Source organism: Capricornis sumatraensis, chromosome 6 (assembly GCF_032405125.1).
Source record: "Capricornis sumatraensis isolate serow.1 chromosome 6, serow.2, whole genome shotgun sequence".
NCBI classification, from domain to species: Eukaryota; Metazoa; Chordata; class Mammalia; order Artiodactyla; family Bovidae; genus Capricornis; species Capricornis sumatraensis.
Window position 1 is genome coordinate 98,298,950 of NC_091074.1, and position 72,089 is coordinate 98,371,038.

A 72,089-nucleotide genomic window follows, 5' to 3' on the forward strand; every position below is an offset into this window, starting at 1 on the left:
TAGCACTTCCCTAGTGGTCCAGTGGTCAAGAATCCACCAGCTAATGCAGGGCATATGGGTTCAGTCCCTAGTCTGGGAAGATTTCACATGCCGTAGGGCAACTAAGCCCGTGTGCCACAACTACTGAGTCCACGCTCTGGAGCCCAAGAGCGGATCCTGTGAGCCCTAGAGACCCTGCTCTACAACAAGAGAAGCCACTGCAGTGAGAAGCCCACAGCTAGAGAGTACCTCCCACTTGCCACAACTGGAGAAACCCCACATGCAGCAACCAAGACCCAGCACAGCCAAAAATAAAGATAAACAAATTGTTTAAAAAATAAAATATCCATAAAATTCTTCTAGGGAAAATATCTAAAGACTTAAGTCTGAAATATTATTTTACCTCCCTCCTTCTACCACTGACTATATGGAAGCAATTGTTTTACGAAAAGATTTTTGACAACTTGAGGATTCTTAGTAGTACACTGTGAACTTAGGGAGAACAAATAAAATCTCATAACCTAAGGCATTATGTGGAAATGAAGATGAGACACAGGAACACCTGTTTATTTCAAGACATATATTAAGATTTTTCTGGATTTGGTGGGAAAGGTGGTGCAGAGTCCAGGAAAACAGTATAAAGCAAAAAACTTAGTTCTCGTTTAGTCACTCAGTCATGTCTGAGTCTTTGGACCCCATGGATTGTAGCCTGCCAGTCTTTAAAAGGAAGTGTGTATGAAAAATTGAGGGTATTGATGACTTGCACTTTGGTATTTGGACTCAAAATAACTGTCACAGGAATAATTATCTCTGTGTTACACACTCAAAGGAATAAGCCAGATGGCAAAACAATGGACAGAGATGCGGGAGAAAAGGGGCTAAAAAGAAAATTTAGCAAGAGAGAGAAAGTAAAGAGGGTTTGAATAAATGTATTTCTGTTGCTGCTGCTGCTGCTGCTAAGTCGCTTCATTCGTGTCCAACTCTGTGTGACCCCATAGACGGCAGCCCACCAGGCTCCCCCGTCTCTGGGATTCTCCAGGCAAGAACAGTAGAGTGGGTTGCCATTTCCTTCTCCAATGCGTGAAAGTGAAAAGTGAAAGTGAAGTCACTGAGTCATGTCCAACTCTCTGCGACCCCATGGACTGCAGCCTACCAAGCTCCTCTGTCCATGGGATTTTCCAGGCAAGAGTACTGGAGTGGGGTGCCATTGCCTTCTCCGATTTATGTTGATTTACCATTAAAGATGAGCTTTCCATGTGATCCACTGCTAAAGAATCCCTCTGCCAATGCAGGAGATGAGGGTTTGATTCCTAGTTTGAGAAGATACCTTGTAGAAGGAAATAACTACCCACTCCAGTATTCTTGCCTGGGAAATCTCATGGGCAGAGAAGCCTGGCAGGTTGCAAAAGAGTTGGACACAATTTTGTGACTAAACAACAACAACCATTAAAGATAGGGAACAAAGTTTTGAAGCAAGAAGCTTTCCCCCTATGCAGATGAGGACCACAGCTGTCTGAGAAAACATAAGAAGAAAGGATTCTGTAAGGTGTGCGGACTCCCCTCCCTAGGGATGCAGCTCCACCAGACCTCTTGAACATACCCTCAAGGGCAGATGACTCAGCAGACAAGCTAAAAAGTATTCCAGTGAAGCACACCTGAATTGAAGTTTCAATCTGATCTAGCTTAGTCTCCAGCATTTGGCAACTCTATCCATGGAAAATAATATAGATGGATTATAGATGGAATATTCCTAGATGGAATTTCCCTCTTTCAAAGATGATTTATGAGCAAAAACATATAACATCAGATCTGTATATAAATATTACCCTCCCATCTGTTGCTGCCAGTCCCCTGGGGGCTAGTGATGTAAATAAATGCAATAATAAGGAGTATATTTCAATTGCAACTCTACTTTAATAATGCTGCAAAAATATAAATCTAATATCATGAATAAAGGCTATTTACTTTCTAATATATGTCAAAAATACATTCCATGATAAGAATTGTTTCAAGCATAAGAAAAAAATTCAAATGATTGTAGCCTAAAATATCAAAGAAATTAAACATCGGACAATGAGAGGAAAAAAAAAGAGCTCAAGGAATAAATTTTTAAAATAAAGGTTAATAAGAAAAAGTTAAAATTGAGTTGGAAGGTTTGATGAGAAAGGAAATTTAAGATAACATGACATTACAGTAATGAAAACCACATTAGAAGCTGCAAGAGTAAAAATAGATACTGTTGGAAACAGACTCAAGGCAAAAACAGCTTTAAAAAGATCGCATAAACAACACAGAAAACTAGAAAAAGTTTTGGAGAGAATAAAAACGTAGGAAAGATTAAGAAAATTCAACACGTGTGTAATTGGGATTTCTGAAAAACAGAAGAAAAATATATTGAAGTTCTGGTGGTGCTGGGACTTCAAGGATAAAAGTGTGAGAAAAAAAAAGTCAAGTTGCTTAAAAGAAAGAAAATGGACTGACTTCAGTGTATTTTTGAAAATAATTATTTTCAGTTGCAGAATACAGTGGTGACACATACTGACAATTTGAGGAGAAAAAAACCTGACTCCAGATGTTATGTATTCAAATTATCCTTCATTTACAAGATAAGAGAAATATTTTCTTAAGTTTGTATTCTTAGTGCATATAGCATCTCTGTCCTTAAAAAAAAGCAAGGTTGATAAATCAAATCCAACTGCTAAATTTAATGCAGAATTCCAAAACTGAAGCCATATTGGGAAACGCTGCATCTATTAAGATTAAATATCTAATCTTTCATGGTATGAGAACAGTTGATACTGAAATTTATGCATTAATAAAGATATTGGCATATATATATATATATATATATATATATATATACACATATGTGTGTGTGTGACTGTGTGTGTATACACACAGAAGTAACCACTAGAAGAAATGAAAAGAAACAATAAAACTTTTAAATTACCAAGAGGAAAATAGTTACACCCCTCAAAAGACACCATTCACCTAAGCACATACACACTCACACATACACAAAGTAAATAAAACATTAAATTTTACGTAAGTAAGTAAAGTCACTCAGTTGTGTCCGACTCTTTGTGACCCCGTGGACTGCAGCCCACCAGGCTCCTCAGTCCATGGGATTCTCCAGGCAAAAATACTGGAGTGGGTTGCCATTTCCTTCTCCAGGGGATCTTCCCAACCCAGGGATCGAACCCAGGTCTCCCACATTGGAGACAGATGCTTTAACCTCTATGTATTACAACTATAGATATCAAATTTGTTAAAAGACCTAACTCCTTTGTTAGATCCAAAAGCTAATACAATTGCATGCCAAAGTAAGAGATATATTAAAACATACAATCTTGAAATTAAAGGTTAAATAATATGAATCATGCTATTATATCAATGGCAGTAATATTTGAATTTAAAGTAAAAGACATTAAGATTATAAATTAACTCACTTTTCAATAATACAGGTTATAGTCACAATAAAGGTTTAAATGTCAGGGGACTTTATGGACCAAATAATATGTATCAACAAAACACAAAAGAAAAGATCTACTCAAGATACAAAAAAGAAATACATAAAATTAAAGTAAAATAGGAAATAACCCATTTTTTTCAGTATATCACAAAGTAAAAATACCTACCAAAATAAGAAATACAGAAAATTCAAGCAATACTATTAATAATTTGTATTAAATGTGATTTAAGTTTGTGTATTATATATATATAAACTTCTGTTTCTTATAGACAAATATGTAATAATAAAGTAAATAAATATAATAATAAAGAGTACACTTCAATTGCAATTATGCTCCAATAATGCTGGAAGAAGTATAAATCTAACATCATGAATAAAAGCTAGTTGCTTTTTAATATTTGTTAAAAATACATTTCAAGATAAAAACTGTTCCAAGCAAAAGAAAAAAAATCAAATTATTTTAACCTAAAATGTCAAAGAAATTAAAGCAAACAGGGGACACTGAGAGAAAAAAGAACTCAAGGAAGAGATCTAGTATGTCTACTTCTAAGCATCTATTCAACACTGAACTCATGAAACATTTATAAAAATTGAACACAAAGAGGCCACAAAGAATTTTAAATAGATCACAAAAATAAAACTGATAAAGATCACATTCTGCACTTAGAAAGAAACAGGAAATTAATAATATGAAACAGAGAGGTGCCAATATGATTCCCTTGGAGGAAGAATAATCTTTTTGACAAATGGTTCTGGGACAACTGGAATTCTTTCACACCAAAGAATAAACTTAGACCACTAATTCACACCATACGTAAAAATGAACTCAGTGTGGACCATCAACTTAAATGTAAGGGCTAAATTCATAGAAATCTTAGAAGAAAATATAAGGATAAGTCGGCAAATCCAAATCTGTGGGTTTGGCCACAGATTCTTAGATATAAAACTAAAGACAAAAGGAACAAAAGGAAAATAGATAAACTGAACTTCATCAAAATTAAAAACTTTTGTGCAATAAAGAACATTATCAAGGAAGTGAAAAGACAACATACAGAATGGGAGAAAATAATGGCAAATAATATATCTGCGAAGAGTCCAGTATTCAGAGCACGTAAAGAATATACAAAGAACTTGTACAACTTAGATAGAAGTATGGATCTACAAAAAGAAATGAAGGCACCAAAAATGAAAACTATATGAGTAAACTTGAAACATGTTTATTTTTTTCACTTTTTGGCCATAGTGCATGACATGTGAGAGAGCTTAGTTCCCTGACCAGGGATCAAATCTGCATCCACTGCAGTGAAAGCCTGGAGTCTTAACCGCTGGACCACCAAGGAAGTCCCTACAATATATTTTTCTTCTTATCTAAATGTTTGTAAATATAATTGGCTATTTGAATGAAAATAAGAACAATGCAGCATAGGGTTTATATTTTGTAAAAATAAAATGTTTGATAATATCATGAAAGAGAAGAGAAATAGAAGTATATCTCTGAAGATCCTCACACTGTTTGTGAAGTGGAATAATATCACTTTAAGGTAGTTGGTGATAAATTAAATCTGCACATTATAAAGCCTAAAGCAACCACTAGAATAGTGAAACAAAGCATTATGGTTAAAAAACCAACAAAGGAAATAAATAGAATCACCAGAAGTATTCATTTAAAGCAAATGAAGGTAGAAAAAAAGAAGAAGAAGGGAAAGAAGACAGATAGAGCAAGTAACAACATAATGTGTTTAAATCTAACTGTACCATTTCCATTAAATATACTTGACCTAAACACTCCAATTAAAAGACAAAAATTCAGAATGGGTTAAAAAGAGGAGTGCACCTTGTACAAGGTACTCAACTACACGTATATGATGCTTTCAAGAAATATACTTTAAATATGACACAAATATATTAAAAATAAAAGTAATGAAAAGATATCACACAAACCCTAATCAAAGGAATCTGAAGTAGCTATATTAATATCAGAAAAAGTAGATTTCATAGCAAAGAACAATATCAAGAAAAGAAAAGGTCATTTCAGAATGATAAAGAGGCAACTTCATTAGGAGGACATAATAATTTTATACATATATGCACCCAAATAGCAGAACTTCAAAACAAAGAAGGCAAAAACAAAACTGAAAAGAGAAATAGACAAATTCATAGCTTTAGTTAGGGTTTCAATACCCTCTCTCAATAATTGATAGAATGAGAAGCTAAAAGTTCAACATTCAGAAAACTAAGATCATGGCATCTGGTCCTGTCACTTCATGGGAAATAGATGGGGAAACAGTGGATACAGTGTCAGACTTTATTTTAGGGGGCTCCAAAATCACTGCAGATGGTGACTGCAGCCATGAAATTAAAAGATGCATACTCCTTAGAAGAAAAGTTATGACCAACCTAGATAGCATATTGAAAAGCAGAGACATTACTTTGCCAACAAAGGTCCGTCTAGTCAAGGCGATGGTTTTTCCAGTAGTCATGTATGGATGTGAAAGTTGGACTGTGAAGAAAGATGAGCGCTGAAGAATTGATGCTTTTGAACTGTGGTATTGGAGAAGACTCTTGAGAGTCCCTTGGACTGCAAAGAGACCCAACCAGTCCATTCTAAAGGAGATCGGTCCTGGGATTTCTTTGGAAGGAATGATGCTAAAGGCTTAAACTCCAGTACTTTGGCCACCTCATGCGAAGAGTTGACTCATTGGAAAAGACTCTGATGCTGGGAGGGATTGGGGGCAGGAGGAGAAGGGGACGACAGAGGATGAGATGGCTGGATGGCATCACTAACTCGATGGACATGAGTTTGGGTGAACTCTGGGAGTTGGTGATGGACAGTGAGGCCTGCCGTACTGCGGTTCATGGGGTTGCAAAGAGTCGGACAGGACTGAGAGACTGAACTGAACTGAACTGAACTTAAGGAGGCTAAAAATCAGTGGTACACAGAAGACGACACAGTCAACTAACTAAACCTAATAGACATTCATAGAATATTTTACACACACACAGCTGAAAGCATATTCTTTAAGTGTACACAAAACATTTACCATGATAATGGCATTATGGACTATAAACAAGTCTGAATAAGTTTTAAAAGATGCGAGTCATGCATATTTTATATTCTCAAGTCACAATAAAATTAAATTAAATCAAGGAAAGGAAAACACCTGGAAAATCACCAAACGCTTAGGAACTACCTACTGCACTTTTAAATAATCCATGATTCATAGAAAAGAGCAAAAGAGAATTTAGACAGTGTTTTAAACTGAATGAAAATTTTTAAAAGCAGCATACTAAAATTTGTGAAATGATACTAAAACAGTAGTTAGCAAGACATTTATAGTACTAAATATCTATATTAGAAAAAAAGTCTCAAATTATCTGAGTTTCCACTGTAAGAAATTAAATAAAATAGAGAAGGAAACAAAAAAATAAGCAGAAGAATGAACGCAATAGAGAATAGAACAGAAATCAACAAAATGGAAAATGAAAAAAAGAGAGTGAGAGAAAAACCAATGAAACTAAAAGCTTTTTCTTTGAGAAAAAACAATAAAATGGATAAATCTTGAATCACATTTAATAAGAAAAAAAGAGAAAAGACACAAATTATCAATGTTAAGAATGAGAAATGTCATGTTAGCACAGAAACAAAATGTAATAAATTTATTGTAATGCAATGCTATGAACAACTTTATGCCAGCAAATTCAACAACTCAGATGAGATGCACAAGTTTTTATTGATAGACACAAACTACTAAAGATCACTCAAGAGGAAACAGATAATCTGAATAGCCCAGTGTCTACTACAGAAATTTATTTTGTAATTAAAATATTTCCCTCCTTACTTTCATATCCTGAATGAGATTCTGGAATAGAAAAAAAAAAAAGGACATTAGGTAAAAACTAAGGAAATATGACTGAAGTGTGTGCTTATTAATAGCATCAATATTTGTTCATTAATTATAATAAATATACTGTGTAAGATGTAATATTAGCAAAAACTAGATGTGAGTTTTATGGGAACTCCTGGTACTATCTTTGCAAGATTTCTGTAAATTTAAAACTGTTTAAAGATAAAATGTCTATTTTTTAAAAAATAATAATAAATAATATGGTTCTCCTTCATACACATGTATACATATAAATCCCTCCCACAAAGATAACTCTATGTCAGAATGACTTCAACGGTAAAGTCTACCAAATATTTAAAAAAGAAATAATGCAAAGCATATACAATTTCTTCCAGAAAATTGAGGATGAAGAAGGTACACTTAACTCATTATGGTGTTATCATTTCCCAGTACCCAAATCTGAGATATTCTCTGGAAACTACAGATCAATATATCTCATGATTATGAGTACAAAAATTCTAAATAAAATTTTAGAAAATCAATCTAGCAATACAATTGATCTCATAATTTGTGAATGCCATTTTTGTGAATTTGTCTACTTGCTAAAATTTGCTAGCAATTCCCTAGTCAATAGGAGGAACAGAGAGAGTTGAGTCTCTAAATATACACACTCTCAGCTGAGATTCAACAAAGAACTGCTCTCTTGTCTCATTTCAGCTCTCATACTGTAAGCAAGGGTTCTTTTTGCAGTATGTTTAGCACTACTTAAAAAAAGATTTTTTTTTCTTCATTGTCTTAATTGTGGTGATGGCTCCATAAGTGTATATGTCAAAACTTAAACTGTATACTTTAACTATATACAGGTTTTATATTGTTTGTCAGTACTATGTCTCAAAAAAGCTGTTTTTAAAAGGCTATGAGGGCTTCCCTGGTGGTTTGGTAAAGAATCTGCCTGCCAATGCAGGAGACACGGGTTTGATCCCTGGTCAAAGGTCGCATGTGCCAGAGAGCAACTAAGTCACTACACCACAATTACTGAGCCTGTGCTTTAGATTCTGGGAGCTGCAAATACTAAAGCCTACATGCTCTAGAGCCCATGCTTCGCGACAAAAGAAGCCACTGCATTGAGAAGCCCATGCACTTGGAGAGTGGCCCCCACTTGCTGCAACTAGAGAAATGCCTGAGCAGCAACAGAGACTCAGCACAGCCATAAATAAGTAAATAATTTTTAAAAATCTATGAGACACTAACAGAGTTGTTTCCCAAGTTAAAAGTCATAGGTGTAACCTGTACATTGCTAAATGAGAAATAATGATATAAATTAGTCAAAAATTAACCTTCAGAAATAAGAAAAATAGTAACCAAAAATGAACCAATAAAATCCAAAAAAAGAAATAAATACAGAAAAAAGAAAAAGAACAGACAAATTTCAGAACTTGTTCATTGTAATTCCAGGGAAAGGCTGCTGCAACTACCTAAGCTTATTAATAAAAAGGGAGGGAAAGCATAAATACAGAAAATTAACACTGTGTATAATAATATAGTTACAGGACCAAAAAAAAAAAAAAAAGATGTTTAACAGGACACATTTATTGATTCGTGCTAATAAATATGAAACCTTGATTAAATTGATTTTCTAGAAAATATAGATAATAAAATTTGTTTGGATAAAACATGAATAAAATTGACAACTTTTAGTTAGATTTACTAGAAAAAAAGAGAGAAGCCTCAGACAAAAGCTGAAATTAAACAAGAGAAATTACATTGGATATAAAACAAAATTTAAAGAGATCAACAAAAGTAAAACAAATGGTGAAAATTCTTAAAGTGCTATTGTCTACATTGCCAAACCCAAAGTACTTTTCAGATTTCAAAGAAAATATGATTCTGATTATATTTACACTGTTTGAAGCATGGAAAAAGTAAAGAAAGTGAAGGTTGCTCAGTTGTGTCTGACTCTTTGTGATCCCATAGACTATACAGTTCATGGAATCCTCCAGGCCAGAATACTGGAGTGGGGAGCCTTTCCCTTCCTCAGGGGATCTTTCCAACCCAGGGATTGAACCCAGGTCTCCCATATTGCAGACGGATTCTTTACCAGCTGAGCCACAAGGAAAGCCCAAGAATACTGGAGTGGGTAGCCTATCACTTCTCCAGCATATCTTCCAGATACAGGAATTGAACCGGGGTCTCCTGCATTGCATGTGGATTCTTTACCAGCTGAGCTACCAGGGAATTCATTTTATCTTGGTTTATTTTTCCCAAAGGGAAAGGATGGTGCCTACATCTCAGAGGTGGTAGCTCAGGGAGATGAGGAGCATGAAGGCACACAGCAGAGGCCAGCTCCCTCACTCTTCCAGGGTCTCCCACATTTCAGGCAGATTCTTTACCAACTGAGCTATCAGGGAAGCCTTTGAAGCCTCAGTCACTTCAGTTCTGTCACTCAGTCATGTACAACTGTTTGTGACCCCATGGACTGCAGCATGCCAGGCCTCCCTGTCCATCACCACCATCTCCTGGAGTTTACTCAAATTGAAGTCCATTGAGTCAGTGATGCCATCAGCCATCTCATCCTCTGTCATCCCCTTCTCCTCTAGCCTTCAATCTTTCCCAGCAACAGGGTCTTTTCAAATGAGTCAACTCTTCACATGAGGTGGCCAAAGTACTGGAGTTTCAGCTTTAGCATCATTCCTTCCAAAGAAATCCCAGGGCTGATCTCCTTCAGAATGGACTGGTTGGATCTCCTTGCAGTCCAAGGGGCTCTCAAGAGTCTTCTCCAACACCACAGTTCAAAAGCATCATTCTTCGGTGCTCAGCTTCCTTCACAGTCCAACTCTCACATCCATACATGACCACAGGAAAAACCATAGCCTGGATATCCCCATTTAACAGATAGAAATCTTTAGGTTTTGAAATAGGAAATTTGTCCTGAGCCATGTATTAGGTCAGAAATAGAACTGGCATTTGAATCCCGGTAATCCATGGGGTCACAGAGTTGAATGTGATTTAGTGACTAAACAACAACAACAAAGGCAATATTCAAAATTACCAACTGCTATTTAGCTGTAAAAACCAAAAGCATTTCCTTTAAATTCAGGAGAAGACAAGGATACTCATTTAGCCCTCTGTTGCTTAATGTCATTCTAAATACTTGGCCAAAGCAATTAAATTAGAAAGAGAAATAAGATTAAAGTAAGTGCAAAAAATTAAGCCACAAAAGTACTGTAAACCAAATAGGTAACTTTTATAGAACTTCCCAAATTATAAAAATATTTTCTAAATATACTGTAAATTCCAGACATCACAAAAGAAAAGACTGATACATTTGGCTCCATAAAAACTTTGCACAGAGTAACTGTTGGTGGGAATGTAAATTGATACAGCCACTATGGAAGATGGCATGGAGATTCCTTAAAAAACTAGGAATAAAATCAACATATGACCCAGCAATCCCACTCCTAGACATATGCCCTAAGGAAACCAAAATTGAAAAAGACACGTGTATCCAATTGTTCATGGCAGCACTATTTGCAACAGCTAGAACATGGAAGCAACCTAGATGCCTATTCACAAATGAACGGATAAAGAAGTTGTGATACATATACACAATGGAATATTACTCAGCCGTTAAAAGGAATGCATTTGAGTCAGTTCTAATGAGGTGAATGAACTTAGAACCTATTAACAGAGTGAAGTGAGTCAGAAAGAGAAAGATAAATATTATATTCTAATGCATATATATGGAATCTAGAAGAATTTATTTATAGGGCAGCAATGGAGAAACAGACATAGAGAATAGACTTATGGAAATGAGGAGTGGGTGAGATGTATGGAAAGAGTAACATGGAAACTTGCATTACCATATGTAAAATAGATAGCCAAAGGGAATTTGCTATATGGCTCAGGAAACTCAAACAAGGGCTCTGTATCAACCTAGAGGGGTGGGACGGGGAGGGAGATAGGGAGGTTCAGAAGGGAGGGGATATATGTATACCTATGGCTGATTCATGTTGAGGTCTGACAGAAAACAACAAAATTCTGTAAAGCAAGTATCCTTCAATAAAAAATTAATTAAGTAAAAAAATTTTGCACAGAGTAACAAAATAAATAGACAAATACTATGCCACCTTGAAGAAAAATTACTTGCATTACATATAACAAAGAGAAAATACCTTAATATATAAAAGACTCATGCAAATCAACAAGAAAAAGATGAACAATACTTTAGAACATGGCCTACAAAGGATTTGAATAAGTGATTTAAAGAAAAAGAAAACAGTAACTATAGGAAACTTATGAATAGAGGCTCAACTTCACCACTAATTTTTCTTTACACTAATTTAACAGATGCCAATCTAAACAATGATGAGATACTATTTCATATCCATCAGGTTAAAAGCTTGACATTATCTAGTGTTGACAAGGACCTGGGTAACTTTTTCAAAGGGAATGTAAGTTGGTATCAACTTATTTGGACAGTCATTTGGCAATCATTTTCAAAACGTTAAATATGAATGGCCTTTGATCCAACAACTCAATTTCTTAGGAATTTATCTTGCAGAAAATGCAGTATTGGCATAATTGTACAAAGACAAGCCCAGACTCAGACACAGACACACACACACACACCATTGTAGTAAATACATTGCTTTCAGGATATATTAATATTAAACTTTTACTGTTTTTGTTAGGTATGAACTTTTCAGTAGCATTCTGAAATAAAACTGAATGCAAGCTGTCTCCATATCTCTAAAGAAAGGTACTGTGTGCTTGAAAATAATTCCTCATTTGCATCCAACCTGTTGATGACTTCACTGGAGACTGGGAACTGACACTTTCTTTTGTGCAAACTGAGAAAGCCACCAGCACTTCCTGGCCAGGCAGAGGACTCTAATTTACTTCTGGGAAAAGAAAGACACAGCATTTTATAACTACTTGCTCCGGGACCGCAGACACAGGAATGCTTTTGTGAAACACTCCGTGGATATCCGGCAGCAGCTGTGTGGTCCCACTGCCTGGGAATAAAAACTTGCTCTGAGGAGGCAGGGTAAATCTCTTTGAGATAAGGAACAGTGCATTAGTAATGGACTGTTGCTCAGCAGCAAAGCCGAGCTTCTTCTGGGAAGAGAACTACTGCGGCCTGGGTTCATTAGCCACACAATCTGAGAGACCTGACTCAGGTCCAGGGGAACAGGTCCCCAAGTGTGTAGTCAAAGGAGAGAACTCATTACATATTTACAGAGGTTAAAATATGTTTTCCGTTTGGTTTTCAATGTAAAAAAATGAATTGTGGAATGCCATACCTGTGGTCTTTAGAGGCTTCCCTGATGGCTCAGAGGTAAAGTATCGACTGCAATGCAGGAGATGCAGGAGACACAGGTTCTATCCCTGGGTTGGGAAGATCCCCTGGAAAAGGAAATGGCAACCCACTCCAGTATTCTTGCCTGGAGAATCCCATGCACAGAGGAGCCTGGCGGGTTACAGTCTAAAGGGTTGCAGAGAGTCAGACATGGTCCTTAAAAGAGACTGTTAAATTTAGAATGACTTGTCGAATTTGCTGGAATTGGATCTTGTTTAGATGTTGAATAAATAATAATCAGTATTAATGGACAAACAGCTGAAGATTGATATACTGGTCAAAGTAGGGATCTGGCATTTAAAATGATCTTAGCAAATGTTTTGCAAAGTGAATTCCTGGCTATGATGAGCTGTCTTAGGTGGTCCTTTCTGTTAAGGCAGGCTGGACTTCTTAGATTATTTACTAAGAGTAAGTCAATTCTGAATAAAATGTCATCATCATATTCCATATGTGAGGTGTCATTTTCTCCCAAGCTAAACAAGCTCATAGAGGACAAGCTCCTCTGAAGTAGACTCATGGAGGTAAACAGACACTACTATTGTACTCTAGATATTTTTTTTCTTGAACATTAGTTATTTGCTGACAATGAGTAAGTTTTGGCTATCACAGAGCCACACACCTGGGAATGGCAAATGTGAGGTGCCGTAAGACGCCATTTGTAACCTGCACAAACACGGACCATCCTATTCTTATTTTTAGGACAGACTCCCGGAGCATCCAGACTCCCCTGCCAAGCACCCAGTCACCTAACTCCAGAGTCCTGCTGCATAGTTTGAGTCTTCAACTTGGGTTTTTCCTGAGAGGGCAGAAAATGCACAGAAGAGAGAACAGCACCCAGAAATCCTCTTTCATCTCAAGGCCTTGTCGACTAAAAACTATAGTCACAACCTGAAAGTAAAGAGTTATTTTATTTGGTGGGAATGTTTAGGACTCTAAGCCCAGGAGATAACATGTCAAAGCTCTGAGAAAACTGCTCCAAGGAGGCAGGACCAGCAGTCAGGCTATATTCAAGTTTGTGACAAAAGGGAGCAGGCAGTATCAAGTTAAGGAATGTAGCATTCTATGTATGGGAAGATGCAGGCCTCTGCTGCTACTGCTGCTAAGTCGCTTCAGTCGTGTCCAACTCTGTGCGACCCCATAGACGGCAGCCCACCAGGCTTCCCGTCCCTGGGATTCTCCAGGCAAGAACACTGGAGTGGGTTGCCATTTCCTTCTCCAATGCATGAAACTGAAAAGTGAAAGTGAAGTCGCTCAGTCATGTCCAACTCTTCGCAACCCCCTGGACTGCAGCCTACCAGGCTTCTCCTTCCATGGGATTTTCCAGGCAAGAGTACTGGAGTGGGGTGCCATTGCAAGCCTCTGGGATCACTGAATTCATTCCTTGCCTATTCACCTCAGCTATCTGTGGCCAAGCCTGTTTCCTCATTCACCTTGCTTCTTGCATTCCTCCAGCTCCTCAGCAAGCACCGTGGGGCATGGCAGCATCCCCTGGATGGAAGTTTTGGGAGCCCTCATTCAAATTTGGAGGCCAGAAATCGCTGATGGCTGTGACATTTCTTGTTTATCAATACAGCAGGAGATATTTTCATTTCACAGCCCTATTTGTTTATCCCTTCCCTTCGGCCTTCACTTGCGTGGGACTAATGACTGTTCTTCTCAGTTTCCCCCTTCTGCCCACTGCCTCTCATTCTCCCTCAGATGGCTCCAAGCCATTTCTACATTTCTCATGTAGGAGCCCCTGTTCTCTCTCACCTTCATTAATTCTGCTCATTCACTCACTTCTTTTCTCTGCCAAACAGAGACTGGCCAATGAGGAGAAACACATTGTCCCATAGAGGGTGCAGAAAGGAAAAGGTTATACATACAATTATTTTAACTTTTTCCCTGTCAGAGAGTAAAGAGTTTCCTGTCTTCTTTTAATTTTTCGAGCACTTGCTACGTCATAGGGGTTGCCAGGGCTGGGGAGGTTTGAATAAAACACAATTTCTGTCCTTGAAGAGTTTACTGTTTCCAGATTTGACAACTCAGACAAACTTCTCTCGAAAAAAGAAAGTTAGTTGTTGGTCTAAATAAAGTTGGTTTCTCTCCTACTCGGCAGGTCATTATTTTTCATCATTCTGAGGAGCACCCATCTTCCTAAGTGTTCTAAGAAGACAGTTCTATTCGGAGTTGGTGCTCCATGTTTTAAACAGTTCCCCCATAAGACTCTCCATTGGCAGCCTTAGGAGTATCTTTGGAGTCTACGTGTTCCTATCATTTTGTATGATGTCGGTTTCCCAGGAGTTGAGATTATGAATTACCTGTAAGTCAACAAAAACAGATGGTAAATTCTAGAATCCTTATTCTCCCCTTCTATGACTTTCCAACTAAATAAGAAATGTAAACATATATTCTAACTTTCTGATAAACCATTTGCTTTTGAAAGGATCTTAAGGTTTTAGAGAAACAATAAATTGAAGGTCGGGTACTTGGAACGCTTGCACTTCCGCTGTCTTCCTTTTAAAATGTTAATTCACAAGGACCACTGCTTAGACCATTTCTTTAGTAGTTGCCATTTGCTCCCTGGTATACTTTCACCTTTTGCAGATCAAGAAGCATAAGTAAGTGATTGGGAAGAGTCCTAGACAGGAAACAGCATGGGACTACAACTGTGCGTTGTTCACCAGCTCTGGGCACTGACCTGGCATGCATAATGAATTCGATAATTATTTTCTTTAATGAATAAGTAACTGAAAGAAAAGGAATCTGGGATTTTTACTCTCTGCTTCCCTGCTTTTCATAATCACAACACACTCTACACCATGGAAAATCCTTTCAAGTGTAAAAGACAAGATGTAATCTTTGTCTTTCTTATTTAGCTTCTTAGAGACTGTCGTTGAAAACATAGGCTGGCATGGAGAAACTCCTCTGGAATGAATGGCATGCTGAATGCTGTGGTTTCACCCAAAATATCATGAGTTGGTTAGAATTCTTTTTCTGTAGATAATATGTTCAAAGGATGGTGATGACAAAAAGTATATTAGGAAACTTTCTGCAGAATATGTTACCTAATTTTGCCACATTCTTTTCCCTGAACAGGGCAGTGGTGCCCTTGGTCTGTAACTCTGCCTGTTTCCTTAAGAAGTGAGGGGCATTGCCTGTGTTGATGTTTACTGACAGAAACCATGCAATGTGTGGTTGTAATTGTCAAGTTGTAAATATTATAGACCCACATCTATTGCACTGCTTTGTTTTTTTAGGTCACTCTTCCCAAGGTTTCAAGTGAAGTGAAGTCTCTCCGTCATGTCCAACTCTTTGTGACCCCTTGGACTGTAGCCTGACAAGCTCCTCCATCCATGGGGTTTTCCAATCAAGAATACTGGAATGGGTTGCCATTTCGTTATGTAAATTTTAAAATGAATCATTACATTTCCTGCATGTAAAATTTGAAATTCTGGAGATTGTTCAGTTTGCAGGGTTGATTTGACTATACACTTGCAAAAGCATCAGTAAGAAGATTCCAGGAATGCCAAATACAATTAGAAACCTTCTTTGCTTAAAAAGAAAAGGAATAGTAACAGTGACTGCAAGATCAAACCGATCAGTGTTAAAGGAAATCATCCCTGAATATTCATTGGAAGGATTGGTGCTGAAGATGAAGCTCCAATATTTTGATCACCAGATGCAAAGAGCCAACTCGTTGAAAAAGACCACAATGCTGGGAAAGACTGAGGGCAAAAAAAGAGAGTGGTAGAGGATGAGATGGTTAAATAGTGTCACTGACTCAATGGACATGAATTCGAGCAAACTCCAGGAAATATAGAAGGACTTTTTGTCTCTACTTTGTCCTAGGATCCACTTTCCTCCTTTGCTTAATTTTTTTAACTTTTTATTTTGAGGTAATTGTAAACTCACAATAAGTTGCAATGAATGATACAAAGAAATCTCATGTACCATTTACCCAGTTTCCCCCAAAGGTAATAATTTGCAAGACTGCAATACAGTGTTACAACCAAAATATTGACATTAACGCAGTCAAGATACAGAACATTTCCATCATCTCAAGGATCCCTTTTGTCACACTTTAATAGCCACACTCATCTTCCCATGTCACTCCACCCCCATCTCTGACCCCTGTAAACCACTAATCTATTCTCCATTTCTACAATTGCATCATTTCAAGAATGCTGCATAAATGGAATCATATATATCACTTATATGTGGAATATATAAAAATGATACAAATGAACTTATTTACAAAACAGAAATAGACTCATGGACTTAGAGAATGAATTTATGATTGCCCGGGGTAAGGGTGGGGAGGAGGGATAGTTTGAAATTGACATATAAATACTGCTATATTTAAAATAAATGGTCTTTCCATGAAAAAACTATAGTTCAATAAAAAAGGAAACTTTTAAAAAAGGAATCATATAGTAGGTTATCTTTGGAATTGGCTCTTTATTTCAGCATATTTCCTTGGACATTTATCCAAATTGTATCAATAGTTTGTTCTTTTCAGTGCCAAGTTCTCTCCCATCTTATGGAGTATTACAGTTTATTTAACCCACTGACAGACATTTAGATTGTTTTTGGTTTTCTTTTTCACTATTAACAATAAAGCCACACTGACCACTTGTATGAGGTTTTTATGTGAACTTGAGTTTTCATTTCTCTGGGACAAATGCCCAAGAGTATAATTGCTGGGTTAAATGGCAGATACATGTTTCAGAAGAATAAGTTTTTCTTGGAGTATTTTGTGTATGTCTGTTGGCAGTTTCATATTGGAGGCTTCTTCAGTTCTCTGAGTGGGATATAAAGTCTGCAATAAGAAAGCCCAGGGAACTTGCTGTCATGGCACGCCTTAAACCCTGTGGTCCCTAAGCAGTCGACTTTCTTTTTTCTACCTTTCAGTATCTTCCAATATTTGTGGACTATTGTGTTATGTCCAGGGTTTTTAGTGTTAAGAAGGAGGATGAATGTGGCTATTCGATGCTACTGGATGGGATGTCTTCCTTTACTTTCTCCAAAATCTTTCCACCACCAAACAGCATACCGGATACTTATTTATTTACTTACTTGCTTATCCCTGATGAGAACAGAGTCTCTATAAATCAGGAAATTGTTATTATTCTCTGCCATCTCTCTGGAGCATAGAAAAGAGCCTGGTTTAATAAAAATCTGTTGAATAATGCCTTTTATAGCAACATGGATGAACTTAGAAAATGTCATATGAGTGAAGTAAGTCAGACAGAAAAGGAGAAATATCATTTATGACATCTCTTATATGTGAAATATAAAAAGAAATGATACAAATAAACATGTTTACAAAATAGACTCACAGACTTAGAGAATGGACCTATGGTTGCCGAGTGGAAGGATGAGAGGGGAGGGATCGCTAGGGAGTTTGAGATGGACATGTACACACTGCTATATCAAAATGGATAATCAACAAAGACCTACTGTATAGCACAGGGAATTCTGTAATGTTATGTGGTAGCCTGAATGAGAGGGGTTTGGGGGAGAAAGAATCATGTATATGCAGTCTCTTTGCTGTGTTGTTGGCTCAGCTGGTAAAGAATTGACCTGCAGTGCGGGAAACTTGGCTTTGATTACTGAGTTGAGAAGATCCCCGGGGAAGGGAATGGCTACCCACTCCAGTATTCTTGCCTGGAGAATTCCATGGACTCTATAGTCCATGGAGTCACAAAGAGTTGGACACGACTGAACAGCTTTCACTTTGCTGCCCACCTGAAACTGTCACAACATTGTTAATCAGCTATACTCCAGTACTTGTGGCCAATTCATGTTGATGTATGACAAAACCATCATAAAATTGTAATTATCCTCCAATTAAAATAAATTAATTTAAAAACAGGAAAACACTATTTAAAGAATGAAGAAATGAGCAGTTGATTGCCAGAGGAAAGAGGTTTGGGGACAGGGAAGAAACGGAGGTCAAGCGATACAAACTCCCAATTATAAAATAAACAAGTCAGGATGATGTAATTTATAGCATTTTGATATAATCAATAATATTTCAGAGCATATATGAAAGTTGCCAAGAGAGTAAACCCCAAAATTTAACTTTGTGTCTTGACAAATTGTAGCTACACTTACTGTGGCAATCATTTAATATGCACACAGATATCAAATCATTAGTTTATACACCTAAAACCTGTATGATATCATATATCAAGTATCAGTTCAGTTCAGTCACTCAGTCGTGTCCGACTCTTTGCAACCCATGAATGGCAGCATGCCAGGCCTCCCTGTCCATCACCAACTCCCAGAGTTCACTCAAACTCATGTCCATCGAGTCAGTGATGCTGCCATCCAGCCATCTCATCCTCTGTCGTCCCCTTCTCCTCCTGCCCCCAATACCTCCCAGCATCAGAGTCTTTTCCAATGAGTCAACTCTTCTCATGGGGTGGCCAAAGTACTGGAGTTTCAGCTTTAGCATCATTCCTTCCAAAGAACACCCAAAACCGATCTCCCTTAGAATGGACTGGTTAGATCTCCTTGCAGTCCAAGGGACTCTCAAGAGTCTTCTCCAACACCACAGTTCGAAAGCATCAATTCTTCGGTGCTCAGCTTCCTTCATAGTCCAACTTTCACATCCATACATGACCACTGGAAAAACCATAGCCTTGACTAGATGGACCTTTGTTGGCAAAGTAATGTCTCTGCTTCTGAATATGCGATCTAGGTTGGTCATAACTTTCCTTCCAAAGAGTAAACATCTTTTAATTTCATGGCTGCAACCACCATCTGCAGTGATTTTGGAGCCCCCCCAAAATAAAGTCTGACACTGTTTCCACTGTTTCCCCATCTATTTGCCCTGAGGTGATGGGACTAGATGCCATGATCTTAGTTTTCTGAATGTCAAGTATACCTCAACTAAAAAACTTTCTAAAGAGAAAAACAAAACCTTTCTTTTTGGTATACTATCTCTTTGGTGTAGAATAACTGAATTTTCTAGAACTGGGCAATTTTGGTAAATATTGAAAACATTACTCTTCCCCCTCCCCAAAATTAGGTCATTTTATACTGACACCATTAAAAAAAAAATCTCTGTGCAATTTTTACCTTTTCGTGTTTTATGTCTGCAAAGGGGTAAAAAGAAACATTGCCTCTGTACTTTCCCTCCCGACCCTCCCAGCTCTGAGCACATCACCTGCATACTCCTGGCCAAATCAGTCACTTCCTCTTGCCAGATCCTTGCAGCAGCCTCTCCCCACCAGCCTTCTGGAGTCCCAGCCTCACCCTCCTGCTGTACCCAGGCCTCAGAGGGCAAGGGGTCTCTGTTCAGGGATGTACTATTGACAGAAGACTCTCCGTGACCAAACTTCAGCCACGTTCCTCTGAACACCCTTCCCAAGTAGCTCTTGGCTTTGGACTCCTGTGTCTGCCCTTTAATTTCCCACATTTAGCAAAATTCCTGCTAAGTTAGTTGAGGCAGAGCTCCTCACCCTCAATATCTAATCACTCTCAGCATCTGATCAAATGCCCTCATCTTACTCCATCTTCCAGGTGATATCTGATCACCCTGGCTGCCTTCAGCATTCCTGTCAAGTTGGTTTGGCAGAATCTCTCCTTACCTGTGATGCTTCCTCTTAGTATTTTCCATCCACTGTCCACCCCCCTGCTCCTTGACTGCATATTCCCATTTGTCCATCATGTACTTGGAATCGAGCTCAGTTCTAAGCTGAGTTCTCTTTTCATGTGTTGCTGTTATTCCTAAATAAAATCTGCTTTCACTGCTTTCACATCTATCTGTCTCTGGCTTTCCTTAACACTATGATCCCAACACCCCACACTGGAATTCCAGAAGTGCTTCCCTGAAAGCACAGTTTCCCATAGCAGTGGGCTCATCTATCCTGTGGTCAGCACATTGGGATTAAATTGGCATTTATGGGTAAGCTTGGAGCCTCACTAGCTTTTACTATGTCAATAGAAAGATGAGTTTTTGGTTCTAAATGACAGCTGTACAAATGAGATTTCAAAAAGTGCAGTTTTGCCTCCAATTTTGGCCTGGTTATCCTGCTTTTTCTCAATCCAGCCTTCCAGGAACTGGATCCTACCTGTACTGGCTCATCTCAGCTGTTTGATAGGTGGTCAAATCAGACAACTGCATGTTAACTTTTGATGCCTTTTCCCTCACCCCGTCTTTAAGATCCATCACTGAGTCCTGTTGATGAGACTCTTAAAACCTTGTCCAGTTCTATCTGTCTCAGTATCTTCATCCTGGGCAAGTCCCTGAACCGTTGTGTGTGTTTGTTTGTGTTCTCAGTCACTCAGTCATGTCTGATTCTTTGCGACCCCATGGACTGTAGCCCACCAGGCTCCTCTGGCTATGGAATTTTCCAAGCGAGAATATCACAGTGGGTTGCCATTTCCTACTCCGAGGAAATCTTCCCAACCCAGGGATCAAACCTGGGTCTCTTGCATCTCCTGCATTGGCAGACAGATTCTTTACCACTAGTGCCACCTGGTAAAGGATATTTGATGTCTGACAGTTCATTGTCTATGTGGCAGCCACAGTGATCATTTGGAAATCTGTCTCACTGGCTATCGCTTCCCCACTCAATGCCTGTGCCAGCTCTGGTCAGATGTAGAATAAGGTACAATCTGTTTACCCACTTTCATACCAGCAGAGGCTGGCCCTGCCCTCTTCCTTAAGTTCCTCTCTTCCCTGCTCCCCTTGTTCTCATGAAGTTTCAACCTCACAGGTGGATTTGTTTGGAGATGCTGAGCTCTCATCACCAGCACTTACCGCTGGCTCCTCCTTCTGCCTCTGAACCTCTTTCCTGTGCATGTGACTGTATCCTGCTTAGTGTTTTGGGCTCAGTGTAGATGTCGCCTTCACTTCCTGGTCTCCCAGGACAAAGCAGTCACTCTATCTTACTCTATATGACTGTGATTTAAATTCCTGGACAGCATGTGATATTGTGCTCACACAGGTACAGATGGTTGGTGTTTTGCCATCTGCTCCCACGAAGTGTAACCTCCAGATACAAGTGTTGTTCTACACCATTGCATCTCCAGTGTCCAGACAGGGACATAACATGTAGTGTAGTCACTACAGGTGGCCTGGGAACATAACCCAGTGTGCTCCTCCTCTCCTTCTAGAAAGGAGGTGACCCACTGAGGAAGTGAAACCTCCCTTTGAGCTTCACCTTGGCCTGCTGGAGTGGAAATGCCTGACGTTCTGGACCCGTGGACTGTCCTGAGAAGCTCAGAGAAGCCTCAGCTGCATGTGTGTAGTGCCTCTGTATGTTTGTGCTCGGTGAGGCCCTGTGTGTGGGCTCGGATGGCTGGGTTTGTTTTTCTGCCTGGTGGGGCTGCAGTATTTCGCTCTGGAAACCTCATTTAGATGACATTGCTCTAATGGCTTTTGCAGAAGGTCAGTTCCCTTCTGAGAATCCGATATCCTCCAGTGAAGGATTCAAGACTTCCTCAAAATATGATGGGAATAACTGTCTCTGGATTTTCCCTAGGAATTTAGGGGGGATATTTTTTTCTCTTCTTAAATTTAAAAAGAAAGAAAGGAATTGCAGCCTGTGTTGTGCTTGGAAAGGAGGAAGAACCTCCAGATGTTTTTTTTATTTCTGTTTCGATGCAAGGACAGCCATTTTCAAGCTGTTTGGGGGCATTGCTTAGCAGGGAAGAGTAAATCCCCAGAATGGCACTGTGGGGACAGGGCCTCCTGTCTAGTAAGGGCAGGAGGTCAGGGCATCCTGTAACTTCACCTCCTTGGTAGCCATATGGACCAATGAATAAGGATAAACAAGCCTTTCAAATAAACAAGATCAAAACTTTTATTTAGTTCTTGTTGTGTGTTAGACAACAGAAGCTTATTCTATGATTCATTTAACTCTTATGCCTGTGGGCAACTTAGCCACTCAGAGCCCCAGTTTCCTTATCTGTATGATGGGCATAGCAAGAGAACCAAGCCCTTTTTTTCATGGTGAGGGTTGGCACACCTCTTTTGCCTTCTGTGTGGCCACCACCTTTCTCAGCAGCACAGACAAGTTTGAGTGACAAGTGGAAGCCAAACTCTGTACTGGGCATTGGGGGTCCTTGACCATAGACTGTGGCAATGAGGTGAACATATGTCCACCAAAAGAAAAAAAAAAAAGCACCACCTAAAAGTTGATAATTTTGTTTCATTTGAGGGCATTACTGAGGACTATACCCTGGGTAAGCAGCCTCTCAGTAGTTCCAAGGGACTGTATCAAAGAGGAAAATAAGGAGCCAGGATATATAGGGGTTTTTTCTGAAAGAAAGAAAGATGTAGTCAAACATCAAAAGGTTGCTGCTATCACAAAAAAATCACACAAAAATAAAGATCTCATGTTAATGGTTTTAGTACATTTCTATATGGGAAGATGCAAGAGTCTGGGCTCATTGAAATGATTCCTTTGACATGCGTCTTAACTACATGGCCGAGGGCTTGAAAACAGGCATAGCTCATTGTTTACAGGAATGGTCGGCAACGTCTATCACTCACAGAGAGATGGCATGTGTATTGATTGAGCATGTGTATAAATGCCTCCTCCTATGACTCTGACTATAGTTTCTGGAATGTCCATCTTCTGCGAGGTACTGTGCTAGGTCTCTGTTTATATTATCAGCCAAAAAAATATATTGGTTGACACCTATTTCAGATATCAGGCCAGGTTTTGGGTGCCAGGGAGATGTTTTATTCTGTACAAGACAGAACATACATTGCCCAACTACCCCGTGACCCAGTGAGCATAGATGTACACATGTTCTTCATTACAGTTCTAAGTAGTGGCAGGCTCCCCACTTCATACAGGAAGAGCCAAGACACAAGTTACCCAGTGTGTCTGGAGGTGACTTGGTTCTGACCTGAAGATCTAGGTGTGCCTAGATCTGGGATCATGCCATTCCCAGGGTCTGTGAGCCTGCATACTCCCTTTCTGGGCTTCAGTGACATGAAGATAAAAACATCTCCTCAAAATTGTAAGTAACTCCCAACAGATGAGAGTTTTAGAACATCATCAAGGTATATAGCTGCCAAGTGGTTTAAGATTCACAGCCCAGCTTTGACCTCCCACCCCAGGGTCCTTGCACCAGCCCCAGGGCCCTCAAGTTGGATGCCATACTACATGGCTGCACAGGGAATGAATGAGCACAGTGGTGATGCTGCAGATTTCTCAGGAGAGGTTTCAGAGGGAGGGGCAGGTAGAGAAGACTTGTAGCAAGAAGGCAGGTGGTGTGTCCTCTACAGGACAGTGGAAGAAAAGAGCCTGGAGGAGGCATTTGCATGGCCAGGCCAGTCAGAAGCCAAGGGAGAAGAATGGAGGGAGTAAAAATGAAAATGAGGTTTGGCTAGCTTGTGGAGAGGAGAATAAAGGCATGGGAGCAGTGTTTGCCTGCTCTGGAGGCCAGGCCAGAGTGTGAGCTCCCAGGGTGCCCTCTACAGCTGGTTAGTGCAGAATTGGGGTATCAAGCCTGAATCGCTGTGTTAAAATTCCTCGTATTGTGCCATTTATTTCCACCAGGGGAATAAATGCTTAATGTTGCTTATTTCCTGACTCAGGGGAAGAGAGTCAGGCAAGGAGGTGACCCAGGACCCATGAGTCCTTCTTCTGTGGTTATCCATTAGTGATGGAGGGGACATGACCCAGGACATCAGTGATTAACAGAGGAGCACAATTGGGTCTCCTAGCGGCCAATCCCATGGTGAGTTCAACACAATGTTCTGAGTGCAATAGAGAGAGGTTATAACAAGTCTCTGTCTGCAGAGTCATAGAGGAAGGACTTCTGCTTGGAGGAGATCCTGCATGTCCCTAGAGGGGCCCATGCAGGTCCAGGATTGCCCAGCGCTTGGAGTGCTCCTGTCCTCCTAGTTTTCACTGTGACTGTGTGCGCTCATGTCTCATTTACTGGTGTTGCTATTTAGTTGCTCAGTCGTGTCCAACTCTTTTGGGACCCCATGGACTGTAGCTCCCCAGGCTCCTCTGTCCATGTGATTTTCCAGACAAGAATACTGGAGTGGGTTGTCATTTCCTTCTCTAGGGGATCTTCCTCACCCAAGGATCAAACTCATGTCTCCTGCATTGGCAGGCAGGTTCTTTACCACTGAGCCATCTGGGAAGCCCCTTGTTTCTCATTCCCTGATACTTTTATTTGTACTAGAGGAAGGTAAGCTAATCTTCCTGGGATAATTCCGATTCTACACTCCAGTTGGGTTTTGTACCCCTATTCTATGCACGTGTGTGACCTAATGGAGTACAAGGGCTTTTGTATTTACTGTCTGGCTTCATCCTCCTGTCAGCCTCTTGAATGGTGGAGACCAGGTGCTATGAGACCCTCTCATAGGTGCAAAGAGATTAAGCATCTGCCTGAGAACCAGAACTGGAGCCAGATTTCAGGTCAGTAGACCCCAATATCATGTCCCAGCAGTGATTCAGGTTTTGTAAAGCTTTTTTTTTTCTTTTTAATAATAATTATAAAACACAATAGAGAATGCTAAAGAAAAATAAGTAGTGATAATTGTTAATATTTATTGACCTTAGTGTCAGACTCAAAAAGCATTACCTCAATTGAATGGGCTCCAGGAGTGATCTATTATCACTATTCTAAGAAGCCTGGATTTGAGATGGTACACAGGCACCTGCTGCTAAGTCACTTCTGTGGTGTCCGACTCTGTGCGATCCCGTAGATGGCAGCCCACCAGGCTCCCCTGTCCCTGGGATTCTCCAGGCAAGAATACTGGAGTGGGTTGCCATTCCCTTCTCCAATGCATGAAAGTGAAATGTGAAAGTGAAGTCGCTCAGTCATGTCCGACTCTTCGCAACCCCATGGACTGCAGCCTACCAGGCTCCCCCGCCCAAGGGATTTTCCAGGCAAGAGTACTGGAGTGGGGTGCCCCCCTATGAAGACATAATTCCTTGACCAGCCATGGATTTCAGTGGAAGCCAGCAGTGTGAGTGTTGGCTGTTCTTTCACCCATATCAGCTCAAAATTTGTTCCTGTAAGCTCCCATTTCTGCAGAGCCTGAGGGAGTCTCTGCATATCATTTTGTGAGGGGAAGGTGGCTGGCATTGAGTCTACCTGGTGCACATGCTGTTAAACAGCTCTGCATTCCTACATATGCTGGTGACTGAGGGCTGGCAGTGAATCCTTCTGGACTGGGATTAAATAGAAGTTGCCAGGATCTGTGTTTTATCAGTACTTAAAAAAATCTGACGTGGACAAAAGGAAATTATTTTGCTTACTATTTTGAAATATTGAGGGAAGCAAATGCTTCATGAAAAATTAGGCAGGCCTGTCAGGTTTGATTAAAATGGCACCTTTATGACTGCAGAGGTCTAGACCCAAGGTTTCTTGTTTGTTACTTTCTGACCCTGGAGAAGCAGTCCTTGAACACAGCCTCTGGGGTGATATTCTAGAATGATAACAGTCATGGGCAGTCCCTGAAACCACCTGGACAAAGAGAAAGATAAGAAAATGTTCATTTCTTTGCTGCAGGTTTTTCCTCTCTCCATCTCTTTTCTGTTCGTTCCACGTTTTACTTCTTCCTTCAAATCTCCATCTATCCCTTTTCTTCCACTCAGCAGACATTCTACCTTCCTGGCCAGTTCATGACCATATACAGATTAGGGAGTGTTCTCTGTATCATTAAATGTTTTAAACCCAGATCATGTGCTGCCAGAATGATGGGTTTTTGCCATGAGGAAGCACCTTGTGCACCTCGCAACCTGTACAGCTGGACACAATACCTGACTCACCTCCCTCTCAATAAGATATTCAGAATGATGCTCTTCATGTCCCCCCTGCCTCTGGAGAATGTGCCTTTGTGCTACCAAAAGATATGCATGTGGGATCTGGCTGATCACCACTCAAAAAGCCAGTATACAAGCCAGGTTGGTGGAAAGGAAAGTTTGCTTTATTTCAGATGCTGGCAACTGGTGGCGAGGGTGGCGGACATCTGTCCAAAAGCCAATTCTCCACCCGGCCTGACAAGCAGGGAGTGAGAGCTTTTATGGACAGAATCAGGGTTGGCGGGGGGTCGGGGGTGGGGGCGGTTACATGTAGAAACAGCACAGTCATCTCTAACAGTCATCTTCAGTTGGTCATCAGTGGTCTGACCAGCATCATCTTGGTTGTTTTAGGTACAGTTAATCTTCAGTTCTGGGGTGCACTTGTTCCCATTTCTGTGCATCAGTTCTCAGAATTATGGCAGCTCAAGTCCTGGGTACAGTCTGTTCATCATGTACTTAACTTCTCTCCCTGGGGTTTTAGTATCTATAAGACAGCTCACAGGATATGGCTCAGAATATTATCTACAGCCCTTGAGAATGAACTAATAGTCCTTGACTATGCTTAATGACTATGTTATTATTATTTAGTCTCCTTTGACTGTTTTCCTTTGTTTTAGCATTTCTCACTTTTCTGATTAAACTGATTCTTTGATTAAAGTTTTCCACAGGCAAAAAGCAGGCAGAAGACATGGGGGGTGGGGGGTGGCAAGGACCATATGGTCCTGCTCCGTTTCATTTGTTCCTGATGCCTTTCTACTGAGCTGTGACTCCTCTCCTCTCCCAGCCCCCTTCCTGTTTCTCTAAAACCATGCTGCCTCTTGCTTTGGCCCTCTACCTACAACCCATTCATTTGGGGACCTCAAGTCCATTTGTGGTCCGACCACTCAAGCCCCCTTACCATGCACAGCGGCACTTCCCTTTTCCCGGAAGCCTGCAGTTGCTCATCCCTGTCCACATCCTGCCTCCCCACCTCCATCCTCTCCCCGAGTCACTGCTTTCTCTGTATCCCAGACCCTCTCTACTATACCTGGACAGGATGTGGCCGGGGAGCCTTGCTTTTCTGCCTTCACCCTCCCTGGCAAGCATCACTTGCATGGGACTCCCATTGCTCAGGATGGGGTCACAGCTGCCCCTCCTGGCCCTCCTCTGCCAGAGGCAGGACCCACATGAGCTGCTAGGCACCCATCCTCCTCATACCGCCAGTGCCTCTTACCGCTCCAAGCCCGCACCCACAGTCCTGTGAAGAGGAATCAGCACATCTCTGACTCCTCTCTTCTATTCCAGGACCACCAACCCATCGCTTCTCCCACAGCCTCGAGGCCCCGTACATATTCCTCTCTCAGATGCTCGTCCAGCTTCTGCCAAAGGAAAGGCAGGCACCCACTTGCTGGGCAGGAGCACTTGGGAAGGACTCCACGTGTGCTGCTGCTGTCCCGTCACCTCAGAGCCTGTCTGCGGACACCATGTGCATACACCCAGGCTTGGTTATGCCACCCAGCGTCGGCACCACCCACAGGTGGCACCCCAGCAGTCCATGGACATTGAGAATCCCCATTCCTGGCACTGCCAAAGACTCGAGTCACCCACGGCCTCCTCCTTGCTCCCAGGACATTCAGGTCCCGTTTCCTGCGCTCCCCACAGCTACCTGGACATCCTGGTCACAGCCCTAGAGGCTGCTCTGAGATCCCGGAAGTTCACTTGTCCAACTACGCCTTCTCTGCGTCTGCGCATCACAGCCTCCGGCTGACTGTGCCCCTGTCTCAAGTCTCCACGAAGCCTGCAACCAGAGGGAAGTGTTTCCTGGGCAAATGAAGAGGAAGTGGATTTTTACAATTATGCCCCTGAAACATTTGTTTGTTTTTCTTTCCGGGCCTCCTGTTCCTTTCAGAAGGTCCTTCCTCAGAAAGAGAAATAAGTGGAGTTTTCAGATCAGGCTCTGCGCTCTGAAGTGCCTTGGATATTCCAAATTCGTTGTTCCAGACGACCCCCTGGGCCTCTCAGCCACTCCCCCCAGCCCCACCCTCAGGCCCCACACACTAAGGTCCACGCCCTTCTCCGGCAGCCCTTGGCAGTGGGGGAACCAGTTATTTCCTTCTGAGATTTCAGCTCCCAATCCTTATTTTGCCAACATACACTTCTGAAAAACAACCAAAAATAGCCACAGCATATAACCTAGCCAGTGCTTGTATGAGTCTTCCTGCTCTTACAGTCTGTCTAACACAACACGGAGAAAGAGTGCAAGGGATTTATTGGAGCCCCCGCTGGAATTTTCACTGGAGATGCCACCCGTCTTTTAGTAGGTCAGCAGGTGAGAGTGATAGCCTGCTTCAGCTCACACCTTTCCACCCAGAGACTTCCATGTGTCCTTGAAAAATGCCTAGTTTATTTTTGTTGTTTTCTTTTTTGCAACTGTATGATTTTTTTTTTATTATTTTTATTTTTACTTTCTTTTACTTTACAGTACTGTATTGGTTTTGCCATACATTGACATGAATCCACCACAGGTGTACATGCGTTCCCAAACATGAACCCCCCTCCCACCTCCCTCCCCATAACATCTCTCTGGGTCATCACCGTGCACCAGCCCCAAGCATGCTGTATCCTGCGTCGGACATAGACTGGCGATTCGATTCTTACATGATAGTATACATGTTACAATGCTATTCTCCCAAATCGTCCCACCCTCTCCCTCTCCCTCTGAGTCCAAAAGTCCGTTATACACATCTGTGTCTTTTTTGCTGTCTTGCATACAGGGTCATCATTGCCATCTTTCTAAATTCCATATATATGTGTTAGTATACTGTATTGGTGTTTTTCTTTCTGGCTTACTTCACTCTGTATAATCGGCTCCAGTTTCATTCATTTCATCAGAACTGATTCAAATGAATTCTTTTTAACTGCTGAGTAATACTCCATTGTGTATATGTACCACAACTTTCTTATCCATTCATCTGCTGATGGACATCTAGGTTGTTTCCATGTCCTGGCTATTATAAACAGTGCTGTATAATTTTAATGGTCTGTATAACATAATTTTAATGTTCAGTGTGTGTGCATGCTGTCTCTCAGTTGTGTCTGATTCTTTTGTGACCCCATGGACTGTAGCCCACCAGACTCCTCTGTACATGTGATTTCCCAGGCAAGAATACTGGAGGGGGTTGCCATTTCCTTCTTCATGGGATCTTTCCTAACCAGGGATCGAACCCATATCACTTATGTCTCTTTCAATGGCAGGTGAATTCTTTACCACTGTGCCATGTGGGAAGGCTTTAATGTTCAATCCACAGTCCCTGTTTCCAAAGAGTGGGATCTTCCTGGAGAATCTCCACTCATGTACACAGAGAAGTGCCCCTAAGAGCTGGGCCCCATGCTGTGAAGAGCACTGGGGGCCCAGCACCCTGAATCTGTGATCCCTCTCCCTGCCTCTGCTCCCAGCAGCTCAGTGGAAGAGGTGGGGAAGGATTCCTTAGGTATCCTGGCCCTGCAGCCCCCACCACTGTGTGCTGCTCTGATCTCCCCGTCCTAGTGGCCAAATTGGTGGGGGGCCATGCTTAGAGACTGGAGTTATGTCCTCTCATCTCCCTCTGCACCAGCCAGGATCTGAGCTCTAACCCCCAGTGGTCCTTGCTCCCTGGAGGCCACCTTGGCCTTAGCAGCCTCCACTTAGATGGTCTCCCTGCAGTTCCTACACTCAGGGCCTCTCCCCAAGGTGACCCCCTCCAGAGAGACCCTCAGTCACCTTACCCCTCTTAAAGTGCTGAAGATGCAATGTCCTACCACACGCATGGGAACACAAGGAGACTTCAGAGCCCTTCTTCTTTCAGATGGAGCAGGAGCCCTGTGGGGGCCCAAGAAGTGGTGGGCATGGCTTGGCATGAGAGTTTGGGTTAGTACTTATCATTTTTGCTCTAATTTTCAAATATGACTTAATAAACTGGTGAGAAGTTTAATCTGTTATATTTACCCATATTTCTGTTCTCTCCAGAGTTTTTTCTTCCTTCTTTGTGCTTCAGGATTCTTTCTCAGTTATTGTTTTTCTGTCTAAAGAACCGATTTGGGGTTGTTCTTTAAAAGGACACCTTCTCCACACAGACATGAGAGCCTGTGGGCAGACCGCATGCAGCCTCCTGTGTGCCAGGACCTGGGCACGCCCCGTACAGCCCCTGGGGTCTGGAAGATCCACACACAGGTGATTGCTCCCTCTGTATGTGCAGTCTGTGTTAGTAGTTCAGTTGTATCCGACTCTTTGCAACCCCATGGACTGTAGCCCATCAGGCTTCTCCATCCATGGAATTCTCCAGGCAAGAATACTGGAGTGGGTTACCATTTCCTTCAGGGGATCTTCCTGATCCAGAGATCGAACCTGGGTCTCCCTCATCACAGGGAGATTCTTTACCGTCTGAGCCACAAGGGAAACCCTGCATGTGCAGTCTGCCTTCCCTAAAGTCCCCTTCCCCCAACTGCACACCCCATGCATGCCCACCCTACTCAGTGCCTACTGCCTGATCCCCCTCCATCACAGTCCAGATGGGTGCATCCTGAGTTAACCAGCAACTCCAGTCTGGCTAAACCAACAAGCTTCTCTGCAGTTTGGTGGCCAAACCATGTCTTCTTCAAGGAAGTCTGAACTCCTCCCAGTTTTGTCCTTTGTGATTTCTCCTTCAGCCTTAGGAGAAACCCTATACTGTATAGATTTCTGTATGTCCTATAGTTATTATTTTATTATAGTTAATAATTCTTGTGTTAAACTTCTCCCATTTAACCTACTGCTTGGTTTCTATCTCTTGTTTGGACCCAGCTTGATACAAAAGCCCAAATGATTGTTGACAAATGTGCAGAAGGGATTCAGCTGAGCAAAGACAGACTGTCCGACCAATGGTCTGAAGCAATTGGTTCAGAGCAAAAAGTGAACCTAAGCGTTAACTTACACAGACTGGGAGAAGACCCAAAGCCATCAAAGGATTAAATCTAGGAAATATATAGAACTCTCAGGACTCCACAGTGAAAAGAACAAGCCGTACAATTCAGAAATGGGCAAGAGAGCTGAATAAATACTTTACTGAATAAAATACACAGATGGCAAATAAGCCCATGAGATGAGCAATATCATTAGCCATCAAGGAAATGCAAAACAAAGCCACAGTGGGACATAAATACCACACACCTATCACAATGGTGAAAATAAAATGTGACAATTTCAAATGCTTAGGATGCATAGAGGGTGAGTTACTTAGAAGTATCTGGTGGGAATGAAAAATGAGACAGCCCACCCTCCTCAGCACCTCCCAGAAAACAGATTGGCATTTTCTTATAAAAGTAAACCTGCATTTATCAGCTGATCGAGCAGCTGCCTTCTTAGACATTTGTTTAATAAAATGAAGACATGTACTCACAAAAAACCTATACACAGATTTTCATAGCAGCTTTATTTGTAATAAAGAGCCAAAATACGGGAAGAACCAAAATATCCTTTAATGGGTGAATAAACTGATATCTCTTTACAATAGAGCATCACTTGGCAATAATAAGAAACAAAATAATAGATGAAAGCATAACTCAGTAATAAAAATTCAAACAACTTGGATGGATCATAAGGAAATTACAGTGAGTGAAAAAGTCAATCCCTGGCATACAGGTGGCTGCATGCAGGCCTTCCACAGGCTCTCATGTCTGTGTGGAAAAGGTTACCTTTTAAAGAATGACCCCAAATCGGTTCTTTAGATAGAAAAATAATAATCAAGAAGGAATCCTGGGGCATGAGGAAAGAAGGAAAAACACTGGAGAGAGCAGAAATATGGAAAGTGACAGGTTCTGTAATTCCACTCGTATAACATTCTTGAAGGACAGAATTATATAGAGGACAGATCGGTGGTGCCAGGAGTTAGGGATGAGAGGGGGCGGAAATTGCATGTGGTTATAAGAGGACAACATGTGCTATTTTGGGGCTTTCCTGGTGACTCAGAAGGTAAAAAATCTGCCTACACGGCAGGAGACCCAGGTTTGACCCCTGGGTCAGGAAGATCCCCTGGAGAAGGAAATGGCAGCCCACTCCAATATTCCTGCCTGGAGAATCCTAAGGACAGGGGAGCCTGGTGGGCTGCTGTCCATGGGGTTGCACAGAGTTGGACATGACCGAAGCGAGTTAGCAGCAGCAGCAGCCTTAGACATCCTGTTTAGAGGGCCCCTTCATCTGAGATGTATTTGTAGGCTCACCTGTCTGTTCTTTCATTACTTTTATGAGTACTAAAAATAATTAAGTCTTTCATCAACATGCAGTTTATTTATCTGCATGGTATAAGGTCTTCAACATTTTCTCCAAATGGTTAGTAAATTTTCCAGTTCCCCCTTCTTGAACAAAAATAATTTTTTAAATGCTTTCTTTCTCCTATACTAAATTCACACACACACACACGTACATATATATATATATTTGGATATGTTCCTGAAATTTTTTCTATTTAATTCGTCTATCTATCCATTCTGTGTTAAATTACTTTAGTTTTCAAATATGATTCTGCTCTTACATACTAAGTGGTCCCTTCTTCCATTACTTCAATGAAATGTACTAGCTACTCTCAAGGATTTTTTTCTCCCAGGTAAAATCTGAGGTAAAAGAAACGACCTTGGAAGCTATTTTCCAGAACACCACTGTTCTACTCTGCACATTCAGGCATGAACAAAAAAGTGAAACTGTTCATTGCTCAGTCATGTCCGATTCTTTGCGACCCCATGACTGTACCTACTTGCCCCCATCCTGCAGAGCTGTCACTCTGCCAATCACAAGTGAAAATGGCCAATTCAACCTTTTCTTTGGGGTGTGTGCTTCCTTTCCTGCCTCGACAGCACTGAAATAGCATGAAGAAAGGAAGAGCAAGAGCAGCCTGTGCCTCAGTCACGGAGGGCAACACCTGGCCTGGGAGCCTGCTCAGAATGCAACCACAGCCTAGCAGGCAGCCCACAGGAGTTCCTGCAAGGAGAGAGCTAACGACAACCAGGTGCTGGCAATTTCCTCACAATACCATTCACAGACAGAGTGGGGTAGGGGGTGACGGGGGGAAGTTTGGTTTAAGGGTCTGCCGGAAGGCTCCTCCGTGAAGACTCATTAGGATTCCTTCCAGGTCTAAGTACAGGAAATTGAGCTCTTCGGGCCAGGAGCCAGGTTAAACAGAACAGCCTCAAGACAGACTGCAAGGCAGATGTTGATGAGGTGGAGGTGGGAGGCACCTCTCCATTCTCTCCCACAGGCCTCTGGTCCTCAGAGGGCAGGTGGACACCGTTCCTGCTTAAGCTGGAATAGTGAAAGTCATTTCCTCGGACTGAAATAAAGTCAACAAAGCCAATAACTTCCTTATAGGAGAAAAATCAGCACTGAGAGCAGACAAGCAGCAGGGCAGCCACATGGGTGAGCCACCCAGCAGACACACAGGCCTTGCACACAGAAGGGTCACACCTGGCTTAATGCTCTGCTGTCACCATCTTGAAATTCTTATTAATTTGGAATAAGAGGCCCACTCGCTCATTTTGTGCTGGGTCCATAAATTATGTATTAATCAGTTCAGTTCAGTCTCTCAGTTGTGTCCGACTCTTTGTGACCCCAAGATCTCAGCATGCCAGGCCTCCCTGCCCATCACCAACTCCCCGAGTTTACCCAAACTCATGTCCATCGAGTCTGTGATGCCATCCAGCCATCTCATCCTCTGTCGTCCCCTTCTCCTCCTGCCCCCAATCTCTCCCAGCATCAGGGTCTTTTCCAATGAGTCAACTCTTCACATGAAGTGGCCAAAGTATTGGAGTTTCAGCTTCAGCGGCAGTCCTCCTAATGAACACCCAGGACTGATCTCCTTTAGGATGGACTGGTTGGATCTCCTTGCATGTATTAATAGTCGATTCTAATAAACAGTTTAGGAAAAGGTAGGATCTTTAATTCTAGTCAACTAGAGCCTTCTCAAGTTCAAGCCCCCGTCAGCTGGAGAACATCAAATTATTCTTCCCTTTTTGTCTCTGCCATCTGGTACTCTCATTTCTTCTTAATCCTCCTCCCTCTATGCTCCTTTAATTTATTTCTGATCAGCCTGGCTCTCCTTCCAACCTCGTGTGCACACCCAGCACACACCTTCCATGTACATGAGTGAGCCCCCAGTGTTTGAGATAGAGCCTTCATTGGGAAATGCTTTCTCAGCCACCCAAGAGAAGAGAAGATTCTCCAGCTGATAACATCTTTCCCAGAAAGTCCTTGAGAAAGTGACTCTCTTTGTTTTAATTGGGAACTAAAAGCTCTTGAAAAATTATTATAGTTGTCAAGAGATAGTTCAAGAACTCGCTATCTTAGGGAAATACCGAGTGGAGCAGTCAAGGTGACGGCTTGTCCAAGAAGCGACCAGAGAGGCTGAACACAGGCCATCTGTAGTTCAGACATGCTGAGGGACAGTAGGCATGGATGACACACCAGGGATGACAGACGAGAATAATTCGGGGCAGGTAGGTATGAACGGCTGAGGATGACACCAGTTAGAAAAGACTGAGATGGGTGATAAGGAGGCAGTGAGTCTGTGACTTTGAAGGGCATTTTATTTGCCAACCAGCACCACTCTGGTATTCTTGCCTGGAGAATTTCATAGACCGAGGAGTCTGGTGGGCTACAGTCCATGGGGTGGCAAAGAGTTGGACATGATGAAGCAACTTTCACACTCACACTCATCCTGAAGCAGGGGCTTCCCAGATGGCACTAGTGGTAAAGAACCCACCTGCCAATGCAGTAAGAGATGTGGGTTTGACCCCTGGGTCGGGAAGATCCCCTGGAGGAGGGCATGGCAAGCTACTCCAGTATTCTTGCCTAGAGAATCCTGTGGACAGAGGAACCTTAGCGGGCTAGAGTTCACTGGGTTGGAAAGAGTCAGACATGATGAAGCGACTTAGCTCAGAATGGAACCCCCAAGCAGAAAGAAAAATGGTTGCAGGAAAGCACTGGACCCGAAGTGCTACTGAGATTTGAGGACTGAACATGGTGACAGGCAGAGAAGGAGGAAGATAAATTTACAGAAGAAAAGCACTGAAAGTCTAAGAGAAGATTGTCAGCATCAGCTTTCAGACACACACACTGGGGGCCTCTCCAGCCTTCTGCCTGCACACTGGCCCCTCTTCATGGACTTCCTGGACACCGTTGTCCTGAAAAGGAGAGGAAAGTGCATTTCCCAAGCTCCAGCCTTGCTAGGAGTCTCTAATATTACTTCCATGAGTGTGTGCTGATGGATTTTGAAAGGGAGGAGGTGGATCATAAAACACAGCCCTGAACTGAGCCATAATCAGCTGCAGCTGCGGCTTGGGATGGAGGCCTGACAAGCAAATTGCATCATGATGAAGCATTCTGAGACCTGCCACATGCCGCTGCCAACACGGGCGTGGGGGAGGGAACAGTCTATTATTAGGACCAGCACTGAGACGTGAATGTGCAGAATACACTGCTCTGGATTAAAACCGCATTTGCAGGGAACAAACCACGGAGGTGTGTTTAGACTTCCCCCAAGCTTGCAGGAAGAGGGTTTTGGACCACAATTTGCTGATTCCTCTATAATGTGTTTTCTTTCATTTTTAAAATTAAATTTATTTATTTTAATTGGAGGATAATTACTTTACAATATTGTGATGGCTTTTGCCATACATTAACACGAATCGGCCACAGGGATGTGTCCCCCCATTCTGAGCCCCTCTCCCCACCCTATCCCTCTAGATTGTCCAGAGCACCGGCTTTGGGTGCTTCATGCATTGAACTTGCACCAGTCATCTATTTTGTATATGTTAATGTACATATTTCAAACTATTCTCTCGAATCATCCCACCCTCGCTCTCTCCCACTGAGTCCAAAAGTCTGTTCTTTAGGTCTGTGTCTCCTTTGCTGCCCTAATGTATTTAGAATTCTGTTTTTCATCTAAATCTAAAAGCTGACCCCTTCTTTATGAGAATGTGGTTCTAAGGTCACCAGAAAATGTCCTCGATCAGAGATTATTTAAATAGAACAATGAAGGCACATAGGAAATGAGGCTGCTCTGACCATGATCAGGGTCCTGAGGATGCACTTGGTTCAAAGTTGAACTTGGAGTGGGAAAACCTCTCTGATCATGTTTCTGGAGGTTTGTTGCTGTTCAGTCACTAAGTCGTGTCCTACTCTTTGCACCCCCATGGACTGCAGCATGCCAGGCCTCCCTGTCCTTCACTGTCTCCCAGAGTTTGCTCAAACTCCTCAGTGAGGCCTCCAACCATCTCATTCTCTGTTGTCCCCCTCTCCTCCTGTCTTCTGTCTTTCCCAGCATCAGGGTCTTTTCCAATAAGTCAGCTCTTTGCATCAGGTGGTCAAAGTATTGGAGCTGCAGCATTAGTCCCATTTGCTTTGTATATTCAATATTTTCATTTGAAATAATTCCTTTCCAGACATGAAGAGAGGAAAATAACAGATGCTAACAAAAAGTTGAAATCCAAAAAGAAAAGATGTTAATGGCTACATTTCTTTTTCTTTTGAACAGCTTTTTTGAGGTATGATTGACATGTAAAAAGCTGTGCATATTTAACGTATCGGAGAAGGCACTGGCAACCCACTCTAGCACTCTTGCCTGGAAAATCCCATGGACAGAGGAGCCTGGTAGGCTGCAGTCCGTGGGGTCGCTAAGAGTTGGACATGACCGAGTGATTAACTTTCACTTTTCACTTTCATGCACTGGAGAAGGAAATGGCAACCCACTCCAGTGTTCTTGCCTGGAGAATCCCAGGGATGGGGGAGCCTGGTGGGCTGCCGTCTATGGGGTAGCACAGAGTCGGACATGACTGACACAACTTGGCAGCAGCAGCATTTAATGTATACAACTCAAGGAGTTGGAAATAACTATACACACGTGAACCTATCACCATCATCAAGGCCATAAAAAATCAATCACTTCTTCAAGTTTCCTCTTGTCTCCTTTATTATTTGTGTGTGTAAGTGGTTACACTTAAGATCTACCTTCTTAGATAATTTTAAGTATATAATGTAGTAGAATTAGCTACAAGCATTATGCTGTATAGTAGATCTCCAGAACTTATTTATCTTGTATAACTGAAACTTCGTACTGTTTGATCATCACCTCTTGCATTTTTGCCTCTCTCTAGACTCTGGCAATCAATCACTCTTCTAATCCCTGCTTTTATGAGTTGAGTTTTACTATTTTAAATTCCACATATAAATGAGATTACACAGTATTTGTCTTTAAGGGTCTGGTTTATTTCATTTACTTAATGAAATCCAGGTCCATCCATGTTGTCCCAAGTGGAATAATTTCCTTCCTTTAAATGGAGGGATAATATTCCATATTTTACATATATACATATATGCATCACACTTTCTTTATCCATTAATCAATTGATAGACATTTATGTTATTTTCATGTCTTAGCTATTGTGAGTACTGCTGTAATGAGCATGGAAATTCAGATATCTCTTCAAGATCCTAATCTAAATTCCTTTAGATATATACTCAGAAGTGAGATTTCTGGATCATACGATAGTTCTGTATTTAATTTCTTGAGAAACTTCCATAATGACTGCACCATTTTCATTCTCACCAAATGAGAATGTAAGTGTATAAGGGTTCCTCTTTCTCCACATCTTTACCAACACTTGTCATTTTTTATATAAATGAAATGTATTTATGCTTTATTAGTCATCCTAACAGGTATGATGCATTGTTGCTGTTATTGTTTCAACTACTAAGTCGCGTCCAACTCTTTGCAACTTTGAACTGCAGCACACCAAGCTTCCCTGTCCTTTATTATCTCTAGGAGTTTCCTCAAACTTGTGTCCATTGAGTTGGTGATGCCATCCAACCATCTCATCCTCTGTTATCCCCTTCTCCTCTTGCCCCCAATATTTCCCTGCATCAGGAACTTTTCCAAAGAGTCAGCTCTTTGTATTCAGTATTAATCCTTCCAATGAATAGTCAGGGTTGAATTTCTTTAGGGTTGACTGGTTTGATCTCCTTGCTGTCCAAGGGACTCTCAAGAGTCTTTTCTAGCACCACAACTCAAAATAATAAATTCTTCAGTGCTCAGCCTCCTTTATGGTCCACCACGTGCTGCGATTCGTGGGGTTGCAAAGAGTCGGACACGACTGAGCGACTGAACTGAACTGAACATTTGAACATGACTATTGGAAAAATCATAACTTTGACTATACAGACCTTTGTTGGCAAAGTGATATCTCTGATGGTTTGGATTTATATAGTCTTGATGATCAGTGATATTGAACACCTTTTCTGCGTACTTTTTTATGTCTTCTTTGGAAAAGTTTCTATTTAGGTCCTTGGTCCATTTTAAAATTGGATTATTTGTTATATTGCTTTTGAGCTGCAGGAATCTTTACACAGTTTGGATATTAACTCCTTAACAGGAATAGAATTTGGAGATATTTTCTCCTGTCCTGTAGGTTTCCTTTTTTTGTTGTTTATTGTTTCCTTTAATATGCAGAAGCTAGACTTTGATATATTCCCACTTCCTTACTTCTGTTTTTGTTATCTGTGTTTTTGGTGTCATATCCAAATTATCATGACCAAGACCAATGTCTAGAAGATTTTCCCCTGTGTTTACTTCTGGCAGTTTTGTGGTTTCATGTCTTATATTTATTTTTAATCCATTTTAAGTTAATTTTTGATTTTGTATTCTGTAGCTTTACTGAATTTTTCGATTAGTTCTAACAGTTTTACAGTGCAATCTTCAGGGTTTTCTATTAAATAAGATCATATCATCTTCAGAGACAATTTTACTTCCTTCTTTCCCATTTGAAAACCTTTTATTTCTTTTTTCTTGCCTAATTACTCTGGTTAGGGCTCTAGTACAATGTTGAATATAAGTGGTCAGAGTGGGGATTCTTGTTTTATTTCTGATCTTAGAAGAAGAGATTTCAGCTTTTCACCACTGAGTATGTTAGCTTACCATCAGTTCAGTTCAGTCGCTCGGTCGTGTTTGACTCTTTGCGATCCCATGAATCGCAGCACACCAAGCCTCCCTGTCCATCACCAACTCCCAGAGTGTACCCAAACTCATGTCCATCAGGTCGGTGATGCCATCCAGCCATCTCATCCTCTGTCATCTCCTTCTCCTCCTGCCCCCAATCCCTCTCAGCATCAGGGTCTTTTCCAGTGAGTCAACTCTTCGCATGAGGTGGCCAAAGTATTGGAGTTTCAGCCTCAGCATCAGTCCTTCCAATGAACACCCAGGACTGACCTCCTTTAGGATGGACTGGTTGGATCTCCTTGTAGTACAAGGGACTCTCAAGAGTCTTCTCCAACACCACAGCTCAAAAGCATCAGTTCTTTGGCACTCAGCTTTCTTCACAATCCAACTCTCACATCCATACATGACCACAGAAAAACCATAGCCTTGACTAGACAGACCTTTGTTGGCAAAGTAATGTCTCTGCTTTTGAATATGCTATCTAGGTTGATCATAACTTTCCTTCCAAGGAGTAAGTGTCTTTTAATTTCATGGCTGCAGTCACCATCTGCAGTGATTTTGGAGCCCCCCAAAATAAAGTCTGACACTGTTTCCACTGTTTCCCCATCTATTTCCCATGAAGTGATGGGACCAGATGTCATGATCTTCGTTTTCTGAATATTGAGCTTTAAGCCAACTTTTTCACTCTCCTCTTTCACTTTCATCAAGAGGCTTTTTAGTTCCTCTTCACTTTCTGCCATGATGGTGGTGTTATCTGCATATCTTACCATAGATGGCTTTTATTATATTGAAGTACATTCTTCTATATGTATCTTGTTGAGACTTTTTATTAGGAAAAGATATTAGATTTTGCAAAATGCTTTTTCTGCATCTATTGAGATGATCATATTATTTTAGTCCTTCATTCTTTTAATGTGTTATATCACACATTAATTTGTCCCAGGGAGGGGTGAGCCTAGAGAGGCCAGGAGAACCAAATGGAGGCACTTTCTGGGTCCACTGGGCAGGTTCCTTTCCATAGTCTCTCCATTAAGTCATACTATAGGGACATTAAACCTCAGAACGGGGAGAGGAGATCAAACACATGAGAAGGCTGCGGATTGTTCAGCCCACCAATGTGGGCCTTCTAGGGGAATGAGGTGAAATCTTACGTTTGAATCAAGTTTATTCAAACTGAGGTTTAGTCAAGCTGTTTATCTGAGCTCTTTCTTTTTCTTACTGCATGCTTTTATCACTATAATCTTCCCTCTTAGGATTGTTTTTGCTGTATCCCATAAGTTTTGGCATGTTATGTTTCTATTTTCATTTGTCTCAAGATATATTTTTATTTCCCTTTTAATTTCTTCATTGACCCATTGACTGTTCAATTATATGTTGTTTAATTTTCTTGTGAATTTACCAACTTTTCTCCTGTTATTGATTTCTAGTTTCATACCATTGTGATAGGAAAAGACAGTTGATATGATTTTGGTCTTTTAAAATTTGCTAAGACTAATTTTGTGATGTAAATATGATCAATCCTGGAGAATCTTCTATGTGTGCTTGAGAAGAATGTGTCTTCTGATGCTGTTGGATAGAACGTTCTATTTATATTGTTAGGTCAGTTTCCTTAATAGGTGTTCCTGACTACCATTTCCTTATTGACTTTCTGTCTGAAAAATCTACCCATTGTTGAAAGTAGAATAATTGAAGTCCCCTACTAGAATTGTATTACTATCATTTCTTCCTTCAGTCTGTTAATATTTGTTTTATATATTTAGCTACTCTGATGTTAGTTGCATATATATTTACAGTTGAGTCTATGGTGAAGTCATATGTCCATTTCACTCTCTCTGCCCTCTGGGAGAGCTTCAGAGTGGAGGGGATTGCTCTTGGCCCTGCTACATATGCTTGGGGGAGAGGTAACTCAGGAAGAATGAAGCTGTCCTTGCCACCCTGTTCAATGTGTCTTTTCTCATTTCTGTGCTCTATCAGCTACTGAAATCTCTCACCTAGAATCCAGGTCTCTCTTGAAGGCATTTTCCTGTGTGGATAGTTGTTCATCTTAGTGTTTCTGTTAGGAGATATGGACGAAATGTCCTATTCCACCATCTTGCTGTCACCACTTCCTAATGGCTGCATTTCAAACAAGGTGCAAAATGTACAAAGGAGTCAGTAAAAACTTGGTCTTGCCAATATGGAACATGTTCAAACACATCTAGGCCTTATGTGAAAAATCATTTTGTAAGGAGGATAATTTGGGGGAGGTAGTTGTATAAACTCCAGCCCCCTAGTAGGGGTGGAGGGCATTTCCTCCATCTCTAGTGGGGACCTCTAGTCAACAGAAGGGTTCCAAAGGAGGCCTTGGAGAGTGTGCCCACAGGGTCTGGTTCTTGTGTAAGAGCAGGAGGTTGAACCACTGATACTGGCTGTGCTGGTGGTGGGAGAGTCAGAGGCCCACTGTTCTGGGTGGGATGCCTCTGGCCAGATGTGGGCCTCATGCAAGAGGCAGCCCAGCATCAATGATTAGCTGAGCAACTTCAGTTCAGTGAGGAGAAAGTGGGCTGACCTCCAGTTTCCTGAGTAAGCAACCAACAGAAGAAAGTGAACCCAACTGCAGCGGAAAGGACTGCAGGTGAACGATGCCCCAGGGAGGGATGAGGCTAGAGAAGCCAGGCGAACTCCCCTGAGAGAACCAGATGGAGTCACTTCCCTGGCCCGCTGGGCAGATTTCCGCCCATTGCCCCTCCTCCCAGCCTTAGTGTGGGGACCCTGAGCCTCAGTAGTGAGTGCAGGAAGAGGTCAGCAGAAGAGACAGGTTGTAGATGGTCCAGCAGACTCAGAGTGACCCTGAGACTAGGAGAACTTAATAATCAGAACGCTTCCATCAGGAGGCTAAAAGAAGTATGTGGTCTGCTGGAACTTTCATCCAGGGCCAGGGGAAGTCACATCTCCACTGGATGCCTTCTAAAGGTCTGTGCCTTTAAAGAGACAAAGAGAATGACATTTTATAAATATGCTGTATCCTGACGGTATAAATTACACTTAGAAGGATTCTATTTCTTGTTAGCAACAACCTGGCACTAGGAAGAGCTGGAAATACTTCAGTGAACAATGTAAATAGAAAAGCTAACAAGCTGAGCCAGAAAAAAAAAAAAAAACAGGCTTGAACTATGGTGAGCCAAGAGAGTGGGCCCTGGAACCCAAGATTTAGGGTGCATTTATCCCTGTCCTCTCCCTTTTCCCTCCTCTCTTTATCTCCCCGTTTGGAATATCCTTTGCCTCATTTGGATCAGCAGTTGGTTTGGAGTGATCTAACTCCAAAAGGCAATGTGTCTTTCATACTGAACATCCCTGTTTTCTGACACCAGCAGCACGAGTCACTCTTACAGGGGCCCGTGTAGCTCTCCAGACGTCTCTCATCTCAGACACCATGAGCACTGATCACAGACCTTCAGGCCACGAGTCTGCCCTGGGATGGCTCAGGCAGCCACAGGCAATCCTTCAAATCACCTCAAGAGCCTGGCCCAGCCAGAGAACTTGCCAGCCACAAGTTAACAAAAGCAAACGCCTTGAAGGCAGAGATAAAAAGGAAAGCAACAAGTTTTTTTTTTTCCTTTGGACTGATTTTTTCAGATGAAGACAAAATTCTGCTAGAGTGAGAGACTTCCAGTGAGGCCAGCAGCTCCAGAACAAGGAGGCCCCCAGCCTGGGGACGTTAGTGTCCTCACGGCTCTGTCCTCCTGATCTGCTGAAGTGGTGGGCATCCACGCTCATGTTGGTTGCCAGTCTGAAGTCATTGTCCACACTCACTATGAAATACCACCTGTCATACTGGCTTCCCAGCTGTACTTGTGACTCATTTTTGAGAAATTCGGCAGGAGAGGGCAGAGCACAGGTCCGCTGTGGCCCCCAGACAGCAGATGGGGGGCAGTGGCGGCTGGCTCATACGCTGGAGCCACTGAAAGCCACCAGCAAACCCCTGCCTGTTCTCACAGAAGAGGCAGCTGCTTTCACCAGAGATGCAGAAAGCAGGCTAAGAGTTGCTCCTTGATATTTCAGTTCCTCTTTTCAGTAAAAGAGGAAGCTGATGGCTCTCAGAAGTGTCATTTTATGCTGCTGTTCACTAAATGAGTTTCTAGTATTTTGGAGAAGAAGCTGTAAAAATTTTGGAGGAATTCAGGGTGGATGAGCACCCACCTCCGAGGCCCAGTGGCACCAGTCCCAGGCTGTACTTCTGTCAGGGACTCACAGGATGCCTTGTGATCATAGTGCAGCCATGTGATCTGCGTTGCTTCACTAAACTCTTCAGGTTTAGTGTATTTTTCCGGTGCGCTTTCCTCGTGTATAGCCTGAAGATAATTAGCCTCCATCTCACAAGGCTGTGGTTTCAATTCCATGCAGTATTGCGCATTGTTGTTTAGTCCCTAAGTGATGTCCAATTCTTGTGACCCCGTGGACTGCGCTGTGCCAGGCTTCCGTGTCCTTCACTGTCTCTCAGAGTTTGCTTAAATTCATGTCCATTGAGATGGTGATGCTATCCAGCCATATCATCCTCCGTCACCCCCTTCTGCTCTCAATCTTTCCCAGCATCAGGGTCTTTTCCAATGAACTGGCTGTTCACATCAAGTGGCCAAAGTGTTGGAGCTTCAGTTTCAGCATCAGTCCTTCAATGAATATTCAGAGTTGATCTCCTTTAGTATTGATTCCTTGCTGCCCAAGAGACTCTCAAGTGTCTTCTCCAGCACCATAATTTGAAAGCATCAATTCTTCAGCATTCAGCGTTCTTTATTAGGCATCAGGCAGAACACGGGTGGCCTCTGTCTCCCTGGGTCCTCAGACCTCTGCTGAAGCTGCTCACCGTCCCAAGTACCCTTTTCTGAGACAGCCAAGGAGGAAGGAGGCCGAGGGAGAGAGGAAGCTGGCAGTGGCACCAACCTTCCTCCTCTGTCCACCTGGGACCCGGAGGCCTGTGTGGGAGGCGGGCCATGTGGGAAGGAGCTTGGCTGGTGTTGGACACCTGGAGAAGGGCTGTCTGGGCCCCACTGTCAATCTTTCATCAGGTTTCCCCAGCCCCATGTAGAGTGAGTGTGTCTGTGGGACACCTGCACACTTAGAGGCCGGGTGAGAAGCAGACCAGATTAACCCACCTTATTAGAAATACAAAGCCCTTTGAAATAGCTGTTTAAACACACACACCCCGTCCCCTACACACACACACATTTTTCTTCTGCAGCAGACTCTCACTCCAAGCCCTCCCCCTCTGATGGATGTGCAGGTTTATCTCCTTGAAAATGAAGTCTCTGGGCTGCCCCTTCCCACAGGCTTCCTCTTTCAGACAGAATGTGGTCACTGCAGCAGCTCAGAAATGACCTTCCGTTCCCAGAAGGATGAACCCTAGTCTGCATTGAAGGAACTGGCTCACATGAGAGAAACAGGTAACAAACAGCCAGTTATCCTGGCATCACACTTTGCTGGAGGCACTTTGAAAGCACAGAAAAGTAGCACCAGATGCCTCCTGGGCAGGTCAGGAAGCTTTTCAGAAAAGAGTATGTCCATGCTGAATCTTGAAATACATGCCTGGTGTTGTTAGAGAGACACTGTGAAAAGTGACATCCATGGGAACAGAGGATGAAATGGAAATCCTGTCCTGGGAATACATAAATGACGATGTCCAAGTGAGTCAGTATGAAGGTGGCCCTGCACAAAGCCTCCAGGCCACTCTTCATGCTGAGTACCCATCTCACGCCTGCACAATGCCCAGCAGCATGTGAAACCACGGGAGCTTTGGGCAGGAGCCTCTCCAGGAAGTTTGCGGCAAGACACCAAATGAGAAGCAGGCTCCTTCTGGAGCCACAGATTTCCTGCTTACTCAAGACTAGGTTCCCCACAGGCCCTGAAAAATATCTGGTTCAGTGATTCTCACATGTAAAGCAATTGAATGTTTTCTTCAGATAGCATTGTATGTGCGTGGATGCCAAGTTGCTTCAGTCATGTCCAACTCTTTACAACCCTATGGACTGTAGCCTTCCAGGCTCCTCTGTCTGTGGGACTCTCCAGGCAAGAATGCTGGAGTGGGTTGCCATGCCCTCCTGCAGGGGAATCTTCCTGATCCAGGAATCAACCAGGGTCTCCTATGTCTTCTACATTGGCAGGTGGGTTCTTTACCACTAGCACCACTTGGACAACCCTAACATTGTATACAAAAGCCTAATATAAGAAACCCATACAAGAGTAGTCTCTCTGATAGAAAGAGAGGGTCTCCCAGTCCAGGTTACAGAGATGCTCCAGCAAGGTACACCTTGCTGGAAACTCCAGTATTCCTCAAAGTTCACTTGGAAAATCCACTGTGCCAACTCAGGCTGCTCGTGGGCAGAGAGGAGACTAAGGCCAGAAAAGCTGGTCTTTCTACCTGCCTCCAGAGGAAGACTGAGCCTGTACCCTGGAATCATTCTGCAGATACTGTTCCAAGGCCACTGCTGATGTCTCTTTCAGGTCGTTGGTCTCCGTGTTCTGTAGAAGTGCTGGGAAGTCCTCAGGTTGCTTCATAAATGGGGGGTAAGGAATTAGGGAGAAAGACTTTTGTATCAAGGGGAAACCCTGGGTGGCTCAATGGTAAAGAATCCGCCTGCAATGCAGGAGACACAGGTCCGATCCCTGAGTCGGGAAGATTCCCTGAAGAAGGAAATGGCAACTCACTCCCATATTCTTGCCTGGGAAATCCCATGGAGAGAGGAGCCTGGGAGGCCACATACAGTCCATAGGAGTCTCAAAGAACTGCCATGACTTAGAGAATAAACAACAACAATTCTTGTATCAAATATCTGCCCTCTATAATAAACCATGCCAGAATTTAGTGGCTTGAGACAACAATGCTGTTTCTCACAGTTCTGTGGGTTGACTGCTAGTCTCAATCTGGTAACTCCTATATTCAGCTGAAGATAGTGTTGCCATTTTCAGTGGTCCCATCTCAAAGAGATGGAGGCATTGGGCCAGGGCAGGCTTCCTTCTCAAATACCTTGTAATGTCTCAACAAATCCATCCAGGTAATTTTTTTTTAATTTTAATGAAGTATAACTGATTTGCAATGTTGTGTTAGTTTCAGATGTACAGCAAACTGATTCAGTCATCCATACAGCTAAATTTGAAGTACATTCTCCAATCAGTTATTCATTCAACAAACGTTTGTTAGAGAGCCAGGAACTGAGGAGAAGCTGGTTGGATGGACACCATTCCTGACCTTTCTGAGCACACATAAGGGAAACAGGTAATAGTCAATTATCTCAGCATCACACTTTGCTGGAGACAAAGCACATAAAAGTAGCCCCAGATGCTGCCTGAGCAGGTCAGGGATCTTTTCAGAAGAGTGTGCATCCATGCTGATTCTTGAAAGACGTGTCTAGTGTTATCAGAGAAATACTGTGAGAAGTGACATCCATGGGAACAGAGGAAGAAAGGGAAGACAGTAGTGGATACAAAAACTTGTCTTGTTTAGGAGATATCAGGAAGAACTTCACTACTGAAACCAGTTCTTTCTTAAGAATAAGTTGTTACACAAGCAAAAGGGCTGCTTTTCATAACAAGAGGAAGAAAACATTGAGTGAACAAAAGTCTGAAACACAGGTTTTATCCAGGAACCAGTGTCTCTGTATGTATGTGGGTGGGCAGATTGGGAAGTGCCCATGAGGTCACTGGTTTAGATCAAATTTAGGCTTGATCTATTTACTATGGGCTTCAGTTCACCCAAATAACTTGAAACTCTTAAGACAGGCATCCAGTTGTGGTACAAGGATGCCATGATGTCTCAGAGTCCCAGTTTCTGGCTGACTTTATCCTCTGCCATACTGAGAACTGACTCTGAGTTTCTCTGTCTTGGGACATGGCCTCCAACCTCAGGGTCCCCTCATCCTGGGACCTGGTCTCCACTCTCTGGATCCCCTGGTACCAGGACATGGACTCCAACCTCAGGGTCTCCTCATCACGGGACACAGCCTCCATCCTCAATACAGAATTAGAAGTCTCATTTTGTACTCTGGGAACTAATACCCAGTAAAAAATTAGATTCTTGCTAAGGCAGAAGGAAACAACGGATGCTACACAGACAATTGACCATTTCTCCACAAGAAACAATTGGGGACTAATGGTGAAAAATTGAAAGCATTTCCCCTAAAGTCAGGAACAAGACAAGGGTGCCCACTTTCACCGCTACTATTCAACATAGTTCTGGAAGTTTTGGCCACAGCAATCAGAGCAGAAAAAGAAATAAAAGGAATCCAAATTGGAAAAGAAGAAGTAAAACTCTCACTGTTTGCAGATGACATGATCCTCTACATGGAAAACCCTAAAGACTCCACCAGAAAATTACTAGAGCTAATCAATGAATATAGTAAAGTTGCAGGATATAAAATCAACACTCAGAAATCCCTTGCATTTCTATACACTAATAATGAGAAAGTAGAAAAAGAAATTAAGGAAACAATTCCACTCACCATTGCAACGAAAAGAATAAAATACTTAGGAATATATCTACCTAAAGAAACTAAAGACCTATATATAGAAAACTATAAAACACTGATGAAAGAAATCAAAGAGGACACTAATAGATGGAGAAATATACCATGTTCATGGGTCAGAAGAATCAATATAGTGAAAATGAGTATACTACCCAAAGCAATTTACAAATTCAATGCAATCCCTATCAAGCTACCAGCCATATTTTTCACAGAACTAGAACAAATAATTTCAAGATTTGTATGGAAATACAAAAAACCTCGAATTGCCAAAGCAATCTTGAGAAAGAAGAATGGAACTGGAGGAATCAATTTACCTGACTTCAGGCTCTACTACAAAGCCACAGTCATCAAGACAGTATGGTACTGGCACAAAGACAGATATATAGATCAATGGAACAAAATAGAAAGCCCAGAGATAAATCCACACACATATGGACACCTTATCTTTGACAAAGGAGGCAAGAATATACAATGGAGTAAAGACAATCTCTTTAACAAGTGGTGCTGGGAAAACTGGTCAACCACTTGTAAAAGAATGAAACTAGATACTTTCTAACACCACACACAAAAATAAACTCAAAATGGATTAAAGATCTAAATGTAAGACCAGAAACTATAAAACTCCTAGAGGAGAATATAGGCAAAAAACTCTCCGACATAAATCACAGCAGGATCCTCTATGATCCACCCCCAGAATATTGGAAATAGAAGCAAAAATAAACAAATGGGATCAATTAAAATTAAAAGCTTCTGCACAACAAAGGAAAATATAAGCAAGATGAAAAGACAGCTTTCTGAATGGGAGAAAATAATATCAAATGAAACAACTGACAAACAACTAATCTCAAAAATATACAAGCAACTTATGCAACTCAATTCCAGAAAACTAAACGACCCAATCAAAAAATGGGTCAAAGAACTAAATAGACATTTCTCCAAAGAAGACATACGGATGGCTAACAAACACATGAAAAGATGCTCAACATCACTCATTACTAGAGAAATGCAAATCAAAACCACAATGAGGTACCACTTCACACCAGTCAGAATGTCTGCAATCCAAAAATCTGCAAGCAATAAATGCTGGAGAGGGTGTGGAGAAAAGGGAACCCTCCTACACTGTTGGTGGGAATGCAAACTAGTACAACCACTATGGAAAACAGTGTGGAGATTCCTTAAAAAATTGCAAATAGAACTGCCATATGACCCAGCAATCCCACTGCTGGGCATACACACCGAGGAAACCAGGATTGAAGGAGACACATGTACCCCAATGTTCATTGCAGCACTGTTTATAATAGCCAGGACATGGAAACAACCTAGATGTCCATCAGCAGATGAATGGATAAGAAAGCTGTGGTACATATACACAATGGAGTATTACTCAGCTGTTAAAAAGAATACATTTGAATCAGTTCTGATGAGATGGATGAAACTGGAGCCAATTATACAGAGTGAAGTAAGCCAGAAAGAAAAACACCAATACAGTATACTAACAAACACATATATATGGAATTTAGAAAGATGGCAATGATGACCCTGTATGCAAGACAGAAAAAAGGACACAGATGTGTATAGCGGACTTTTGGACTCAGAGGGAGAGGGAGAGGGTGGGATGATTAGGGAGAATGGCATTGAAACATGTATACTATCATGTAAGAATCGAATCGCCAGTCTATGTCTGACGCAGGATACAGCATGCTTGGGGCTGGTGCATGGGGATAACCCAGAGGGATGTTGTGGGGAGGGAGGTGGGAGGGGGGTTCATGTTTGGGAACACATGTACACCCATGGTGGATTCATGTCAATATATGGCAAAACCAATACAGTATTGTAAAGTAAAATAAAGTAAAAATAAAAATTAAAAAAAAAAAAGAAACAATTGGGGAATCTGGCCGAGAGACTAAAGAGACTGAATCCACAAAGGATGCAGGAGGGGTCTGAGAGCAAGCTCTCCTCTCCTCATCTTTACCAGGAGACCACTTGGGGAGAGGTGTACATAGTAGAGACATTACATGTAAAGAAAGTGAGAGTCAGTCATGTTTGAATCTTTGTGACCCCATGGACTATACATGGAATTCTCTAGGCCAGAATACTGGAGTGGGTAACTTTTCCCCTCTCCAAGATATCTTCTGAACCCAAGGATTGAACCCAGGTATCCCACATTGTGGGCGGATTCTTTGTCAGCTGAGCCATAAGGGAAGTCCAAGAATACTGGAGTGGGTAGCTTGTCCCTTCTCCAGCAGATCCTCTGGCCCAGGAATCAAACCGGGGACTCCTGCATTGCAGGGTAATTCTTTATGAACTGAGCTATACCATGGGAATCCCAAAGTTTCAAAGGTTTTAAGTTGCCCTCAAATGCCTTCATAACTAAATTCCTTTTCTGAAAGCATAAAAAGAATAGGCTGTGGTATGTCATTGTAGTTTCTGATTGAGTTTTAATTAGAGATCATTGTTAATTCTCTGAACCTTTCACAAAGAGGTTGTATAGATGGACTGTGAGGGCCCATTTTCCCCATGGAGCTGCTTGTGGCTGTCCTAGCAGAGTGTCCAGGGAAGCTAGAAGTGGAAAAATCCCTCATTTCATGCCTGTATTTCACCATCATGCTCTAGTTAATTAAAATGACACAAGACTATTTCCCAACATCCATAAAATTCACCCTGTCTCTCTGAGTCCATAACACAGCAGCAAGGAAGCAAATCTGGGTCAGTTTTTTCTATTTGATTTGTTGATTTTGGGTGTCACTCCCAAGTCAACAGCTTCTCAAACATATTTTGGAAGTTGCTACATATGAATTTTGGTGTTCTTTGAAGCCAGAGTAATAAAAATGCAAAATGTAATGGCTCTGATAACAAAGAAAAATAAATGTGATTGAGGAGGGGGAATGTCATTTGAGTTCTGTTCCTGGCAGTTCATACAAGTTCATGATTTTTGTTGACTTAAATAATGTGCAGATATGAAGTTGACAGGACCAGCTGACTCATATTTGAACTTTATCCTTTTAAATCTTGTCTTTCTAAACTGGGGCAAGTCAAGCCAAAGCCCCATGCCACGGGGATTGAGTGGCATTAGTTTTGAGTTGTGTAGGGCCAGATGGCTGTGTCCCTGAGGGCAGGAGTGTCCATGCTGGTGAGCTACCTGTTTAGGCACGGCTGCCTACCTTGCCTCCATGTCTGAAGCAGTCCATCCATGGGACACTGAGGGCAGCTGTCCCATCCACTAGACGGCCTCCTCATGAGGCTAGAGTTATGATAATGGCTCTCCAGGGACAAACACAATGATGCAAGACTTGCCTCCTCTCCTCCTGTTCTTCCAAGAATAATAAACAACTCCATATCCAAACTCTGGGCTGATGTGTATCACAATCCAACACTGGGCTGTGGAGACATGGAAACAACAACAACAAAGATGGCCTCCCACTCAACTGAGAAATTCTGCCACTTAAAGCTTCAAACAATGAGTTGATGTTTGTGAAACAAGGTATATAATGGTGAGCCCCTCCCAGGAAATAAGGCTAAAATCTGACATCTGTGTGAGGATCATGATCACTGCACCCATGTTTCAAAAATAATGTATATTAATAGAAAATTGGAGATATAGTGAGGCCAACAGATCAAGATATGACTGCCACTGAAAAGAGAGTTTGTTGCTCACAGTTCCCAAAAGGGAGGGACATGCTGTACCCTACTGGGCCACATGGCGAGGAATCAGGGTCAGTCAGAGGCAAATGAAGAGGGGGTAAGTATGGGCCAGAGAGACTTTATTGTGACTTCCAATGGAGGGAATATGCAGTTTGCCTAGTTTGAATAATTTCAATGGGCTCTGGGGCACAGGGGCTGTCCCTGGCTGTCTGGTACCAGATCCTGGGGTGATTAGTGCAGATGGTCAGTGGGCTACAGTATGAGAGCCTGATAGAGGAGGTGGGTGGGTTGGATTTGGGATCTGGATTGATCAGTTGCATTTAAAAAGCATGTTCCTGGAAGAACGTGGAATATGCTTGTTTACTCTCTTTAGTATTGGCTAACTGTGGGAGGGGCAGTCCCTCCAGGATCAGGAAAGCCCCAGATGTCAAAACTTCAGAATCCTGAAAAGACATGGATAACATAACGCAGCTCAGGCTGGTGAGGCCAGAAGAGCATCTTGCAGAGCTACGTATATTGGAGAAGGTATGGAGGACAGGCACAGTGCCTGCAAGTCTAGAAGAGGGATAAATGTCAGGTGCTTCTCCTGCAGTACAAGCCCCAGTCTCTGGGAGGCAGAAGATCCTGGGGAGCTTCTACAAAGGCATTTGCCAGTGAGCACTCCAGAGGCAGGCTGGGCCTCTAGTGAGGCAGTTAACCTAATACCTGGCAGCACTGCCCTGGCCTGCACCGTGGAGGAGCACATGAGTTTCTAATAGAAGTTGTGCTTCCCACTGACTGCTGACCTTTTCAGGTCTTTTAACTCCTTTTTTAAATACAGAAAATAATTTTTTCCTGGAGATGTGGATGAAAGGGCAAAACTTTGAGGGACATTCATGCAAAAGAAGTCGTACCCACTGTCTATGGAGTCACACCCTTGAGTTCTTGATTAAGGTTTATCAGGCCAACTCTCTTCCCTGTTATACTCAGAGTAACAAGGTCAAAGCTTCTGCCTCAAACTCTCTAAGACTCCTTTGTATAGTAAGTTTAAATGCACACTCTGTGGATAGGATATGAGAGCGGGGTCTTCTGCCCCAGGGATTCCCACAGACAAAGCATATTTCCCTTCCAGAGGCTTTCACCTCTTCATGGGCCCAGTTCCTTGTGGCTTTGTACCTGCTTTATTCCCAGGTGCCCTAGGCTGTGTCCAGCCTGTCCCAGGAAGTGAGTGGTGGGGTGAATAGTGACATGTCACCCTGCACCCCCAGCAAAGGTTGGGCTGGCTTCAGGCAGTAACTAACCCAGGGCCTTTTGGAATCCATGTGGCAAGATTTACTAGGCAGGAGCATCTAGTCTGTTACAATTTGGACAGGTGATATCCTCCATTCAGTAAGGGTGTACAACTTCTGACAAGTTCCGCAAAGTTATTTGTAATAAACCTTGTTCATGACCTGTCCACACCACACATAGGCACTTCCCAGAGATTCTGCAGTCTTTGTGGTAACAGTAGCTATGTTTCCGCTCTAAGAAGTGGAAGTGCCAGCATCCTCCTTGTCCGACTAGGGGCTCCAAGACCACAATCTCTCACCTGACTTCACAGCAATTCATGTATTAAACAGACCAACCATGACCATCCCTGGCACACATGAAGAGTAGCGTCTCAGAGAGCCAACAATTTTAGTCTAAATGAGATGCAAGCTCAATATTCCTGTAACTGAGTCAAGAACTACTTTCCTGGTGATTCTGTCACAGCCATAGCAGCGAGAAGCTCTAATCTGAAGTGTTATGTTCAGGGTGCAGGACCCACTGAGCCACACTCATATCTTAGAACTATCTTAGATATCTTAGAACTAAAACATAAAGGAAATCAATTGACTTTTACAACTCAAAGACCCAAAGGCAGAGCTGGCTTCAGGGAATAACTGACCCAGAGGCTCAAATGCCTGAGGGGGACCTATTTTCCTCCCTCTGATTCTCAGAGGTACTCTCTCAGTACTGACTTTCCCTTCATCGTCTCAAAAGGGTGCCAGCAGCTTCCCCTTCCTACTGCCAGGTTCCACCAGGGAAGCAGGCGAGGAATTTGCTTCCCTAACAACAGAATGTCTTGCTCTTGAGTGTTGTTGAACCTGATTGGACAAGCTCAGGCCATATGATCATCTCTGAATCAATCGTGGGGAGTTTTATATCCTGATTGGCTAAAGGCCATCATGACTTGCTCTTGGAGGCTGGATGGGAGGTTGTGGTAATTCCTTCCAGACCACAAGCCCAGAAGAGGAGGCTTTGCCAGAGACAGCAAGAGGAAGCATTCAGTGTCTTATTCCTGAAACTGAGATGCTCTAACCTGGCCTTAGTACATACTGGATTAGGAAGTATTTCTAATTAGCAATATTCAGTCCCCAGATATTTGTGACATAATGGAATCTATCCAAGAGAATACAGTGGCATTGGTTGGAAGCTTTGCAGATGACCTCTGAAATCTGGACCACAAAGTAGGTGTTCTCTGCTTCCTCTGTCAGGGTATTCCTCCTCACAGCAGCCATGTTCCCTTTAAACAGTCAGACTCTCTCCTGTCCTGCATTGATGACACTGCTTCTCTTGAAAAACAATTTGCGGTATGCTGAGGGCAATTATTTTGCACAAGAAAGATGTCAAATAAGTTGAGTTTTTTTTAAAAAATTCCTAAAATGATCTGATGAGGTACAGTCTCTCCAAAGCCCTATTCTGATGCCATAAAATAACTAAATAAAACAAATAAATAAATAAAACAAAACGAGGTTACCCCAGAGCTGGGCATCTTCAATAGATAATTTTTAAGAGTGGCAGAGCTAAAAGTGGAAAGGAGAAAGGACTAGCAATATAAGTTTGTAGCCATAATTACATATATTTTTAGGCACCAGTTTGGCTAAGAAACCCAACTTCTGTAATACACGAGACTCTGGTTGTGTTCTGTTCCTGTCACTGTAGATTTGTGTTTTTCAGGCCAGATATGACAAAGCTATTTATTTTGTCTCAAATGTCTATCATAAGGACATATGACCACCATATAGTCATCTATCCCTTTTCCTAAGAAAGATGAAGTGAGAGGAAATTTAGCACCTGTTCCCACTTAACTATTTTCTTCAAAAAGAAAAATCAGATCTAGAGCTCTAAGCAAAAGTTGGGGTGACTAATCACTATTAAAAAAATACCCAATTTGGCAATTTGCAAAAAAGTACAGTCATTCAGGTATAAGAAGAAAGGCTTACTATGACTCAATTTATTAGAAGCCATTCAGCATGACCCCATATTCCACATTAAAGAAACTAAATACAATTAAGTGTTCCTGTTCTCAAAGATCTTACTCATGGTGTACATATGGAAAACACAAAATTGTATGACAACAAAATTATCACCATATTTCATCTTTTTTCCAGTTACTTTCAGTTTTCTTTATATTTGTATGGCTCTGCTGAATACACTTCACAATATTCATTTTAATCAGGAAACATTTTAAACCCAACCAGTTCAGGTAAGAATATACCAGACATTTACATACCTACTACCATCAAGATACTTGTAAACATCAATACTTGTAAACATTTTATCATCATGCTTCAGATCCTAGGAAAAACAGAAAGTAATAAAATATTAGAAATAAAGTTAAAATCCCTTTATCATCTGCTTGCCCTCCCTCTTGCTGCAGAGGGAACCTCTGGATTGAATGAAATTCATATGTGCTGTGAACAGGCCCTGTGGATTGTGTATTCCCAAATAAGATAGATTATTGCTTTGAATACTTTTAAAAATATGTGAAGTATTGATATTACTCTTTATATACCATTTTGCAGCATACCTTTTCCTTGAATTATTTTTTGCTATTTCATCCTTTTGTCATTTAGTTTAACTATGAGCTTCCCTGGTGGGTCAGCTGGTAAAGAACCCACCTGCTAATGCAAGAGACACAAGAGATGTGGGTTCAGTCCCTGGGTGGGGAAAATTCCCTGGAGAAGTAAATGGTAACCCACTCCAGTATTCTTGCTTGGAGAATTCCATGGACGGAGGAGCCTGGCAGGCTACAGTCCATGGGATTGCAAAGAGTTGTACACAAGGGAGTGCATTTGTATACACACACACACACTGTAATAGTCCATTGTTTGGATAGAGGATTCAACAGTTCCTATGCTGAGAGACAGATAATTGTTTACACAGTTTTCACTATTACAAATAATACTGAAAAATTCCCTTACCTATGTGGCCCTGTGCTCACTAGGAAGTAGGATTTCTGGATCAGAGGTTTTATTTCTCTTCAGTGTCACTGTGGGCTTCCCAGGTGGTTCAGTGGTAAAGAATCCACCTGCCAGTGCAGGAGACACAAGAGATACGGGTTCAATCCCTGGGTTGGGAAGATCCCCTGGTGAAGGAAATGCCAACCCACTCTAGTATTCTTGCATGAAAAATCCCATGGACAGAGGAACCTGGCGGGCTATAGTCCATAGGGTCCCAAAGAGTTGGGACTGAACGACTGAGCACAAATATAGTATAATTGTACTGGTAAGATGCTTTCTAAGGGGGTTGTAGAATTAGAGGAAATGCATTTCCTGCTGCCTTCAGCTGCATCCCCAGGTCAAATAGGGTTTTTCTGCAGTAGCAGTCATGGCCATCCCCCACCCCAGCTGTCTTTTATATGGGATACACATAAAGGAGTTTGCTCTTAAATCTTATGGCTTCAAGAGTAGCTTTCTGATCTCCCATTGCCCTGTTCCAGGTTGGAGTTCTGCCTGCTCAGGGAACATTCCTAGAGACACAGCCTGGAGCCCATCTTTCCTCTGCTCACCATTACTCCCATCCTTTCCCTGATTCTGTCAGCTCACTGTTATCCACAGGAAATCTTTCTGCCTAAAATATTCAGATTTATTTCTGTTTCCTACCCTGAACTCTGACCCCCACACACTCCCACCACCAATGTTGAAAATTTTCTATTTTTCTTCAGTATTAGTGGACTGCTTTCTGCCTATCTGATAAGTGGAAAGATGGTATTTAAGTGCTGTTTTATCTTCTGAGCATCTTTTCGTTTTGATAATCCATTTGGGTCTTTTCCTTTCTAATATATCTATTCATATTCTCTGCTCATTATGTTAAACAGGCTAATTATCCCTACATACTATAATAAATAACCCCCAAATTTTAGTAGCTTAACATCAAAAGAAAGTTAATTTCGCTAACTGCATGTTGATGTAAATCAGCTCTTTTGGGAGTCTGGGTTTGTTCTACTGAGTGACTCAACCATCTTAGGATCCTTGCCTTCAGTCATGAGGATAGAAGAGAGAAAACATGGATAGTGATATGAAGCACTTTAGAAACCAGGCCTGGGAGGGGCTGCCCACATTCCACTGGCCAGAACTCAGTCATATAACCTAACTTCAGAGACAGGGAAGTGTTAGGGTGTATATGGATTCAGGTGAGTGTTAATACTCTTTGTGAATTCTGCCGTGATGGTCACAAACCATCAGGCGACTCCCCTCTGCCCATACATTGAACATTCTCATATCCCTCCCCAAGGAAACCATACAAAATGTCATCATGTCCCTGCATCCAACCCAGAGACCAGGTGATGGATATCTCTCTCCATTAGGATCAACTGGGAAATCTATTTATGGACTAAAAAATCTTTTTTTTTGCCACAAGGGTGGTGTCATCTACATATCTTTTAAAATTAATTTATTTATTTTAATTGGATAATCAGTGCTTTACAATATTGTTATGGTTTTTGCGTACATCATCATGAATCTGCCGCAGGTATACATGTGTCCTCCCATCCTGAACCCCCTCCCATCTCCCTCCCCATTCTATCCCTCTGAGTTGTCCCAGAGCACTGGCTTTGGGTGCCCTTCTTCAAGCACTGAACTCGCACTGGTCATCTATTTTACATATGGTAATGTACACGCTTCAGTGCTAGATCTTACGGCAGCAGGAGAGTGGGGCAGGACACGTGCAGTAAAAGCTGTTCACAAAAAGGGAGAAAAGACATACCACAATTATTGATTCAAAGTGGTAATGGATTCCTATCAGACAGTCCCTGGGAGGACACCTTGCTCTTGCAGTGTAGATTCCTTGACTAGGCCTTAATTAAATTATCTAGGAGGAGCTCTCCGTTCCATTATTTTTTATGGTAATAATGTCTAGGAAGCTCCTCTTCATCCACTTTATTGGCCACACAAGTTATAAGTGTTGGGGAAGGAAATATACATTTATCCTTGGGGATGCACAGACTGTGAAGGCTACATCTTGCTCTTGGGGCTGTTTTGGTCATCTGTTGCTATGTAAGAAACACCTCAAAGCTTAGTAGATTAAAAAGAAATTTTTTTATTTAGCTCACAAATCTTCAATTTGACCAGGGTTCAGTGGTGTTGATTAGGGTCACTCAACTGGAGTTGAAAGACCCACTTCCAAAGAGCTCACTCACATGACTGGCAAGTTGTTGCTGGAGGTTGGCTGGAAGTTTATCCCGAGTTAAGGGGCTGGTTTCTCCCAGGTGGCCCTCTTCAGGAACAATGGACTTTCTCATATCACGGTGACTGGGTTCCAAGAGCGCATATCATGTAAAAACTATATGTGAGGTTAGAAGATGCACCACCCATGATGACATAATCATGGACATCCCATAATAGCAGTTCCCTCCTAGTTCTGAGCATACCCAGAGTCCAAAAGAGAGCACACAGACCCTTGTCCCTTGGTGGCAGGTGTGTTGGTCACACTGTAAAACTACATGTGGAATGGGACATTGCTTGTGGCCACTTTAGAGAATGCAATCTGCTACAGAGATCCAAGTCTAGTCTTTGAATATTTCACTGTCACCACTTTTTCATATAATTTTACTTATTTATTTCTTTTTGGCTGTTCTGAGTGCTCATTGCCACATGGGCTTTTCTCTAGTTGCAGCAAGTGGGGGCTCCTCTCTAGTTGCTGTGCGTAGGCTCCTCACTGCTGTGGCTTCAGAGAGTTGCAGAACACGGACTCTAGGGTGTGCAGGCTTCAGTCGCTGCAGCACGTGGACTCAGTATTTTGGCTCCGAGGCTCTAGAGTACAGGCTCAATACCCATGGTGCACAGGCTTAGTTGCTCCATGGCATGTGAGATCTTCTCGGATCAGAGATGGAACCCATAGCTCCTTGCACTGGCAGATGGATTCTTTACCACTGAGCCCTCATTATCACCACTGTGACATTGTTCTCATTGTTCCCAGTAATGGCTTTGTTAGCAACACGATATCCTCAAAAATTTGATGGGTCTCTGTTCTACTTGCTTCCATTCAGGTCCAGACTCCCATAATTATACCCATAGTTGTTTTTCTTCCCTGAATATAGTTTCAATTCTTCTTTATTACTCTGTTTCCTTACCCTCATGCCTCTTTCTCTCAACTTTCTGGAGACTCTCTTAGGGCTCTCGGGCTTTGTGGGAAGGCCACACATACAGCCTCATCTTTCTCTTTTTTCACTGCAGAAGTTTTATTGTACAGTTGCTGGCTGCATTTGCAAAAACATCTCATCTCTTATTCCCTGTGACCTAGAAGGCCTTGGCCAATTCTGAGTGATTGGAATTTGTGGACTTGCACTGTTTCCTCTCATTTCTCCTTGTAAACTGCCCTACTGAGCTCATCTCATTCTTGAAACATTTTTCCAAATGTGGCCCATACCACTTTGAACTTTTTCAATTTATTTTTCCTCCATGAGCTGTCAGCTTAATTAGGCACACAGCCTGCCTCCTAATTATTGTAGGCAACAGTTTTACCAAATATTTACCAAATCATAACATGAATTTCCAGGCTCAAATGTTAGTTTTCTTATCAACTGCCACCCCAAACTAAGGCAGTGTCATAGATACCAGGTTTTCATAAGCAAGTGCCCTGCTCTTGGCACTGATTTCTAAATGGATATTAGCCCTGTTCTAACAAACAACTCAAATATATTGGTGGTTTAACATCATAAACATTTATTTCCTGCTCACATCCTTATCTGACATGGATCTAACCTAAATGATGGCTCTTCTTCAGTGGAACCAGAGATCTAGTACAGTTGACCTTGGACAACATGGACCCCAACAATATATGCAGTCAAAAATTCAGGTATAACTCAGATTCTCCCAAAATTTAACTACTAGTAGCTTACTGTTGGGGGCTTCCCTGGTGGCTCAAGTGGTAAAGAAACTGCCTGCAATGCAGGAGAAGAGGGTTCGACCCCTGGGTGGGGAAGATCCCCTGGAGAAGGGAATGGCTACCCACTCCAGTATTCTCGCTTGGAGAATTCCATGAACAGGGGAGCTTGTCAGACTACAGTCCATGGGGTCAAAAGAGTCTGACACAACTGGGCAGCTAACACTTTACAGCCTACCACTGACTGGCAGTCTTACCACTAACATAAATAATCAATTAACACATATTTTGTATATTATGTGTATTATATACGGTATTCTTAAAGTAAGCTAGAGAAAAGATAATGGTAAGAAAATCATAAGAAAGAGAAAATACATTTATAGTACTATACTGTATTTATTGATACCAAAGTTTCCATTGTTTACAAGATGAGTTGTCTGTACCTGTATCAATATTCTTATATGATATAAAACACTGTAGATGCTATTCCTAATACTAACACTGATGTCAAAAATGGAAAGATAATGTAGAAAAGAAACTCATAGTTATTTACAGATATGTATTTATTGAGAAAAATCCACGTGTATGGGAACCAAAACAATGTACATTCATGTTGTTCAAGGGTTCCATCATGTGGCTCTCCACTGGGGAAGGTTTCACATTCAGCCATGGAGATGGAGAGCACAGAGCATACAGAAGATCACCTGAGACAGCTTAGAGGCCAGAGCCACAAATGACAGACATCTCTCTGTTCACATGTCATTGGCCAAATTTGGTCATGTAGCCAGACTAAGGAGGGAGACTGGTGAATAGGGAGAGGTTTGGATATGACTGGGCAATCTTTGCCCCAATATGATTCATCTTCTTCTCATGAATGGGTAGAAAATATTCATTTTTCCAGTAATCTAATCAGTAATAGTGTTACCAATAGCTTTCCTAAGCCCAGGTCTATCTAGTGGAACTCTTAGAGTATCCTTTGTTATTTACAAGTTTGAACTTAATAGAATGTATTACTTTCTTTTTCCTTTTATGGTTTCTGATTTTGATGCTTACCTAAGAAATACTTTCCTACCCTGTTGTGTTCATCACTCAGTTGTGTCCAGCTCTTTATGAGCCCATGGACTGTAGCCCACCAGGTTCTTCTGTCCATGGGATTCTCCAGGAAAGAATACTGGAATAGGTAGCCATTCCCTTCCCCAGGGGATCCTACCCTGAGGTCATAATATAGTCTTCATCATTTACTTGTAGGTCTTTACACTATTATTTTTTGGCATGTGGAGTACTCGAAATGGAGTTCATGTTTTTAGCTTATGGTCCAAAGGGACCAGTTTGTTTCCTTAATGATTTCTCATTGCCCAACATGGAAACACCGTACTTGTCACATATTACATTTCTAAGCATAATGGCTCTCTTTCTGAACACTTGCTTTACACCATTTTTCTGTTCAATTATACATTCAAAACAATAATTGTTATTTTGTATTTCTAGGTGGTAGATATATAGTTCACCTTGTTGCCTTCCCCAGAGGTTCACAATTATTTTTAGAATAAAAACTGTAATTTTTATTGATGTGTGCTATTTCCTCTTCTTATAAAATATTTCTCAAAAGTGGTTTTTTATAATTGCATATAATTCATTCTATAAATCCAACTTAATTTGTTTAAATGTTTCTCTTGGTGAGCATATATCTAATTCTTTTTTATGTTACTGTTTAATCTTTGCCTGATTCCCCAGGCCTCCCTCATCCCAGGATTTTAAGAGCTTTACTGGATGATAATATCTCCTGCTACTCTTCTTATCTTTATACTCAGACAGTAGCTTATGGAGAGGATGCCCTCTGCTCCTCAGCATCCCTGATGCATTATTTGGGGTTCCCTGAGGCTCCCACTGCCTTCCCTCTTTCCCTCTTAACTGTCTCACCATATGCACTCATCATCACTTGATTTACAGCATTGTTCTCTTGCCTGGAAAATCCCATGGATGAAGGAGCCTGGTAGGCTGCAGTCCATGGGGTCGATAAGAGTCGGGCACAACTGAGCGACTTCACTTTCACTTTTCACTTGATGCATTGGAGAAGGAAATGGCAGCCCACTCCAGAGTTCTTGCCTGGAGAATCCCAGGGACAGGGGAGCCTGGTAGGCTGCCGTCTATGGGGTCACACAGAATCGGACATGACTGAAGCGACTTAGCAGCAGCAGCAGCAGCAGTTTTGTAAAGACTATATATTCATAACTTTTTTTCACATGTAATCATTTTCACTTTTATTACAGATAGTTTATATGACAAAGTCATGTTCTGTAATGACCTAGCAGACAAGTCCCTATCTGGGGTGGAGTAGGGTGGTACAGCTGTACATCAACTAGCTCACTCCTTTTTCCCATTAGACACAGTGCCTTGTCTGATCCTCTTCTGTTCTATCCCTTGAGTAACTGCATCACCAAACTAGAATAAAGTGGAATAAAAAGTAAACAAGTGGCATTGTAAAAATGAAAAAAGAGAATACTTCTTATTTTTAAAAGCTTAAAACTAGAGGGAATAAACATATCACAGCAGGAAAAAATAGCACTTCTCTGTCTCACTACGTATTTATTTACCCACTTTATAGTGGGGATGTTTCTGTGAAAAAGAATCAGAAATCAGAAAGACCACTGAATCTTCTGTAAGCCCTTTGAATTAACTCACAGCTTCAAAGATTAGGGTTCTCCTGCCTGGAAAGGTGGGGAGACTATGTTACCTGGAATGGAGATTCACAATCGGTAGGAGTGAGCACTAAGCTCCTTCATCACCAGGATAAAGTGATGGTTCATTTTAAAAGCCTCCAGAAGGAAGCAGCCTAAGAACAGATACGTGTATGAAAGAACTTGAATTCCAGAATAGTGTAGAAGTTTTGAAAATTCAAGGACTCTCCTCTTTTTAACCTTAGACTAAAACCTATTAAGGCTGCCCCCAATTTTTCCCCAAAATTTTATGACTCCAGTGTTTCTCAGTGTTATCTATTTTGGAAAAGAGTCTTTTCACCTAATAGTACTTCATCAGATGGAAGCAAACCACAGATTGTGAATAGATCTTAATTGCTTTTTGTTGAACACATTGAAGAATATAAATTTAAACTGTGATTGGTGAATTTCCTTAAATTTCTGGGTCTTGAAAAGTTTGAAAAATTGATAAATGAGACCACAAATTTACAGTACAAAGTACTATAAGCACATATTTTTGAAAATTTTCAAGATGAATAAAATTATTACAGAATTTACTATTTAAAATAAGTCCACTGAACTTCCTGGACTTATCTCTTCTTCCCACTAAGCACAACAATAAACCCTGAGAGTAGTGTAATCTGTGACCGAAGCTGAGCTCTGAATGGTGGATAGAGGGAGGCAACCTGGTTTATGAGCCCAGAATTGGAGGAACAACACAGTGACAGTCTGTCTTAAGTCTTATTCATAGAAGGCAGCCCTGAGCTAGCAACTCCTGATTTCCAGTTCACTGTAGCCCAGGCATGTTCCATCCTCCCCCAAATCAGGCATGAGTTCTGTAAAACCAACAGAAAATCTCAGCAACTGCCAAGAGATTTACTGGGGCTGCTGACAAGAGGCAATCAATGGGACACTTCTCTCTTTTGACACTTGAATTGAGACTCTCCTTGCCACTCAGCTGTGGGCATGGGCAAGGGGTTCCATCACACAAGGACCTGGACTGGGGAGCCTCATTGCCCCACAGGGTGGAGATGTGCTTTCTCCACAGAGAGCCCAGCTTGAGCACCAACAGGGACCAGTGAGAGCCCAGCGACACAGGACATACCGCCATCCCAAAATAGCACAACCAAGGCTCTGACATTTAGGTTGCCACAAAAGAAGGACAGGACCTGTGTGACTAACCTAAATAAGTTAAAATAAAAGTAAATACATGTAATGAAATTTAAAACTTCAGTGAGACCCAAAGTCTCTTATATAACAGCTTAAATATCCAACTTATAATTAAAAAATCATCAAGACAATAGCAACTTAAATGTGTAAAGACCATCAGCTGGTGCCAACAATGAGAAGAATCAGATATAAGAGTTATCTGTCAAGGATTTTAAAGCAATCATCATAATAGTGATTAACAAGTCATTAAAATTTTCTTGGACAAATTAAAAGAAATTCTCATCAAAGAGAGTAGGAATAAAAGAAACCAAATGGAAATTATAGAACTGAAAAATACAGTAAAAATTAGAAGACTTTCTGAATGGGCTCAAATAGTAGAATGGAAATTAACTAAGATAGAAACTGTGAATTTGAGGACAGATCAATAGAATCTACCTAATCTGAACAATTGAGAGAAAATAGACTTAAAAAAAAGGAAAAGAAACCAGAGACTCAGCAACATTTGGGACAATAACAAAAGACCCAACATTTGTGTCATCGGAATCCCAGAGTGAAAAGGGAAAGAGAGAGGGATTAATAGACAAAAATTTCCTAAATTTGGTGACATTGGTAAATCCACAGCTCTAAGAAGATAAGCAAACCACAGATAGGATAAACCCAAAGAAATTCCTCCCAATATACATTGTAATTTAACTTCTGAAAGTGCTAACTCGCTTCAGTCATGTCTGACTCTTTGTGACCCTATGACTGTAACCTATCAGGCTCCTCCATCCATGGGATTTTCCAGGCAAGAATACTGGAGTGTGCTGTCATTTCATTCTCCAGGGGATCTTCCTGACCCAGATATGGAACCCAGGTTTCTTATGGCTCCTGTGTTGGCAGATGGGTTTTACTGCTATCATCAACTGAAACTGCTGCTACTGCTAAGTCACTTCAGTCGTGTCCAACTCTGTGCAGCCCCATAGACGGCAGCCTACCAGGCTGCCCGTCCCTGAGATTCTCCAGACAAGAACACTGGAGTGGGTTGCCATTTCCTTCTCCAATGCATGAAAGTGAAAAGTGAAAAGTGAAAAGGAAGTCGCTCAGTCATGCCTGACTCTTATCGACCCCATGGACTGCAGCCTACCAGGCTCCTCTGTCCATGGGATTTTCCAGGCAAGAGTACCGGAGTGGGGTGCCATTGCCTTCTCTGCACCTGAAACTAGACACAAGCAAAAACACCTTCAAAATAACTACAGAGAAAAGACATACTATCCATAAGGGAATGCCAAGTCAAATGACAGGGGATTTCTCATTTGAAACTGTAGAGCAAAATGAAATGATATAATATTTTTTAAGTGCTGAAAAAAAAAAGAATATCAATCATGAATTCTGTATCTGGTAAAAATGTCTCCCAGAAACAAAAGGATTATTTAGTAAAGGACATTCTTAGAAAAAGAAAAACTAAAATAATGTGTTGCTAGGAGGTTACACTTAGAGAATAATTAAAGGTATTTCTCCAACAGAAAAGCAATGATAAAATAAAGAATCTTGGAACATCATGAAGAATGAACACTGTAAAGTGTGAGAATTGAAAAATACAATAAACTATTCTTTGCATCCTGAGTAATCTGAATCATATGCGATGATTGAAGTGAAAATTAAAACACTGATACTCAAGACAATGGTTTTCACCCAATCAAAAAGTGAGCAGAAAAACTAAACAGCCATTTCTCCAGAGAAGACATAAAGATGGTGAATAAAAACATGAACGTATTCAACACCATTCATTAACAGAGACATGCAAATCAAAACTACAATGAGGTATTTCACACCAGTCAGAACGGCCATCAAACAGCAAACGCTAGAGAGTATGTGAGTAAGAGAACTCTCTTGCACTGTTGGTTGGAATGCAACTTGATATAGCCACTATAGAGAAGAATATGGAGATTCCTTTTAAAACAAGGAATAAAACTAGCATGTAACCCAGTGATCTCACTACTGGGCCTATACCCTCAGGAAATCATAACTGAAAAAGACATATGTACCCCAATGTTCATTACAACACTATTTACAGTTGCTAGGACATGGAAGCAACCTAGATGCCCATTGGCAGATGAATGATTAAAGAATTGTACAAAATGGAATATTATTCAGCTGTAAAAATGAATGCATCTGACACAATTCTAATGAGGTGGATGAACCAAGAGTCTATTATACATAAGGAAGTAAGTCAGAAACAGAAAGACAAATACCATATATTAATGCATATATATGGAATCTAGTTAGATGGTACTGATAATCTTATTTGCAGAGCAGCAGTATAAATCAACTATACTTCAACTTTTTAAAGAAAGCAGTGTGTGATGAGAAAATAATGTTGTTAGTTTCATCTGGTCCTGGAAAAAATAGTTGGTAAGATGATTCCAAAGTAGAATAGCTCAACATCACTAAATAAGTGTATGGTGTCCACAAGAAGAGTAGGACTCCCTTGGGACAAAGTGCATCTTGTCAATTGTGACTCCAGAGGACTGAAACACATTATAGTGCTTTACTGATCACCTATGAGCATGGGTCAGGAAGATGCCATGGAGGAAGAAAATGGCAACCCATTGCAGTATACTTACCTGGGAAATCCCACGGACAGAGGAGTCTGGCAGGCTATAATCCAAGGAGTCACAAGAAGTCAGACACAACTGAGCAACTAAGCATGTTCACACACACACACACACACACACACACACACACACACACACACACACAGAGGCAAGAGATGAACTCATTAAGAAATAGAGGTCTGGAAATACTGGCAGGCAAGGCAGGTGGGATGTAGATACAGCATTGGCCCCAGGTAAACAGTCACATATCAGAAGATAATGTTCAGAAAGTTTTATGAAAAATGTAATGCAGTTACAAGCTGAGAATGATGATAGGTGAAAAATTAGGAAAACAATTTTATAGAGTATAATTCAACCACAATAAACATTTATATAGAAAAAAAACTTATGTATGGGAAAAATGATGATATGTAAATATGACATCACATGTCATTGTAATATCCAGTGCAGCATAAAACATTCAAAACTACAAATTGCAATCCTAAAATTATTCAAGAATTTTGTTACCAAGAAAAAGAAAAAAAGAAAAGAAAAATGGAAGACAAAGTAAACAAATAAAAAACAATTAGGGGTGGAGGGCCTTTGAGATGACACAGTGAATTTCTGACGAGTCAGAGATCTCCACTGTGTTCTTGTGCACTGGCTTTTGGAACTCAAGTAAAGGCCCTTTCATTTTGGCTGAAATTCCTCTTGATAGATTGGACATAGGCTAGCCTTTGGAGAAAGATCAAGCCCTAGGCCTTTGGAATGTAAGCACTGACCCCCAACACCCTAGACAACCAGAGAACTAACCCTAGAGAGTATCAAACAGTGAGAACTCACACAAAGGAAACCACATGAATACAAGACCTGGCATCACGCAACCATGAGTGACACCCTGTGCAGAATGCTTCATCTAAACAACAAACGAAACAAAAATACAAACCAAATCATCACCACACAGGATTACCACCTCACTGAGTCTTGCCCATCACAGGAAAAACAAACAAACAAAAAAAACTCACCACAAATCTCACACTACACGAAGCTTACACAAACCACTGGACCAATCTCAGCAGGGCGGAAACCAAAAACAAGAAGGAATTTAAACTTGAAGCCTGGGAAAAGGAGACTTCAAACACAATAAGTTAAAAAAAAAAAATAGTGAAACGGCAAAGAAATACTACCCAAATGAAGTAACAAAGTAGAAACACAAAAGTCCAAATAAATGAAGAGGAAATAGGCAAACTACCAGAAATGGTATGGACCTAACAGAAGTAGACGATATTAAGAAGAGGTGGCAAGAATACACAGAAGAACTGTACAAAAAGGATCTTCATGACCCGGATAATCACGATGGTGTGATCACTCATCTAGAGCCAGACATCCTGGAATGTGAAGTCAAGTGGGCCTTAGAAAGCATCACTATGAACAAAGCTAGTGGAGGTGATGGAATTCCAGTTGAACTATTTCAAATACTGAAAGATGATGCTGTGAAAGTGCTGCACTCAATATGCCAGCAAATTTAGAAAACTCAGCAGTGGCCACAGGACTGGAAAAGGTCAGTTTTCATTCCAATCCCAAATAAAGACAATGCCAAAGAATGCTCAAACTACCGCACAATTGCACTCATCTCACATGCTAGTAAAGTAATGCTCAAAATTCTCCAAGCCAGGCTTCAGCAATACGTGAACCGTGAACTTCCAGATGTTCAAGCTGGTTTTAGAAAAGGCAGAAGAAACAGAGATCAAATTGCCAACATCCGCTGGATCATGGAAAAAGCAAGAGAGTTCCAGAAAAACATCTATTTCTGCTTTATTGACTATGCCAAAGCCTTTGACTGTGTGGATCACAATAAACTGTGGAAAATTCTGAAAGAGATGGGAATACCAGACCACCTAACCTGCCTCTTGAGAAATCTGTATGCAGGCCAGGAAGCAACAGTTCGAACTGGACATGGAACAACAGACTGGTTCCAAATAGGAAAAGAAGTACATCAAGGCTGTATATTGTCACCGTGCTTATTTAACTTATATGCAGAGTACATCATGAGAAATGCTGGGCTGGAAGAAGCAGAAGCTGGAATCAAGATTGCCGGGAGAAATATCAATAACCTCAGATATGCAGATGACACCACCCTTATGGCAGAAAGTGAAGAGGAACTAAAAAGCCTCTTGATGAAAGTGAAAGAGGAGAGTGAAAAAGTTGGCTTAAAGCTCAACATTCACAAAACGAAGATCATGGCATTCGGTCCCATCACTCCATGGGAAATAGATGGGGAAACACTGGAAACAGTGTCAGACTTTATTTTTTTGGGCTCCAAAATCACTGCAGATGGTGACTGCAGCCATGAAATTAAAAGATGCTTACTCCTTGGAAGAAAAGTTATGACCAATCTAGATAGCATATTCAAAAGCAGAGACATTACTTTGTCGACTAAGGTCCGTCTAGTCAAGGCTATGGTTTTTCCCGTAGTCATGTATGGACATGAGAGTTGGACTGTGAAGAAGGCTGAGCGCTGAAGAATTGATACTTCTGAACTGTAGTATTGGAGAAGACTCTTGAGAGTCCCTTGGACTGCAAGGAGATCCAACCAGTCCATTCTGAAGGAGATCAACCCATGGATTTCTTTGGAAGGAATGATGCTACAGCTGAAGCTCCAGTACTTTGGCAACCTCATGGGAAGAGTTGACTCATTGAAGAAGACTCTGATGCTGGGAGGGATTGGGGGCAGGAGGAGAAGGGGACAACTGAGGATGAGATGGCTGGATGGCATCACTGACTCGATGGACACGACTCTGAGTGAACTCTGGGAGATGGTGATGGACAGGGAGGCCTGGCGTGCTGCAATTCACGGGGTCGCAAAGAGTTGGACACGATTGAGCGACTGAACTGAACTGAACCTGAAAAACAATTCAGAATAATGATGGTAAAGATGATCCAAAACCTTGAAAACAAAATGGAGAAAGTGTAAGAATCAATTAACACAGACCTAAAATAATTGAAGAATAAACATACAGAGACAAACAACACAATTACTGAAATTAAAAATACTCTAGAAGGAATCAAGAGCAGAATATCTGAAATGAAAGAATCAGTGAGCTGGAAGATAAAATACTGGATATAACTTCTGAAGAGCAGAATAAAGTTAAAAGAACTGAGGATAGTCTCAGAGATCTCTGGGTCAATATCAAACGTACCAACATTTGAATAATAGGGGTCCCAGAAGAAGAAGAAAAAAAGAAAGGGTATGAGAAAGTTTATGAAGAAATTATGAATGCAAACTTCCCAACATGGAAAAGGAAATAGTTGATCAAGTCCAAGAGGAACAGAGAGTCCCATACAGGATAAACCCAAGGAGAAACATGCCAAGACACATACTAATCAAATTAAGACTAAACACAAAGAAAGAATATTAAAAGAAGCAAGGAAGAAGCAACAAGTTATACACAAGGGAAACCCCATATGCTTTGCAGGTGATTTTTCAGCACAAATTCTGCAAGCCACAAGAGAATGGCAAGATATATTTAAAGTATTGAAAGGGAAAAATCTACAATCAAGTTTACAGTACCTGGCAAGGATCTCATTCAAAATTGATGGAGAAATAAATAGCTTTTCAGACAAGCAAAAAGACAATTCAGTAGCACCAAACCAGCTTTAGAAAAAATGTTAAAGGGACTTAGATAGTCAAGAAATATAAGAGAAGAAAAAAGATCTACAAAATCACCCCCAAACAATTAAGAAAATGGCAATAGGAACATATATATCAATAACTACTTTAAATGTAAATGGATTAAATACTCCAATCAAAGGACATAGACTAGCTGAATGAATACAAAGACAAGACCCATTTATATGCTGTCTACAAGAAACCCACCTCAGACCTGAAGACATGTATGTATTGAAAGTGAGAGGATGGAAAAATATATTCCATGCAAATGGGAAGAAAAAGAAAGCTGGAGTAGCAATCCTCATATCAGACAATATAGACCTTAAAATTAGGAAAATTACAAGAGATAAGGAAGGACACTACATAATGATCAAGGGTTCAGTCTGAGAGGAAGACATAACAGTTGTAAGTATCTATGCACCCAACATAAATGAAATGAAGTGAAGTGAAGTGAAGTAACTCAGTCGTGTCCAACTCTTTGCAACCCTATGGACTGCAGCCTGCCAGGCTCCTCCATCCATGGGATTTTCCAGGCAAGAATACTGGAATGGGTAGCCATTTCCTTCTCCAGGGGATCTTCCCAACCCAGGGATTGAACCCCGGTCTCCCACATTGTAGGCAGACTCTTTACTATCTGAGCCACAAGGGAAGTTTGCACCCAACATAGGAGCAACTCAATACATAAGACAAGCACTAACAGACATAAAAAGAGAAATTGACAGTAACACAATAATAGTAGGAGATTTTAACACCCCACTCACACCAAAGGACAGATCATCAAAACAGAAAATTAATAAGGAAACACAAGTCTTAAATGATACATTAGATGAGATGCATCTCATTGATAGCTTCAGGATATTTCATCCAAATGCACAAGAATATACCTTCTTCTCAAGTGCACATGGAACATTCTCCAGGATACACCACATCTTGGGTGACAAATCAAACCTCAGTAAATTTAAGAAAATTGAAAACATATCAAGCATCTTCTCCAACCACAATGCTATGAGACTAGATATCAATTATAGGAAAAAAACTGTAAGAAATAGAAACACATGGAGATTAAACAACACGTTTCTAAATAACCAACAGGTTACTGAAGAAATAAAAAAACTTCTAGAAACAAATGACAATGAAAACATGACAACTCAAAACCTTTGGGATTCAGCAAAAATAGTTCTAAGAGGGAAGTTTATAGCAATGCAATCCTACCTCAAGAAACAAGAAAAACATTGAATAGACAACCTAACTTTACACCTAAAACAACTGGAAAAAGAAGAACCAAAAAACCCTCACAATAGTAGAAAGAAAGAAACCATAAAGATCTGAGCAGAAATAAATGAAAAAGAAATGAAAGAAACAATAGTAAAGATTAATAAAACTAAGAGCTGATTCTTTGAGAAGATAAACAAAATTGACAAGCCTTTAGCCAGACTCATCAAGAAAAAAAGAGAGAAGAATCAAATCAACAAAATTAGAAATGAAAAAGGAGAGGTTACAAGAGACAATGCAGAAATGCAAAGGATTATAAGAGACTATTATGAACAACTCTATGTCAATAAAATGCATAACCTGGAAGAAATGGACAGATTCTTAGAAAAGCTCGATCTTCCAAGACTGGACCAGGAAGAAATAGAAATTATGAAGAACCTAATGACAAGCACTGAAATTGAACCTATGATCAAAAATCTCCCAAAAACAAAAGCCCAGGACCAGGTGGCTTCACAGGAGAATTCTATCAAACATTTAGAGAAGAGCTAATGCCTATCCTTCTAAAACTCTTTCAAAAAATTGCAGAGGAAGAAACACTTCCAACCTCATTATAAGAGGTCACCATCACCCTGATACCAAAACCAGAAGAGACAACACAAAAAAGAAAACTACAGGCCAATATCACTGATGAAAATAGATGCAAAAATTCTTCACAAAATTTTAGCAAACAGATTTCAGCAACATATCAAAAAGCTCATACTTCATGATCAAGCTGGGTTTATTCCAGGGATGCAAGGATTTTTCAATATATGCAAATTGGCAATCAATGTGAGACACTACATTAACAAATTGAAAGATAAAAGCCATATGATAATCTCAATATGTGCAGGAAAAGCCTTTGAAAAAATTCAGCACCCATTTATGACTAAAACTCTTTTCAAAAAATGGGCATGGAAGGAACCTACCTCAACATAGTAAAGGCCATAGATGATAAGCCTACAGCAAATATTATTCTCAATGGTGAAAAACTGAAAGCATTCCCCTAAGATTGGGCTTCAGCAATACATGAAACGTGAACTTCCAGATGTTCAAGCTGCTTTTAGAAAAGGCAGAGGAACCAG